Raw genomic sequence first — 71,618 nt, forward strand, 5'->3', positions numbered from 1 at the left:
GATATCCTGGTATTTGCATGCTGTAGTAGATCACTTATTTGTTCATCCATTTGTGTGAATAATACATGAGTGAAAGACACTTGAGGCTCCTTGTGCCATAATGAAAATACATCCATTATAGCATGCTGATTGATTCTTGAATATCAGCCTGGCAACCCAAATAAACTAGGTAAACATTACAAAAACAAAACTAGAGCTTATCAGCTGGTACCTCTCCACTGCCCACCTCCCCAAAACAGTGCTAACATTTAGGATCATCGCTGCAAGTCTCTCTCAAAGCACTCATCCAGAGTTACTATGTAGACTTTTCAATGCTTTCAGCAATGCCTTATTATTCACAGAATTCGTTACTAAATAGCATCCTCAAATGCCATTGTATGAACTTTGCATCTAAAAACATACATTTATTCAATTCAACAGCCCACTGGAGTACATAACATCGCCTCTCTTCCCATGTTTGCAACAAAAGAGACACAGGAGAGTTGCTTTGAACTGTCAGCCTTGGATTTCCACGGCTGCTGTAGAGTCCTAATGTGAAAGCAGGGAATTGTATAATTCATGACCACGAGCTGCCTCCATTTGGAATTTTCTCTGGAGGACGCTACTCAGACAACAGTGCAAAAGTCAAAGCAATTGCTGTTGCAAGAGCCTCATCTCCAGGCTGGATGCAGAAGGTCTCCCTCACCCCACAATGAAGCCATGCTGAATAAAGAGCGTGGAGAAGCTGAGAGTGCTTGCTCCTTGGATGAGCCACCTGTACCTCTTGGCCCTTTGTCCAAGGAAAAAGACCCACATTCTAGCCATGCGGTGTGGCTTTTCTGACCACTCCACCCCCTGACTGATACCCAGCTAGTTCCTGAGTGGCAACGCTGCCCCCTGGCCAACTCCCTCCAGCTTATGTACTGAGCATGATGTCATATGGTGTGGAATACCCCTTTGGCCAGTTTGGGTCAGCTGTCCTGGCTGTGTCCCCTCCCAGCTTCCTGGGCACCCTCCGCCTTCTCATTGACAGGGCAGTATGAGAAGCTGAAAAGTCCTTGACTGCTTGGCAATAACTTTGCATTCTTTGGCAGGGTTGGTATTTGAGGCTGCACATTGTAAATCAAGCCATGCTATATGGTCAGTAATGAAAAAAAAATCCCTCTGAGTAACAGGTCAGTGAGCCCACACAGCCTGCTGTAAACTAAACCAGGTTTTATACTCCTTTTGAGTTGTCTTTGTGTAATATGTCTCTGTTTTGAAGGCATGGTCATGCAAATGCTTTCAAGCACAAGATGCTGAGAAGTCCTGGGCACTACACCAGTGTGTCATTAGTTACGTTCATCTTACCTTTCAGTGGCAGATTTTCTGTCTGTGTAAGTAGTGCTCAAAGCAGGCCAGTGTATGGCTGCGTGCCATCCAGAGGGATCTTGACAGGCTTGAGATGTGGGTCTACGCCAACTACGTGAAGTTCAACAAGGCCAAGTACAAGGTCCTGCACATGGGTCAGGGCAATCCCAAGCACAACTACAGGCTGGGCAGAGAATGGACTGAGAGCAGCCCTGAGGAGGACTTGGGGGTGTTGGTGGATGAAAAGCTCAACAGGAGCTGGTGATGTGCACTTCCAGCCCAGAAAGCCAACTATATTCGGGGCTGCATCAAAAGCAGCGTGACCAGCAGGTCAAGGGAGGTGATCCTGCCCCTCTACTCTGCTCTCATGAGACCCCACCTGGAGTACTGTGCCCAGCTCTGGGGTCACCAGCACAAGAAAGAGATGGAGCTGTTGGAGTGAGTCCAGAGGAGGGCCACAAAGATGATCAGAGGACTGGAGCACCTCTCCTGTGAAGACAGGCTGAGAGAGTTGGGGTTCTTCAGCCTGGAGAAGAGAAGGCTCCAGGAAGACCTTATAGCAACCTCCCAGTACCTGAAGGGGCCTACAGGAAAGATGGAGAGGGAGTGTTGACAAGGGCATGGAGTGATAGGACAAGGGGTAATGGCTTTAAACTGAGAGAAGGTAGATTTAGATTAGATATTAGGAAGAAATTCTTTACTGTGAGGGTGGTGAGGGACTGGAACGGGTTGCCCAGAGAGGTTGTGGATGCCTCATCCCTGGAAGTGTTCAAGGCCAGGTTGGATGAGGCTTTGGGCAACCTGCTCTAGTGGAGGGTGTACCTGCCCACGGCAGGGGAGTTGGAACTGGATGATCTTTGAGGTCCCTTCCAATCCAGACTGTTCCATGATTCTATGCTCTACCACCACTTCTTTGTATTACCCATGGCCAGGTTGCTGCTTTTAGGCAAATATTCTCGCCATGGCATGTGGCTGGTGCTCTCTGCTCAGAGGGAGCTCAGTACTTGGGGAAGACAGGAGTTGCCCTGTAGATGGGTGCCTTGCAAACCTGAGCAACCAGTGAAGGACACAGGAGCTGCAAATGCGGGAGAAACTTCCAGCTCCTGCTCCTTCCTGACCCCAGCAGGTACCTGTGTCAGTGTCAACGCCTCCAAGCAGCTGTCAGCAGTATGCTCCCTCTGTGCAGGGGTCCAGCTTGCAGTCATTACATACAAGGCAACCGCTCCTGCTCAAACCCCAGCAGCTCCTGAGTAAAACCCTCCTTCCAGCACTGTACCCTGTACCATGTTCTGTGGCTTAGTCATCCTGTCCTATCCCCTCAGGACCAAGAGCCCTCAGGTTTTGGGTTAAACATCCTGATGGAGGTAGACATTGACGAAGGTCTAAACTTGGCTGAGAACACAAGACAGGGGAGATTTCTTGAAGGCACCTCCTAGCTTGCTGGGTCTGGCTCCTGTTATCATGGTTTCCATCTCCTGAAATATCTTTGTAGTTGCAACATTACCATAACGCAGCCTTTGGAGTCAGCTTTTTCCATGGGGTAAATGGCTAGCCTTGAATGGATGGCAGGGTTTTTTGTTAGCTATTTTTGTCTGCAAGTTTTAGCAAAAATGAGAAAGGGACAACATAAATTCAAGCCTTTTCAGGTTAAAGAGGACATAGAAATCAGGTTTCTTATTTCCTAAGCAAGAAACTTAATAAGTTATTAAAAAGAATTCAATCGTTTCTCACACTCTCTCTTCTAAAGAGAATAGGAAAAGGCCCCAACTGATGCATGTCAAGGAGTAGGTATAAATACCAGGGTAGCAGGTAGACAGTTATTTCAGAAATACCCTTTGTTTCTCATTTCCCCACTCAGACTGATGACGGATGGATGCTAATCCCACATTAAGACACCCAGCTCTCCCTCCTTCACTGGTTAGGGTGTCACTCAGCCTTGTGAATTCCCCTCCTGGAGACAGCAGCTCTGTTCTGGGCACTGCAGCACTTGAATATCACACTACGAAAGTCCGCTTTTCACACTTTTCTTCAAACAGCCACAGGAACAGAGTTTTATTTTTGATGCTAAAGATGCTCCCCAGGCTTCTGGCTCGAAACATATTGGCAAGGTCTACCAACCTTCATGCTACAGGGATGCCAGTATAGAAGATAAAAATTCATGAGGTGGCTGAGAACTAGAAAAGACTCTGCTTTAAAAGGAAATAAACAAGCTGGTCTAGAAGATTACCTCTAGCAATCCTAGGTGGGTGGGTTCTTGCTGCATTTTTTTTTTTAAATGAAGATTTTAAACATTATTTCCAAGTGTCAGGACAATAATATTGCAAATGCAAAGATTTTGCTGAACATGACTGGGGGCAGATGGCAGGAGGAGGTAGAGGAGGGAAGAAAGGGAGAAGAAGATGGAGAGTAGAGGTGATCATGATCTCTTCTTGTCCTGGATCGAGCAGGGTCCAAACATAAGCACTCACATGGACATGTATTGCAGGAAAAAGCCCTTCTTCAGCTCTGGCAAACCCAACATCTGGTGCAGTCTCACCCCTAGAACCATCCAGCCCTGCTGGACTGTCTGCAGCACCTTCACACTTCACAGACAAAATGGCCCATAATCTGGGAGCTCTAGCCCCCATGGAGAGAGTAGATTGAAGGCAGAAGAACAGTATTGCAAGAGCCCCTCTTCACTATGCATCTTGAACAGGGTTGTAGGGAAGGGTCTCTACTGTGCCTGAGGCTCTCTGGGTGCCATCACAGTTCCTTGGCTGCACTGATACCAGCTGCAGGTTCCCAAATGCACAGGCAGCCAGGTGAGGGGAAGCCAACTACAGCAACTGCAGCATTGCTCCTCCTTTTCCAGCCTCACCCACCAGCGATGCTGGGCATCTTTCCCCACAGCCACGTCTTCCCCAGCATGTTCAGCACTGACCCAGAGACTTGGCATGCTGGGTGTCCATGCTGTCTTTCATAATACTTCTCCTTTTACAGTAAGGCATCGGAACATTTCTAGCACTGTTAAATGAGTGATATTTTTTTTCTTCTGCTGTCAAACCTAGAAAAACTCAGACAAGTGGATGAAGGTTCGCATACAAGAAATTCTCAAAGCTCATAGGCAGATATAGCAATCCTGAGGAGTTTGGGTGAGTGCTTTTCCACAGAGGCTGAGCTACCTGGTCATTTCTTCCTCTGAGCAGAGGGATTTAGAAAGCCGAAGGCTTTGCTAGTTTGATTGCACCTCTGCACATTGCACCAGGCAAGACACTAAGTTTGAACCTCAACGTTGTCATCCAGCAGCAGCTTTTTGTTGAAGGTCTACTCATTCCTGTATCAACAATAACCTTTAATAAAAGTAGCAATTAAGCAAGGAAGCATCTAATATGCTCATTCGATCTCTCTTTCTCTCTTGTGCTCTGTTCCAGCAATAGCTGCACATTTCCTAATGATTCCTTCCTTATGCCTTCCTTCTTAATAATGCTGTCTCTGTTTCATGGTTTCAGTTTTCATTAATTTCCTTCCTTTCTCCGAGGGAAGTTACAGTCCCACTGCCTCTTTCCAGAGCATGCATGGGGTTATTGTGGCCATAATTTTAATTTGCGCTAGTTCTTTCAGACCATAATCCACAGTCCCCTTGGGATGGAAGAGACATAGTTCTTTGAACAATGTTATTTAGCTACTGCTTGGCTGCACTTAAAGAAAAAAATCAACCTGAAGGAGCACACAGCCTCACTGTCCTAACCTTATACCATGAGGTATTTCATTGTATTATTCACAAACAACAGCCTCCTGCAGTGTGGTCAGGAGCAGAGCTGTACGGATAACGCTGCGATGGGACATAGTGGTACAGGGAGGTTTCAGCACCGAGACCCTTAGAAAAAACTTTAAGAGCTGAACTGGCACTTTGTCAATGGACAAAACTGGTGATGGGAAGGGTAATAGGAGTTCTAGGAAATGAGATAACAAGAAAGGTGATTAATTAAAATTAATTCATTTAATCATATAGGAATTTGATCCCCCATATTTGACTATTTTTTTCTTTCCCAGAAAGTAGAGATTTCTCATTTCTTCTATTAATTGTGAATATTTACCACTTGAGTGAAAATTACATTGACTTTATATACAGGACCCCAGAAACCCTGTGTGCCATGAAACTCTAGCAGAGCAGGGTAGAAATCCTCCAGTAACTCTAAGTGCATTAAAAATTGAGCTTTTACTGAATAAAACATGAAAATGAATAATGTAGTCTGCACAGTATTCCTTGTGTTATTAATTTGATGGTAAGTTTAATTAACTTAATGCTGCCTTAAATTTTAATTTCCTTCTGCTGTAGAATCTCAGTCTTTAAATGCCAAAGGACATTACAGAAGTTTTAGAGATATCACCGAGTATCGGTGTGGGTGAAGAGGAGACAGCTGGAGTTGTTGGGGATGTAAGTCACGGGTGGCTGTGCAGGAGAGTGGAGCACAAACTTTGGTACCTGGGTCCTCCAAAATCACCAGTAATTAAACAACATGCAAGGCTAACGCTGGGGGGGAAAAGACACCCACTGAATTTATTTCTTCCACCAGCTGGGGTAAACTGAGATAGATTGGGGGGGATATGGAGTGCCCCATGAGTCTGTGCTTAAGGATGGTTGCCAACTGAGATGTATGTCATTAGAGTCATATAACGATTATTGTTCTAATAAAAATTTACATTTCTGAGCCCAGTTCGGTGGCTGACTCATCACAAAGTCCATAAAGCTGGCAGGTGTCAGCAGGCAGTGTGAAGGGGATTTTTTTTTATGAAGAGAATCTCCAAAAGAAAACATGCCCTAGTAGCAAGGACCACCTCTAATAAAATGGTCTCTTCTCAGCTGCTTGGATGTGAGTGTCCCACTGATGTGGCTCTGAGCTCTCAGCAATGCCGTGATCTGACAGGTTTTATCTCCCGGAGGATTTGCCCACAGGGCTGCAGTCGCAATCCTGCAGCTGGCACTGTGTACTTACATCCAGCCACTAAAGACCTGCTGTAGGGAAGATTTTTCACTCACTCTCAAGGCAGTGAGATGCATCCCAAGAGGAAACATTCAGGAAATTGCCTTTTATCTATATATTTCTTTGGCAGGGCTCAGGCGTAGCAGGCTAGAACCAGTCTACCCTTACACAAAGGGCAAGAGCCTGACTGCCTTAAAGCCGAGGAGGTCCAAGGTGGTCCAAAGGCTGTCAGTCATGGGCAAAGGCACTCAGGATAGGTGGAACCAAGGTAAATGCAGAGTTACTCAGTCTACTCTAGTTACTTTAGCAGCTAGATCTTGTATGGTTCAGTAAATCTGGGTACACAAAATATATTTCTGTGATCCTTCAATTTTTTCTTGGATTTTCTGTTGCATGGAGAAACACAGTCCACTGTACTGCAGACCTGCTTTCTAGCAAACTTTCCCCATTTCCTCAAAGTTTTCATTCGTAAATTAAGTAGCTGTGCTGCTGGCCGGCTGCCAAGTGGCCCTTTTCATTTGCAGCTACAAAACAGGATCCTCCTAAATAGGAGCTGTCACTGACAGCCGAGAAATTACTTTTGTCTAGAAAACAGCACATTTGGCTCTTTGAGGAACCAACCTTTTTGCCCTGGTTTTCCAGGCCAGTGGAGCATGATTCCAGCATCCTCATGCACATTTGCCTCGGTGGGTTTTGATTCCCAGCCTTCATCCTTCCAACATCATAACAAAGATGCTTGGTTCCTTGGTCCCCCCTGTCTCCCAGGTCCTCCCAAGACTGGGGCTGCATTGCAAAGGAGAAAAGCCACCACAATCCTCTCTGTTCCCCTCTGGCATGGTATATATCCCTCTGAGACAGAGATGGCCTGACAAGAAGTCACTTACCCCCAACTGGTTACTACTTCCATGAGGCAAGAGGATGCCAACGTGCTTGGTCTCAGCCAGAAACTAGTAACAAACCACTCACATCATTAATTTCTTGTATCAGGTATGACTGACAGCTTGTACAGTAATAGGAAATATAAGGTTGAGAGCTTAGACATGTTTCACTTTGCTATTTCCACCTTGCCTTCTCAGGGAAAGAAGAACCTTTCAGGTCTTGGTCAATTAATGATTTGTTCATGATCTCATCAAGAACCTAAGAGAACACCTGTCGTGGTTTAACCCGACTGGCAGCTAAAACAACCACACAGCCATTCACTCACTCCCCTCCCGCAGTGGAACGGGAATGAATCAAAAAAAAAAAAAAGATAAGGAAGATGATGATGATGATTATAATAATACTACTACTAATAATAATAATGTACAAAACAAGGGATGCACAGCACAGTTGTTCACCACCTGGAATCGATGCTCAGCTAGTTCCTGAGCCACGCTGCCTCCCAGCGAACTCTCCCAGTTACATACTGACCACGATATCTAGCCAGTTTGGGTCAGCTGTCCTGGCTGTGTCCCCTCCCAGCTTCTTGGCCCCCCTGCCTTCTCATTGGCAGGGCAGTGTGAGAAGCTGAAAAGTCCTTGACTGCTTGGCAACTAAAACATCAGTGTGTTATCAACATTATTCTCATCCTAAATGCAAAATAGAGCACTAGAAGCTGCTAGAAGAAAATTAACTGTATCCCAGCTGAAGTCAGGACATCTGATCTGCCACAGCAATATGAGTGCTTCCCGTGTGGAGGAGGCATGACCTTTACCATGGTTTACAATCCACCAGAAGTGGGGCTGAAAGAGGGACCTGGGGAAAATTTAAATCCAAAGGGTCCATGAAGACCTCAAAGAAGGGTTTAAATACAAGCATATTTAATCAGTCTCAGAACGCAAAGTGTGAACTGAGCAAGAAAGCATGGGAAGTACAGAGCAAGGAGATGATCTTAAAATAAATCAGCAAAATGTAGTTTTCTTTTTTTTCCTTACCTGTATGACAGACTTCTCTAGTTTAGGTCCATTAACTAGCTGTTTTCATTTGCTTTAAGCAGAACCTGGCTTGACTTTGGGGGGATTTCATTCATTTTTCACTAGCGGAAGGACTGGCATTTTGAGGGTGTTCATGCAAAGCCCTTGAGGTCTCTCCCAGGCATCCAAGGGCACCCATTACATCACCGCCTGGCTAGACAATCTGCAGGGCTTACCTCTGGTCCTGGTATTTGGTGTTCCCCACCCCCAGTAAGTACCAGGCATTTCTTCAGTAACTGAGTGGGCTCACAGCGAAACCATGAAAGAGCAAAGGGCCTGGCTGTTAAAGATACTTAGCTACCCAAATAAGCTGCCAGGCACTCCTAGCTTCTGGAATTAAAGAGAGGCATTCGCTAAGCCTAATGCTGATGGCCGCTCATATCATCAGTAGAGACAGGCTCTTCTTAAGCACAGACTTAGGACAAGGGCCTGACTTGGGAGATATAAGGTACCTTTGGAAAACCTGGAGTGAGGCTGCTGCTCCCTTTGATCAAGCTCAGTTTTCCCCTCTGATTATCAAAAGAACAGATACTGGCCTCCTGCCACTGAAATTAGCTTTTTATCCCTTCCTCCTCCCAGTACGGCATCTACTTGCAGGTATAGAGAGCTATATGCACTACAGCTCTGTGCAAAAAGCCCTCACATCTTGAAAGCAGACTTTCAAAATCTACAGTCAATATATTTTAACTCAACAACATTTACGTTTACTCCACCATAAGCAAGAGAAAATCTACCTATACCATAATTTTGTTTTATGTATTTCAGACTATCGTATTTGCAGAGTTATAATAGCATAGGTTTCCCTTAAAACAAATTATTGTCAGTTTTTTAAAAAATTTCTTCTTTCCATTCAGTTGCTTTTTCTAGAGGCTGGTAGATTTTCCTTCTCCTCACTGCTTCCATGGGAAGGTGAATAGCTCCCTCAAGTGCCCCATTCAGTCCCTCATCTGATGGAAAAGTAGACCTGACACCTCCCTTGGGAATCCTTCTGTCTGTTCTGCAATTCGGACTGCTCCTTATGACCCAGCAGCAGGAATATGTATTAAAAACATAGCCCAGGAAAGCAATTACCATCCAAGGTGCAGATTTTCCCTCCCTCCTCTTTAAGTGCAATAAAAATGCGGAAAATGCTCATCCAAAAATCTGGAAGTTTGGAGAAGAAGAGTAGGTGTCTAAGTAGGAAAAGAAAAAAAACAACCAAACCTCTAGGAATTTTTCTGTGTTTCATTTTGGAAGCTTTCATCCTGTGAAAAGTGACATTACAGACATGAGTGGTGTGAGAATTCCATGCATCAAGCTAAGCCTTCTTGGTCTGGTAGAAAATATTAATAAAATATATATGACAAATAATAAATACTGCTGACAAATGCTATTTGTCTCATTAGAAAGGTATTGTTCATTTCAAGCTGAATTTACCAGCATGCCAATAACTCTTTTTCACAAAGACTCCTTTCACCCAACAACCCTAAAGATTGCTCAGGGATGTGTCCTGGTAAGTTTGTAATACCTCCAAGGCTGGAGATTCTACAGCTTCTCTGGACAACCTGTGCCAGTGTTTGACCACCCTCACAATAAAAAAGTCTTATATTCAAACGGAATTTGCTGTTTCAGTTTGTGCTCATTGCCTCTTACCCTGCCCCTAAGTACCAATGAGAAGAGCCTGGCTCCATCTTCTTTACTCCTCCCATCAGGCATTCATCCACATCGATAAGATTCCCTGAGGCTTCTCCAGGATGAACAGTCCCAGCTCTCTCAGCCTCTCCTTAAATGAGAGATGCTCCTGTCCCTCCATCATCTTCATGGCCCTGCACTGGACTCACTATAGTAAGCACACATGTCTCTTGTACTGGGGAGCCCAGCACTGGACCCAGCACTCCAGATGTGCCTCACCAGTGCTGATCAGAGGGGAAGGATCAGCTCCCTCGACCTGCTGGTGACCCTCTGTGTGATGCAGCCCAGGAGGCTGTTGGCATTCTTTGCTGCAAGGGCACATTGCTGGCTCATGGCCAGTTTGTTGCCCAACAGGAGCCCCAGGTCCTCTTCTGCAGAGCTGCTTTCCAGTCAGTTGTCCTCCAGCATGTGCTGGTGAGTGGAGCTGTTCCTCCCCAGATGCAGAACTTCACATTTCCCAGCGCTGAACTTCATGAGGTTCCTGTCAACCCATTTCTCCAGCCTATTGAGGTCCCTCTGGATGACAGTACAATCATCTGCTCTATCAGCTGCTCCTCCCAGCTTTGTGTCATCAACAAACTTGCTAAGGGTGCACTCTGTCATCCTGGTCATTAACAAAGATGTTAAAGAGTATTGGCCCCGTTGTGGACCCCTGGGGTACACTGCTAGTGACTGGCCTCCAGCTGGTCTTTGTGCTGCTGATCACAACCCCTTGTGCCCAGTTGTCAGTCAGTTTTGGATGCGTCTCACTGTTCATTTACCTAGCCTGCACTTCGTCCCTTTCTCTTTGAGGATGTTATGAGAGACAGCGTTGACAGCCTTGCTAAAGTTGAGATAAACAATACCCACTGCTCTCCCCTCTGAGCTAGTAATTTCGTCATTTCATTGCAGAAGGCAATGTTTGGTCAGGCATGATTTCTTCACCATTTTGGCAGGTAAGAGGGTCAAACAGCATGGACAGAGGCCATCCCACATCAGTCAGCCCCAAAGCTGGAGAGAGGTCCCATGCACATTTCATTGGCTGGCATGTACGTGGCCACAGAGGTTTGCTGTAGGGAGGTGCTGTAGGGGAGTTTTTCCTGGAGCAGACATAGCTGTGTGTTGCACTTGAGTCCTGTTCAGATACCGCAAACAAGGGGACAAGACATGTCTGTGCTTGCTCACTTGCTGCCTAGCAGCTGTGTGAAGTTGGGGCATTTGGTTTATTTTCATTATCACTCCCAAAGATAGTCCATTTGCTCAGCATATGCATGTCTCTATGCATGCTACAAAAGTATAATGCCAAGAAAAGGCAGTTGCTGACAAAAATCTGACTTTGGAAGGTGACCAGAAGCTCAGTTTTGAATTCAGTCAGGGCTTCAGATATTTGAACAAGACAAAAAGATGCAGAGAAGAAGGTAAATGTCAAAACTTTACTGCTTATGGCCTTAATCAGTTTGAACACTTATATTTGCTAACAGATTAAAAATTCATCTGGGCAGCGCTGTGTTTTGAGTCACTTGGCATCATCTCATCTCAACTCTATCCTTGAGGACAGAGACTCTCCCTTCACAGCCTACTCCATTCCTTCAGGATGAACTTCCCAGTTCCTGAAGATGCCCAGGAGATCGGCACACAGCCACGATGCTGCTCGGCCACTTCACCTTGGTGTGCAGGGCATGTAGGACCTTCGTGTGCAGGAGGTGTGGGACACTGGCAGGCAGAACCTGCAGGATGGTCACCTTCCCAGCAGGCTGATGCTGCAAACAGATGTGGGTTGATGGCACAGACCTCCTACAAGGAACAATTTTTGACTGGGGCTGTCAAAACTGTTCTCTGAAGCCTGACAAATACTTTGTTAACTTTCCAGGCTGCATCCGGATGAAAAGCAAGGCAGTTCCACTTATTCCAAGGAACCATTGTCATACATTTGGTGTTAGCTCATACTTGGGGCAGGAGGTATCACCTGAAGCTACTAGAAAGCTCCAGAGTTGGCTGACTCCCTACTAAACAGCCACCACCAAGTCCTGCATCCCCTGCTCCTCTTGAAATTGGTAAAATTTCTCAGAATGGTCAAATATGGACTTGTCCAAATTAAAAGAAGACATGAAAAGGTGGTGAAGGTGGAGGAAAATGAACTCTGAAAATAGGTAAGATCCTCAATTAAAGTTCTGTCTGTGTATTAATCTCATGAGTGAGATAATTATAAGGTATTTATGAGCATTAAACACAAAGTCACACCGCTCCAGCAGGTTTGGGCTGATTTAACTCCCTCAGTGTGCATATAAACTGGTGAGAATCCTTAAATGCAGAAAACTTCAGATCTGGTACGAGAAGCTGTGCTAACACTAAGAATACTGATGAAGCCATGTAATTACAGACAGGGACTAGTAAAACCAGGATACTTCCAACCAACTTGCACTTTTCAGAGCAATGTAAATGGGTATACCTGTAGGAAGCCACGTGAGCCTGTGTGAAGTATGCAAATCAATGAGACAGCAAATGGATGATACAGGACAGCACAATATAGACTGTTGGACTGACAGTAAATGTCACGTTCTCCCTGCCCCTGCTCTTGCTTGCATGCAACATGCCCACGCTCTGCTGCCAGGCACACCACTTGAACAAGGGAAACCTGAGCTCAGCAGCGGCGCTGTGCTGGGCTGTCCGGAGGGGTACGTGGCCAGAGAGAGCTGACGGGAGAGGCAGAGCACTAGGGCAGAGCCAGCAGCCCTCTGACAAGGTCACAGCTGCCCACAGTGAAGGACAAGAGAGCAACACGAGCTGGGAAAGCAGGAAAGACTTCAGTAAAACACTTGGAAAATGCAACTCAACACTACACCCAAGGGTCATCGAGCTGTAGTTCCAGCCTGCTCTCCTCCATTTTTTCTGCATTATTTTCTTTTTACATCATAAAGGTTCTCTCTCCCTTTAAATCCTCTGTAAGTAGGGAGTGCAGGCTGGGGTTTTGAGAGCAGCAGTCTCAGGGCACTTGAAGGAATTTAATTTCTGCTGTCAAAGAGGCTGAAAATTTGAGGGAGGTGGTGGGCTTACTTGCCAGCTAGGAACAAGGAGGCATTTTTGAACAAGGAGGAACGTGCTTCAGGGGAGAAGTGAGATCTAATGCACATCTGCTCTGTTAAACCAAATAAGGCTGAGGACCCCTCATTGCCCACCCTGATTACTTTTTAGATCACTGCCTTTCTGTTTTGGACTGCTCCAACCAGCTTTCTCCATGACATATTTGCCTTTGGTAGCCCAAAGAAGGGTCAATGGGAATCTATTCCTGACTTTTAATTATGAGCACAGACATAACTATGGAGACCAATGTTTCTTCAGCAACGCCAGTCCAGTACGCAATAAATGCCATTTCATCAGGAGGCTTCTCAGCAACCTCTCAGCCCCAGGAGCATGAAGATGCACCTGTGCCAAAGGCTTGAGGATGGGGACAAATCCACCCCAAGAGCTAAGAACATTCCTCATGTCCCATAAAGAAGGGAGCTAAGGAACAGTAGGGATCGCCTCACCACCAGCAGCAAGGAAACAGTTTGTCGTTGTGGTTAAACACAGAAAAACAGGGCTGAAGGGAATTTGGTGAGGTCTAACCCTCCTCCCCTCTACCCTGTTCCTAAAGGCCTCTGCAGGGAAGACCCAGCAGTGTCCCAGCCAAGCTGTTCCAGTGCTTTGCAGTCCTTATTCTTAAAACCTCTTCCTAGTATCTAACCACAACCAAAGAGGCCACTCTTTAAGCCTGCTGCTCCTCATCCTATCTCCCACAAACATGGAGAATGGATTATTCATTAACCCTCTTTCTAACAGCCTTTTGTAAACTTTGTCTGCCCTCAGCCATCTCTTCTCTAACCTAAACAGTGCCGGTATTTTTGTCTCTCTCCTCCAAGGTCAGGTTTTCCAGACCTTGGATCGTTCATGCTGGCCTTCTCTGCACTCTCTCCAACTGAGCTACATCTTTCCAGATATGCTGAAAATCGTCTTTGTTGTTCCATTGAAGATACCGAGTAGTGCAATCCTTCTCTTTATTCATCCCTTTAAGACATCCTTTTCTGCAATAGTAGGCCCTAGCTATCTTCCTGTCCTTCTTAGATCCATTTCTGCAACTGCTGGTGTTTGTTACCATGGTCCAGGTGACATACCGCATGTTTTGTCTCTCAAATTTCACTATGTAAATTAATTTTTAATTTTGTTCTTGTCTTCAAGTGCACATGCAGCCCCTCCTAGCTTTATGCCATCTATAAATTTAATGAGCTTATTCTCCCATCACAAATGCTATTAAGGAAAACAACAGCTAGAGTCAGACCCAGGACAGACCACAGCAGGATCTCACTCCCCAAGTCCTTCCACACTGCAGTGACTGCTGCTCTCCAACTGTGGGCCTGCCCAGCTGCTAATGGTTTCATCAAATAAGTTCTTCAGCTTGCGTAGGAAAATGCTGCATTGGACAGTGCCAGAAGCCTCACAAAACCTCAAGCAATGTGGCATGTACGGCTTCCCTTTTATCTACAAGACCTATTACTCTGCTATGGAAGGAAATTGGATGGTTTGATGCAAGTCATCCAAGGCTATCGAAAGCCATCAGTGGTTATTTTCCAGTGTGTTTCACTGTGTTATATTCACAGCCCATCGCTCTGTGGGATACATATCTTTTCCTCCTCCTTTATTGGGCAGGAACTGTGTATTCTCACCCATGTGTTACGGTTTAAGTAATACAGAGCCCTGATTGCAATGACGACACCTAAACATCTTCATCACAAAGATATCAAAGAAATTAGTATGTGATGGTGACGTCAAGCATATGAAAAAGGAGAGAGGAAACACTCCACTGATACCATACTATCTAGGTTTGCAAAACTCAGGCACATGCTGAGATAGGCAGGTCACGTTCAAGAGTGGGGCAGTTGCTATAAAAATAAGCAATTCAGATCTCAATGGCCCTGTGTGTGCCAAGCGCGAGGTGAGCGGAGTTAGGTGATCATTTCCCCATTTTTTTCTGGGGAAAAAAAGAAAGGAGGAGAAAAGAAAAAAGAAACTAGGTAGGAAATAGGCATCTTTCTCCTGACCTCAGGATCAATCCAGCACTCACTGCAATAGCCTAACACTTATTTTTTTTCCACTGGGAACCTTTGCTATAAGACATAGCCATGCAGATGAAGGAGAAAGCATCTTTTAATTTAGACTTAACTGGCTCTTCACAAGACACCTACTCCAAGTGATGTTTGAAAAACCAGTCATTCTGATGGGTGGAGCGACACAGTGCAAGAAGGCCCTTACCACAACTGCAAGCACCCCAAACACCTACGCAGCCACTCGCTCGCTACACATATCCCCAGCAGGATGAGGGAGAGAATAAGAAAAGAAAAAAAGTAAGAAAACTTGTGGGTCAAGATAGAGACAGTTTAATAAGTGGGGGAAAGAGGGAAAAGAAAACAAGTGATGCAAATGCAGTCACTCATCACCTCCCACAAACAGACCGATGCCCAGCCAGCCTCAGAGCAACAGCCAGTTTGGAAGACAAAATCCCTGGTTTTATTGCCAAGCATGACATTATACGGTACAGAATATCCCTTTGGTCAGCTGGGGTCAGCTGTGCAGACTGTTTCCCCTCCCAACCTCTTGTCATTGGAGCGAGAAACAGAGAAAGTCTCCACACTGTGCAAAAACTGCTCAGCAATATTGGTTTTAATCACAAACCCAAAGCACAGCACCACACGGGCTACTCTGAAGAAAGTTAACTCCATCCCAGCCAGATCCAGTATATCGTGATAGCAGGAATTTTAGATTAAAAAACAAAAGACAGTAATAAATTAGGTACTACCCAAGAATATGTATGCAAGGATTCCCTAAATGGCATGGATTAGGAAAGTGGGGTTATGGCATGAATTGTACTAGACTCTTTGCATGAAAGCATTGCTTGGCAGACAGTTGCAGGGCGAAAACGATCACCCAGCAAAGTGACCCAGCAGATGTGTACAGGCAAGCTCCCAAGAAGCAGCGGAAGAGAAGTAAAAGGAAAAGTAAAGGAGAAGAGTTGGCTTTAAACACACAGAACATGCAGCCAAGCTGCTCTACATGCAAGGAACTAACACCAGAAAATAGTAGTATGTAGTTAAAAAGTCTGTTTTTTTAATGGAGCTGGGAGGGGGGGAACAGGGAGGCTTTTGGTTTTGTTTTTTTAAAGAAGAGTCGTATCAAGATGTCAGGGAGAGTGTCCAACAGAGAACTGCTATACTGACATTAGTTTCCTTCCAAAAGCACCAAGCATAGCAGCTGCTTTACACCCATTTTCTTTGAAATGTGTTTGCTCCAAGTGGTTTGGTGTTTCAAGGCCCCTGTCTGATAGAGGCCATGGTCACAACTGCTCTCAGAGGAAAGGGAACGGCAGGTCTCAGAGGTAATCATGCCTGATCACTGCAGACACCAGTCATGGGGCTGCTCCAAACTGCAGTAGAGCTGCCGTGGCAATGACAGGTTGAGGACATGCTGGGGAGACCAGGAGGGTGACCATCATTCCCTCTGTTTCTGTAGACATCTGTAGATTTTCTTGTGTTTTAACACATAAAATTTGGAGTCAGATAAAAACCCCACATTACTTTGTCAAGAAATCAATTCTCAGTAAGGTCTGTCTTTTGGATTTTATTTTTGTGAGCAAAAATATTTACTCGCCTCGTATTGTCCACCACACCTGAGTGACTTTACCCCTCTGTTCCCTGTTCTTCATGGGAAAAACCACCCGACTGCCTCATCATTTCCTGCTTATGGGAGTAGGTTGCCACTGGTTGTAAGTGGGAGAGGAAAAAAGACCACAAACAGAGCAGTTGAACACCTGTGTGTATAAGCCCTTTAACACACACTTGAAGAAAATCTTTCATTACTTTTTAAGGATTGCTTAATTATGACATACCATCTTACAAAACTAATTATTTCAATTGACTTAAAAAAAAAAAAAAAGTAGTTTAGTTTGCAGGGTGTTCCAGCTATTCACCTCCAATGAAAATGCACTTGATGTGCTAAAGCTCCCCTGGCAGTATAGGAAGCGCAGGGCACAGCCGCTGCCAGTTTTGAATAGTTTTGCCTCAGTTGCGTCCACCTCTGACTCACAATGCTCTGAACCCCAAATTGCTGCTGACTGGGAGAGTATATTTGCAAGGCATCATTATTACTTACCCAGAGCTAACACCTTTCCCAGGCATCTCCTACGAGACCCATCTCCATATCTGACCCTTGCAGTCAGTCCCTGTCATGCAGAACAGCAGTAACTGAATTTCAGCGATATTTATATCACTGAAAATATCTATATTTATATATAGATATATATTTTTATAGATACAATATCAGATGTATTAAAAGTTTTGCAGCAAGTACACACCAAGGCTGCTGATGTCTGTCCAGACTGGCTGGAACAGCAAGACTTCAAATTAAATCCAGTAATAAAGTCTTCTCTTTCTTCCTCAGGTACTTGGTACTTCAACTGGCTGCCAGGTAACTTGCTGGGAAGAACAGATAGTTGGTGTCTTCTCCTTTTGCTCAGCCACAGTCTCTGTCCACTAGGGAGGTCGAGCTGCACTTTTTCCTCTTCCCTACCTCCTCTCACAAGATAAAACCCTTATGACACATCTTTCACCAAACACTGGTCAGTACAGAAGTTTTCTTGCACTGCAGCTTCCCATAATTGGGATATAGCAGACATTAAAAATACCACCTGCGGTGATAGTCCCTGCCAGGCAAAGAGGTTAACCAGGCAGATTGACATCATGAATTTAGGAGCAAGCCTTGGTACGCCGATGCCTGGGTTCCCCACTACAAAATAGTGGTAATTCACTACCTCCTGCCTGCAGTCCTTGCACAGCTCGAAGGTGAGCTATTGCTTCATGCGCATCCTACAGGAACCTTCTCTTTTGTTCGTGTCACCTTGATATTTGAATTTAAGTATTTGTTTTACAACAGTACTACTAGCTTGCAATTAAGCCTCCATTAAACCCAGGGCTACTGTTTCATCTGCACAAGGGAAGAAGCTAGCTAGCTACTTGAAGTCTAGAGGTTTCACTCTTGTGAAACTGGAGTTGGTCTCCTTGTTGCAGGGAGTTCTTCAAGGGGTTACTATAGAGGCCTTCTCCACATTAAAGGCACTAGACCTATCCGTCATTTGAAATGGGATTTTATTCCCAGTTCCTTCAGAGCTTCGTTTTTTTACTTTTCTTTCAAACTGTTCAACATTGGAATTCTAGCGTAAGAATTGTTGTAACCAGATCTGAGCATGTCTTCCAATGGTATCTATATTAATACTACTTAGAATCCTACTGTCTGATTTTCCATGAAGGTCAATTATTTCACTGAAGTACTGCAGTAGAAAGTGGTTTAATACATTAAATAGAAATTGGTTCAGTAGATAACACATTAAAAAACAATAAAAACTATGAGACTTAATCTTTTTGAATACTTACAGAATAAGATTCACCCTTAATGTCCACCAGGGCTGTCTTGAAGCACATTGGCCACAACGCGCCACAAGTCTAACGCTTGAGGTGGCTGTGGAACACGAGAACAGCTAATTTCTGAATTTCAAGGCTGGTAGTGGTTACGCTATTCATACCATAAAAGCAAATGTGTTTTTGTATCTCAAAACAGTTAGTTACAAAACTCTGCATTGATAACAACTGCATCAAAAGGCAGCGAGTTATCTAATACAAGCTCCTTCTTCTGCCATTAAAGTTCCTGCTCCTTTGAAGCTCTTTTCTGTACGAAGTTGTTTACACATTTTCCATGTTTTGTTTATTTTAGAAATTTTGCTTTTGGCTGTATAGACTAATTTTAGTAAGTTTCCATTCTTACACATCTTTGATTATTAATATTGCAATACAGTATAGGTAAGAAGGTAGTTTATAAGGCTTTAAGTAGATTCAGACAGGTCCTACATCAGTTTTGGGGCTTTAAATTATGAACTACACACCAGTTAACATTCCTTGCTTGTAATATACTTGGATTTAGGCGAAACAGTCTGAAAAACGATTAAAACATACATGTAATTAAAAGGTCCCATAGCACTCTAGTACCTTATTAATTAAAGCAATCTCCATATGCCTACCCACTTTCAAGATACTTAGCACAAATCGGTCAATCGCTAATTCTGTTTCTTCATCAAGTGAAGTAACAATAAATAACGTTTCCAGACCCCTATCTTTGGAAATGGGCATGCCTGCCACCTATATCCACCACCCAGATCCACCATCCCGGTCACAGTTCTCCACATTACCTGGGACACCACCTTCAACCCCTTACGCACTGCCGTTTCCAAGGGGCAATTCGATTTTTTCCAATTAGGAAATATTTGGATTACAAAGCCATAAGCGTCGCAGAAGTAACTTAAAGCAACTATCTTCAACTCTACGGATTGTTGTTTTAGAGTGATTTGGTACATTCTGAACGCTCTGCTTAGCAAATTGTAGGCAGCCACCTTCCTATCCTACACCTATTCTTCATCCTTTGTAAAAGGAATACGACGGGCTTTAGAATTACCCTAACGGTGAAACACGGCTTTCTGTCAAGTCTGTTACTTGTGAACATGTTACTGAGAGTATTGGTATTTTACATTCCTCTCAAAGACAGAAATGACTTTGCCTTGGCTCCCTCTCCCCTGTTCAACTACATTTAACAGTTCAAATAGGGTATAAGGAAATTCTGAACTAACAGCAGGATCTAGTTTTGCCTCCACTCTAGTCCGGTATTTGTACTAAAAGACCATTTCCATTCATTTTTGGCAACATCAAGTCACTTTTTTCTTATTGTTCCTCCCTCCAATTTAGAAAAAAATAGGCTGGTATGTTTAGGTATATTCAAAAAAGAAAAAATTACCTCCTCATGAACCTGGAACATTATCATTCCACACAGATTTTCAAAGTAAAAAAGGCTAGAAGCAAACCCACATGCTAGAACTGAATTAGATTCTCTCAATTATTCAATGCTCAACAAATCTATTCAACCTCATTATCTCTGCAAAGCCATTCAAGGCCATTGAATAAAAGCCACCCCAAGCATACCCACCAGCCTCACGCAGCACACTGGATCAACAGCAGAGAGTAGTCAGTGGCGAGAGATGAACTAGGATTGAAAATAAGCCCATTTAAATTCGGAGCAAGTTTAATTTCTGCTGGTTTTCCTTAGTACTGCCAAAAAACCTACTGAAATACACCATGCTAGTTTAAAGTTTCTTCATTTATCACTCTACCTACCTCAAAACCATGTATGATTGACTGTAAGTTTCCCTACATTTCATATAATCCATTTAAGTCCTTAGTTCATGACTATGGGATTTCCCATTTTGAAATCCCACTGTAGACAAGTCTTCAGTATTTCCTGATAAAACTACAGTATCATTAGCTAATAAAAAATAGGATTTTAAACAAAAAAACCTACAAAATACAAACAAAAAAAAAGAGTAATAGTAATTGAACATCTTTCGGAAACTAAGTGGTAAATGTATCGTCAATTTGCAAGTTCTACGTAATGCCAAAATCAACAGCATTGTAAGGTGACAAAAAGGAGTGGTTAATACTAAATTTGTTAGTAGAAGCAACATTTCTCCAAAAAGCAATATCTTCCTTCATGTTTGTGCAGAGATCAGTTAAGGCCACTTTAGTAACATGGTGCATGTATGATATCCAACCTTTTCAACACAGCATGAGTTCACATTTTTAATCATGCAATGCAATTCAAGGAGAGAAAAAAAGAACAGGTGTGTCCTGGTTTCAGGTGGGAAAGAGTTAATTTTCTTTCTAGTAGCCAGTATAGTGCTGTGGTTTGGATTTAGGATGAGAATAATGTTGATAACACACTGATGTTTTAGTTGTTGCTGGGTAGTGGTAGTGTCTACACCCAGTCCAAGGACTTTCCAGCTCCCCAGGCCCTGCCAGGTGCACAAGGCGCTGGGAGAGCACAGCCAGGACAGCTGACCCAGCCTGGCCAAAGGGACATTCCCCACCATAGAGCATCATGCTCCGGACAGAACAGCCAGGAGCGCTGCTCGGAAACAGACTGGGCATCAGGTTGTTTGGTTAGCTTTTTTTCTTCCTTCTGCATGTGGCGAGCAATTGCATTTGTGCAACACTTGTTTTATTATTATTGTTATTATTATTCTCTTCCTTTGTTATCCTATTAAACTGTCTTTATCTCATCCCACAAGTTTTTTTTTCCATCCTCCTTCCCATCCCATTGGGGGAGGCAGGAGTGGCCGATGCTGCCAGGTGGTGCCCAGTTACCAACTGAGGTTAAACCACGACAATGTGCTATTGTAAATTTATTCCTAAAAAGGTTTTAGCTTGCTAGCTTAAATTATGGTTTAATCTATGAGTTAATGCAATTCATCAAAATAGCAACATATAAAGAAAAAGACAGTAGAAGTTTTGGGAGACATTTTATTAATGTCCAATTTTATTAGCGATGTAATTCTTTATGTATTCCATCTCCTTGAAGTTTGGTAAATGCTTGTTCATATATAAAACTACACAATGCTTTTTTTTCCTGTAAGGACTGGAAATCGTGAAAATCTAAGTGCTACAGTATATTTTGTAGTGATTAAACACGTCGTCCAGAAGAGTTACCAGCCACTTCAGTGAAGCACTTCTAAAAATGTTTCTGATCAAGTTGAAATGCATCTGTTCATAAATAATGATTGGTTTGCTCATGTCCATTATACTGCTAAGTACAACTGTCTCCAATATAAAATACCGTTTCAATACATTTCTCCACATGGACAACTAGATAATCTAGTCATATTTACTTTTAACCAAGGCTAATACAAATTTACAAGTAAAGTAACTTTAGAATTTATTCAGAATAATTATTTTCCAACCAGAAGCTTTACTTTGGACAACGCAGAAGTATATTGCAAGTGACATTCTGCAGCAGAAGCTGGAGGCTTGAGAACAACAACTAAGAAGGACTAAATATCAGCAATACATGCTTTTACAAGAACTCTGACCATTCTGAATGTTAACATTAAAGACCAGGTACTTCAGTTTGTGCGCCTGTCAGAATCAAAACCTCCACACAAAAAAAATGAAAAGTATCTCACAGAACACAGTATTTCAGAGAACGTGTTAGACACAGGCATGAGATTTCTCAGTTCAAATTGGCAACTGAAATTTGACATCCACCTGAGCTTGTTTTGCTAAGCTTACTATTTCAGAGAGTTTCACCACCTGAAAAACAGAAAATAGAGACTTAATTTCAAAACAATTCTAACTTGAGTGAACCAGACCAATCTTTTTAATCAAAGTAATACCAGAGAATCATCAGCAAGATCTTAAAGAGGGGGGGGTGTTATTACTTAGTCCAGTGCTTCTTGATCACCTTCAAATGAAAGATGAATCAAGTCTTTCAGAAAATATCTCACAGAACTACACAATGTCTGGTTCTCATTTACAACCAAGAATCTTGATCAAGTGCTACAAGTTTTCAACTTTGTGTGCCACCTTGTTTTCTTGGGAGGTGTTGGGCTACCCATTCACAAGAGATTCTATATATCTAGAAGCTATTTCTCCTCTGAGTTTTTGTTGCAGGTATTTCTGCATCTTATTTGGTACCTTATGGAGCTTCAAATTCTCTTGCATAATAACTCAAGACCTGTATGAATTACTTCCTGCTTAGAATCAAATATTATAAGTGGTTTTTTTAGGGGAAAAAAAAAAGATTCAGAAGTATAAGTTTCTACATGATACAAAATCCACCCAATGCCTTCTAATTTTTTGCAGATCAGAAATTTTCATCTTCACTATTGCTACACACTTGTAACATGTTTTTCCTGCCCACATTACCTAACTTCAAAAGCACATAAAATAATAGTTAGCTAAATAATTTACAGACATCTCTTGAATATTTAGGTATAAAAAATACTTTTAACATCACTGGTTATAATCACTGCTTCAAATGCTCAGCTTATTACTCTCATCTATCCTCATCCATTTATTTATCCCACTCACAGCATCATCTTACACAAACCTGTTTAAGGAATTACCTATGGGCAATATACAAAACCAACTATAACCCTTTCAAAAAGTGCTTCTACAGATAGAAGCATATTTGTATTCTTAAGATAATTTAAAAATACAAAACTAATCTTAACTCCATTTGCATGGCTCCGTGATTCAGCTGAGAACTTTAGATTCAGCAGCAGCTTTAGAAGATGCATTACGTAGATGCAGTATAGCTTAAAGACCCATACATATTGCTAGGGAAGGTTTCCATTGACCTAACCAAAGCTTGATCAGCCTAGCAGGACTTGGTACTATTCCTTAAAACAGAAGGCCATACTGTCAGGCTAAGCAAGTTCTTCCTCAAGCAATCCACAGCTACTTCTAGAGCTTCAACCCCAGGAAACAAAGCAAAACAAAACACACACACAAAAATATCACAAACAAGCTGTCTGAATATCCAATTGCCTTATGAGGCAACAAGAAAAGCAACTGTGTTTGGTTTTGATCATGCATACTGAAATATGGTGCTCTATCAAAGGAAGCGTTACATTGCATTTTTCAGCTATCTCAATTTAAGTATTGTCTTCCAATTAATAAAGCTAAGCTCTTAGCCATTCCCCTACTAAGGAGAGGGACTGATGAGGCTTTGGGCAACATGGTCTAGTGGAGGGTGTCCCTGCCCGCAGCAGGGGGGTTGGAACTAGATGATCTTTAAGGTCCCTTCCAACCCAAACCATTCTATGATTCTATGACTGATGTGGTCATTTACCTGGTTCTTTTTTTTTTTAAACCTATTCTTTAACCTGCTTGGGGAAGGGGGAATAAAAGTCCCAAACACAGAAATTTCTGGGGTATAACAGCTTCTGACTGCATAGTTGTTCTCCTTACAAAATACATACTTACTAATTTGTAAAACATTTGCTTCAGGCCTTGATAACTGGCACTGTGATTTAAACTAAGCTACCTTTAGTTGATTGAACGGAGTTCAACTTTTCAATATTCTGCAACAGATGCTACATTCTGAAGAGAATAAACAGCTATCTTACCATTTTGGCAGCTTCATCCAAGTCATCACATGCAAGGATTTTGAGGCCACTAGCTGTTATTAAAGCTTTGGCATCATCAACTCGTGTACCTTAAGAAATAGATAAAATGCCACTCTTACTGAACAGGGGACTACTACTTCCACAGTATTCTCAGATTTTCTAGGAAGCTTGTTCCTAAAGTAGGTTAGTGAATAAATCTAGAAAACAACTTTAGTAGTTAATAAAGCAGGAAATCTCTTTTTATTAACTTGCCAATCCTCACCATCTAAATTCGAGGTTTGCCTTTTTTTCCCCCCCATAGTCTTCAGCTTCCAGGCAACTTGCTACGCAATATATAAGCTCAAGAACATTTGCCCATATAGGCAGAAATATATTTAACACGTACTGAAGCACACTCACCTTGCAACCGTACCACAATAGGTATTTTTAGGTCCAAATCCTTTACTGCCATAACAATGCCTTGTGCTATCACATCACATCGCATAATGCCACCAAAAATATTTACCAGAATGGCAAGTACCTACAGAATCAATGACAACATTCACGTTAAAAATGGCCAGAGACACATCAGATAAAAGCACCACTCAGCCTTTCAGCCTAAGGAAAATTCAAGCTCTGTAAGTGTAAGAAGGGACTCTCTGAAAGATAAGGAACATCAGCAATAAAAGTACAGTTCTATAGTCACATACACCAGAATGGTAACTTCAGGAAAACCTTGTCCCAGGAAACATTCACGTTGTCCTTCAATCCAGCACGAGTTGCATGCAATAGCCATTTCTCCTACAGTGTGTACTTGAAAAGCCACACACCCATTTTCTGTACAAAGCCAACACTGTACTTTGCTTCAGAATATTCTGCGCATGATTAATAGAGCTGTTTGAAGTTTCATTGTGTTTACTGATTTTCTTCAGGCAAATCAAAATCATTTAACAACTTCATTTGTCAAACTGTTTATCTTTCCATTTCTAACATTGCTCCAACAGAGGTACCTCCCACACTAGTACCTCCACATACTGAAGCCATGCTAAAGAACACAGAAAATTTACAAAACTCATACACGGGACATCATTTAGTGTTTACACAGCCTTGGAGGACAGAATAAACTTGACAAAACATTAATGTACAACTGGTTAATAATCAGTAGATTGGTTCTCATTATGTTGCAATTAGACTAGCTCATCTCTGAGTGGCATTGTTCCTGCTCCTAATGGGTAGGAGCAACTAGAATCAGACTGGCACCCCCAAAGGCTGTTCCAAACAACCCCTGAACTGACCCCAGAGTGCCAGCCAGAGTGGACTCCACAACACCAGTAGGCTGTACTGCCGTTTGACTTTCAGCACCAGGAATCCCAGCTACAGTTATTGTTTTCTGATAAAATAGGCAGAAAGGGAAAGATACATTAAGAAGTTTGTTTGGACACCCTCTGTCCATGCAGAGAACTGGTATTGCAAGAACTTGTCCCAAATCAACAATCCCCAAATTGCTCCTTGTTTCTTCTCCTCTTCTCTCTGTAATTCAGGTGCTCTGTGCTTGTGTCCCTCACTTTTCCCCCAGTTTGCTCAAACAATGTGAAGAAAGAACAAGTGTTATGAGGAGCAGCTGAGGGAACTGGGGTTGTTTAGCCTGGAGAAAAGGAAGCTGAGGGGAGACTTTATCGCTCCCTACAACTACCTGAAAGGAGGTTGTAGCCAGGTGGGGGGTTGGTCTCTTCTCCCAAGTAACAAGCAACAGGCCAAGAGGAAAAGGCCTCAAGTTGTGCCAGGGGAGGTTTAGATTGGATATTAGGAAAAATTTCTTCACTGAAAGGGTTGTCAATCATTGGAACAGGCTGCCCAGGGAAGCAGTTGAGTCACCGTCCCTGGAGGTATTTAAAACATGCGTAGATGTGGTGCTTGGGATATGGTTTAGTGGTGGAGTTGGCAGTGCCAGGTTTACAGACGGACTCAATCTCAAAGGTCTTTTCCAACCTAAATGATTCTATAACATTCTTGGAGAGCATGTCAGACCCTGTATTTGCTAACAAAAAATCTTTACAATGGCGAAGAGACTAAGCTCCTCTGTAACATCACTCACTATTTGTTTCTGGCTGTTTCCAAAGATGAGCAAGTAATGCATAAAATTCTGGTGCAAAAGTAGCACACCATTACCAGGTCCTGCAAGTCACTCCCACCTTTTTTGGTTACCTCTTTTTCATATTTTTCTTTCTTTTTAAAAAGTCCCAAACTGCCACCAAGTTCCCATTGGGATAATCACCTCTATGTAGACCATTAATCCAGTCCTCACATTGTCCTTCTGGGATGGTAAAGCGCTCTCTCTAGTTTCAGCCAATTTATTATGTTAATAATATTCAAACATTTCTAATAAACTTTCGATAGGATAAAACATTAATGCTCTTCCAAGCCCATGAAAAAGTTGTTTTATCTTCTATTATATATAATCAGTACCTTAGAAACCTATCTGTGCATAACACAGTCAATATTCATCTCTACAACTCTATGCACAAAACAGACCCAGCTGCAAAACAGGCCCAAAAGGAGAAAGAAAAAAAAAAAAAAAAGAAAGGAAAAGAAACCCATCTGAATACTGGTGTCTGTTTAAACAGCAGACAGAGGAGTTTCCAACTCCAAGATTTCTGGAAAGATTCAAGTACAGCTGTAACTTCAATCAGAGGACATAAAACTGCCTACTCAGTATATAACCAAAGAACCTACTTTTAAAAAAGGAAAAAAATTCAACAGGTTTTCAGGCCTCCTTCATTTGCACCAAGATTAAGCTAACATCTCCATTTTCTTGCCTTTTTAATTCTATGCATATAGCACCACATTTTCTGGAGAATGTGCACTAAGCATTGTCTTTCAAATCATTGCCTGTTTTACTACTGTGTAGGACCTTGATATGCCAACTCATCCCTCACCTTTTTATCAGAAGTAATAAGCTTAAAGGCTTCTGTCACTTGTTGCACTGTAGCACCACCACCAACATCGAGGAAGTTTGCTGGAGTTCCACCGTGAAGTTTAATTATATCCATTGTGGCCATAGCTAAACCAGCACCATTGACTATATGAAAATAAAGATAAGATTTAGGAAATCAGTTTATAAATCCATTAGGTCATTTAAAAGTCATTAAATAGAACATACCTAAGCAGCCTATGTTTCCATCCAACCCTATATAGTTGAGATCTGCTTTTGCAGCATCCCTATCTCTTTGATCTTCCTGTGTCCAATCCTGCATATCAAAGATCTTCTTCTGACGATAGGCTGAATTACTGTCAAAGTTTATCTTTGCATCCATACACATCACTGAAAGGAAAAAAAACCCCACATTTAATACTAGAATAATAGAATAATAGCTCAACTGCTACATGAATATGATAAAGTATGTTAAGTCAAACTAGGCAGCTAGCTCATGCAGTCCAAACAAAGTTTTGCTGAAAAGACGCACTTAATGCTGTATGCAAATACAAGATTCTCTCCAGTTTACCCACACAATCAGTTAAGTCCCTTTAACTGCACAAAAAGGGAAGTATTTCTTGAGACACTCTAAGAACAAATCAGCTTACAAGCTGTTTGATAAATCTGGGCAAATTACATAATTAGCATAAAATTAATCCCTACAGAAGGTGTCTGGTTTGGGGTTTTTTTTAATCCCTCTTAGTTTTTTTTTTCTTTTAGATTAAATATAGTGTATGTATGTGCATGTAAGCACACAAAAACACAATGAAAAAACACCTGAGTTGGAAGAAAAGGTCTCAGAAGAATACACAGAAACGTAAGTTTCATTTAGATGTAGCAAGTGACATGGAAAACCTAGAGTATTCTTTACATCAGAACTAAGTTTCTGTCTGTACAAACGTAAGACTTCATTTCTACCCCTCACTATAGATGATATAAAAATGACAAGACACGAGAAACAAATGGGAGAGACTGCTCCGTATTGTTCATTTAAGCAGTGTTCTTTAAAAAAAAAAAACAAACAATAACAGTAGAGTGATTATAAGCTTTGATGAAGGAGTTACATTCATGTTTAAATTTAAAACTGTTGTAACTAAGTTCAGGTACAAATATGCTCCACAGATTTATTTTTTGGTGACAGCGGAATTGGCTGTGATTGCATATTAACTAACTATTCTGCTACTGGATATACTAAAAACCTGATAAACGTCAATATATCACTTAAACAACTATAGTCTTTCAATACATCAAACTCAATCAGTCATTCTGATGCCCGAGTAGTAAAGGCAGGAGATTTCTAGAAGGTGCTACTATCCTGGTTACCCTTTCAGTACCAACTCTGAATACACAAGATGTCTCAAGTTTCAATTCATGAATTTTGAAAAGACCCAGTTTCCAGAAATGCCTTACACTGGGTAGCCAAACACTCAAGAGTAGAATATGTGTTATTTTTAAATAAATAAAAATTAAAAGGACGCTATTTAAACTTAAGATCCTACTTAGCAATTAAGAGCACGTACCTATAATGCTTAGATTCTCAAATTTATATGCTTTATTAAATTAATTTTTCAACATACCATGTTAACGCTAAGTCCTCTTGCTGTATCCAGCTGAAGTTTTAGCAGTGCAAAGCAACTAACTTCGATTTACGAAAATGTCAAACTGTTACATGAAGAATATGAAGAAAAAACATTACCAACTCCTGATGCATCTTCCACCATAGGATTTATTTCTATCATGGTAGCATCATATTTCAGAAAGAGATTATATAATTTGATCATGTTTTCAGCTGCTTCATCCACCAGATTAGGAGGAAATCCCATTTTTTGGGCAAGCTGAAAGTAAAAGATTGGTTATTAGTTAACTGATGTTTGAGGTTTGATTTAGTTACAAAGTAGGAATGTCCCAGTTTAGCTATTATTTCACTGTCAATTGAATTTGTAGATGTAGAACCTCTCCTGTCTTCCTGGAAAAAAAGTAACTTTTGGGTTTGAAAAGATTGTTTTCAATACAAAACACTGCACTTATCCAAAAAAGAACTAGTAAAGTCATCATCGTATGCCTTTACAAAGCTATATAAAAGCTAGATAAAGCACTACCATGCAGAGTTGGATTTACATTGATGATCACCTAAAAATACTTAAATACCTAGTTCAAATCTGTTCCAAAATGTCAAAAGGGTTTAAGACAACTCAGCAGGTTGAATGCATGCACACTTTACAAAATTTAGAAGCAACCCTCCCATCCTCGCTAATGTGTACTTTTCCACATTAACAATTACCCTAACAGCTTGCTCCTTTTTTATGCCTTCCACTATATCAATGGGTTCCTTAATTATCGCATCAGGATTCTCTGCAGCAACATCTTCAATATTAACACCACCCTGAGAACTGCCTATCAGCACAGGACCCTAGAACAAAAAGGGGAAAAAAAAAAGCGTAAGTGATTTTATACCACACAATTGAAACTTAGTTCTTCCCATAAGATACCTCACAGCAACAAAACCTTGTTGTTAGTTGCAAATTTTTTCATTTGGGCATTTTACTTGTATGCTTTTACTGAGGAAAACGTTACTATCTATTGAATACATCTATATAAAACCTTTTAATAATACTTTCCAAATTTTAAGGTGTATATTGGGGCCAATTTCTTTTAACAAGGAAAACTTTTTGTATACACTGTAGCAACAGAGTAATTAACACAGACATACTAGCTTTAAATTTTGATGGAACGACTCAACTTAGTAATCATATGCATTTTACATTGCAGGTTGTCACCAGAAAAAGCACAGCTTTCTCATCACCCCCTTCTCCACTCACCCCTACACAAACACACATCGAATGCCAGGAACTCCTTTATTCATTGCACCATGCTCCAACTCCAAGGACAAATCTAGGTTTGCAGAACCCAGTGACAAATTATGGCAACCTATTCCTGTTCAGTAGGATCACAAAGCTCAGTAACTATAGCCATCACTGAAAGTAAGTCACAGAGTTCTGACAAAACAGCTCTCAAGTGTTCAATAATAAAAGAAAATAAGAAACCAGAATTGATAGCTTTTTTAAAAAAATCTCTGCTGCAAATGTTATCTAAATCCCAACAAAAACATCAAGGACATGCTACCACGGAACCTAAAAATTTCTCCCCATGGGAACAGTTCTCCAGTTTACAGTAAAGACAACCTCACTTGCATCATCTCAACCTACCTTCCCTTAGCACCACCCATGCATGGATTATGACAGCTGGTGTACTAAGGCAGCATTTCCATATCAGCACAGGTCTTAAAACGTTAAACAGCCTTATAACTGTTGACAATTAACTACAGACAGTGTGACACTGGTTCAGAGAACAATAACCACACTACTCCCCTCTCATCACCATCCTTCCAAATGGAAACATATAGACAGTGAATTATCCTACATCTAATAGCAAGGTTCAACACAATGAACATTTCTGGATATTCATATCCTGGACAGAGGCAGGAAGCTACAAACACATTACAAAAATAACTCATTGTTCCACGGAATTGATCAAAGTGAACAGTTTTGCTTAAAGCATAAGAAGTCTTGCCCCTATTGGGAAATAACACCCAAGACATCAAGTTCCACTTTCAACTGACTATTTTACAGACTTTTTCCCCCCTTAAAGGAAGAGGTTTGTAGTAACATCAGGAATACACACTGTGTGCTATTCAACCTTCACACTTCCTTCTTTTGAAAAGCATTTCCTCATCATAAGCATCCTAGAAAAGTTACAGCAATTACAAGCACATCTAAAAACATGACTTATAAAGTCAGCAGTAAAAACAAAGCATATCCCTATCAAGGCAATATCCACACAGTTATGCTCAATATACACTAATAAGCTTAATTTATTTTTATACAAGAGCAAAAACAAGTTAGAAAAATGTTTCCTTTCTTTATCTAATTTGCTTAAATCAGTTACAGTAAATTTTATTTCCATAACGATGCTTACTCGAATAGTAGACAATTTTAAGATTATAAAATCCAGCCATTTACGATATTTTAATGCCACCTTGTGGTAAATCTGGGGCATGTACTGTAACATTTGGATCTTCCCAGCTTTATTATAGAGTACAACAGAATGTAGGTGCCCAAGTCACGTAACTGTACTAAAATCCAACACAACTGATACTTTCCTATCAGGAAGAACACTACAGAGGAAGAGGAAGGAACAAATACAATATTTAACTCCTAATTTTGCAATAAAAAATTAAGACTAGTTTCCTCGTTCCTCCACAGAAAATTATTTCATACTCATCCCAGAGATACTCCTCTAATTACCAAGAACAGTGCCTCTGCAAACTCCTAAGCACCTAGATAGACTAAACTCAGTTTTTGTTGAGCTTCAGAAAATAAAGTTCTAAGATCTCCTTTACCCTGGCTTTGCTGAAGTTATGTAGCAATTCATGCTCTATGCTCCATAATGGAACACTTAGCCTGTCAGAAAATACACTGACACATTTCAGTAACTGGGTTTGAAATGTAGTCTAAAAAACTACATACACATACACACACACATACAGAACATACAAGCAGGAGAGACTATGGCTTTCGTCTTCCTAAAAGCTCTGAAGACAGACCTCTAGGTCCAAATCTTCTTACTCTTCCTGAAGAGTATTGGCATAAGAAAGCTACCAGCGCTTTCAAAATTGAGGGACACACCTGCACTCCTTCACATATTGGAGAAAATAGATGTTTGATTTATCCAGAACCATTGGCTCTTCCAAAATACTTTTACTTATTTGTTCCTGATATTCTTAAATAGTGTGTACATGTACATGCACACACATAGCTGTATTTTTAAACTAAACTCTACTATGAGTATCTGACAGATAAGTGCAAACTAAAACCAAAATGAAAATAACCCCCTAATTCCACTCATCTCCCCTTCAGCCATATGACTCTGAATTTCATTTGGGGCTACCAATACTCATTCCTTAAATTTAAATTGTGGCATCACATTTTTAAAGCATTTTACACACTAAGGCAAACATACAGGCAGAGCTACTAGGAATGAAAATTTGACTCATGTATATTCCTGATTTTCTAAAGCAAGTGACTAGTACAGTAAACAGTTTTGTTGGGGTTTTGGTTTGTTTGTTTGTTTTTTTTATTCAGCTATAACAAGTTAATTAGTTTACTTCTATTTCTAATATTACTCACTTGAAACGACCTTTCCATTGTTATTGCAAAATAGTATTCTCTCCTGGGATATCTGCGCTCACAGATAAATACTTGATTGCATATCCTGCCCTTTTCTCCTGTCTGCTTGGTAAACAACTTCTTTCCAATCATTTTGGAGGAGATATCTTTTGCTTCTTCTGGACTAGAATAAAAGAAGCTCAAAATGTGACAAAGAAACTGCTGAAAAAACAGAAGTAGCATTAAAAAAAATCTTATCTGATTTTTGTTATTTTAAGGTTAATAATTAAAATACTGATTTTAAACTAAGCAACAGGTTCAGTTCATATGTGAAACTTTGAAGTTTTTCCACTTGGTTGGATAATTTAGAAACAACTTACGAAAAAACTATTTTCACTCCTCCTTTGAGGCCACCTTCAAATGTTCCTTTTCCTCTACCACCAGCTAAAACCTGTGCTTTTACCACAAGATCCTTTGAACCTAGAATGAAAGAAAACCCAAAATTTGTCATCTGTGACTACTAAAATGAATTGCCCCAGGTAGAATAATAAAGACTGTTTTCATTTTATGCCCCCTTTTCCACCCAATCCCCCGCCCCAATTCAAGACACAAATATGCAAATCAAAAACTGTATTGCAGCTCACATAGGTTATTCCAACAGTCTCAAACCATCCACAAATTGCAGTTTTAGGCTGTTCCATGAACAAGCCTTGGTGAGTTAGTATCCGAAAGTGTTGATACTTTGAGTGTTCTGATATATCTTTAAGATGTGTTTGAATCATAAATGATTAAGCACCCAGTAAGAAATGGTTAGTATCTCACAGACTATTAACAAGATGAAACAGAATATCTGACACCATAATCTAAGATTTTCCCCAATCAAGTACAAATATCCTATACCTGTAACTACTACCTTCTCAGTAATGATATATAACTATGGCACTTACCCAAGTCAACTTGCAGGTCCACTATGGCTTCCATTCAGCAGAGCACTGATGCATAAGCTTGAGTGCTCTGCAGAAGTCAGAGACCTGTGCAAATTCACTATTTTTCCCAGAGCAGGCAGAGTAAGCCCTTTAGTGGCCTTTAACTGTTTTAAGATTCCTTTCCAAAATTTCTTCTAGGTAGGGGAGACTGTGCATTTGGGTTTAAAAAGTAAAATATGAGAATATAATCAAAATCAACTGAGATATTCTGAGGCATCAGTAAAAGACAAAAAGCAAAGAAAAAAGTTCATCATGTCATTTAAGGTGATAAAGGCAGAAAAACGAAGCCCTGAGTTGGTATTCAATTACACTGAATACACTGCAGACTAGACTGCAAGGTGTAAGAGCTTCTCCATTCACATTTGTGTGGCACATCCCATTTCTTTCATGTCACCATTAGCTGAGCCACTCTGGTCTTTCTGAGCAAAGAACAAACTCGCTGTTCTCTTGGATGTGAAAAGGCAGCCATGGAACAGCGAAAGAAAAATTACAGTACTCAAGCAAAGCTAGCCACTATGCATACTGAAAAAAGATTGCAGCAGAAAAAAAAATTTCGTTGATTCCTATTTTGACCTGCATGCTGCCTGGCCAGATAAAATTAAACATGCTAATATCACAAGCTGGGGTGGCTATAAGCAAAGGGAATGCTCAAGCTCTATCTACTTGTAGATTTTATTTCTTGACTGTCTACTTAACAACAGATCTTGGAATTCACAACTGATATGAAGTTCTTTGGCACAAGAAGCACGAAGGTTATAAACACACAAGTATATGCTGACTTACTACAGTCTATTATCTAATATTAAATTCAGTTCCTGAAGATAACTACTTTTTATAGCTACTAAGTACTGGCAATCAAGTAAGTTAACACCCTTTATAGAAGCCACGCAAAACAAGACTTTGGACTTTTTTATTCCTGAGACCAACTTCTACGCAATTACTTTAAGTACAAAGCTTGCTTTAGGAAACACTAAGCCTCATGTATGAATAAGACTATAAATAGTAGCTTCATGGATAAATGAAGCCGCATACTCCAACACATGAGCTTAAAAATAAAGTTCCATCCAATTGAACACAATTTATCTTGAATCTACAGACAAACACAATATTTGGAGGAGCATGACTTCTTAGTGTTAGCATAAGAGAGAGAGGAAAATACTTTCTTCTCTGTGAAGAGATTAAAAAACAAAAAAAACCACCACACTTGCTCCCTTGCTTACAGAGGATCCATCTGGGCTCTTTTACACAGATCTGAAGCAACACAAATATTTAAGATTTAAAATTGTCACAGCATTATTTAATTTACTATTTTGAGCTTTCTGCAGAAGTTTTGTATCTGACAAAGATTCAGAACTGATATACTTATTAATCAAGACTAAGAGATTTAACTTACAGTCCACTAAGAAGTTGAGAAGACAGCATCCTATTTCTCCACCCTATTTTACATCTTCTACACTAAGTCTAGAAGGCAAAAGTTGATTCTACAGAGAAGTTTTCAGGAAAACTGTGACGTTCACCCACAGGCACCTCCTTTGTAGCAATTACTCCTCCTGGCAATAAAGACCAGAACTGAACAAGTCAGAAGCAGATGCCAACTAAAGCTCTGGTAAAATCTCAGCTGGAACATAATGTTTAGCTCTGGGCATGATCATAAAAGTAATTTTTAATGGGAAAGACTAGTTACTAGGATGATCACTGAAATGAAGAGCTTCCCTTACAAGAAGGGACTAAAAGAGCTTGGCACTTAAAATCTATCAAAGGAGAACAAATCAGGAACATGATTATGGTCTTTAGCCATACCTGCTGAGGGACAGAGCAAGAACACAGGAGCACATCATACATTCAGTTTCATGCTCTACACCAGCTGAAAACAAAAGCCACATACCAAGGGAAGTCAGTTTTTGAAAGGTGAAAAAAAAAAAAAAAACCACACCGCTTCTTTATGTCGAAGATAGTGAAGTCTGCCAGGAGACAATAAGGTAGAATACGAGATTCAAAAGAAAATGGGCAGAGATCTTCCCTCTGATATTCCTAAGATAATGATTGTGAATGCTGGGGGAAAATGAGGGACACAGACTGCAGAAAATAGCCAGGCTAACAATTGCCGTAAATAGCATGTACATTTGCCATCATGAGAGGCAGAATATTGGGCTAAATGCACCACTGGCGTGATCTCATACGATATTTCTTAAAAATTTAAGTATTATGCATGATTACACTTTGGTAACATATAAAGACAGCCCAAAAAAATACGTGAGAAACAAGTTTAAATTTTTTCACGATCAGTTTTGGCCATAACAAAGTTGTCATTGGACTATCCCTTACGCAACAGAATGCAACAATTATGGCATTAAACGAGCAAGATATTAACGATTTGTAATTTGTTTTCCTACAGCACTGCAAACTAGCTGCTTGAATGCATAAACACGTAAAACTTCAAGGGTTATTTTACCAGCTATGCGTACAAGCAATTAAGCTGCATAGATGTATCTGAAACAAAATTAAAGATAACATGTCCTAAGAAAACCTTAACTTGACCCATGCAGAGTTTACTGTTTAATAAACATTTTTTCCTGTAGTTCCTATTTAGAGCGTCCAAAACTAAAGGACAGAAAAGTTTTGTCACACACCTCATCTGCAGTGTTACAGCCACAGCACGATCACACAATCTGACACAGCAGAGAACTGCTGATACACAGTAACCCAAGAAAAAAATTTGGAAACCAGCAGCTAACATAGTTTTCTACTCAGTATTAACAGTTGCACCCTCCTGTTTTGCTTACACTGCTTTGAAATACTGCTAACCTTTTGTTTAAAGGAAAAATAGCAGTTTCTGCCCTAGCACAGGTATCCACATACAAAGTTAGGACAGTCTCTGACAACCAACACTACACAACAGCAGCAGTCCTGCCCTGCCTCCCGTCCTCAGCTTTTCACACCAGTCTCCTTTCTTGTACCAGCATAAGCATTTGCGTGATCATGCCTTGAAGCATATCAGAAAAGCGAATCTGCTGAAAGCAAAAGTTAATCCAGCAGACGGTACTTCTGCAAGCCTGCACGCCATATGACAAGCACAGGGACACTGAAGTGAGTGGGACAGAAAGCAGGCTGCTTTCAGCAGCAATAACAAACTCTAAAGGGCACTAGAACAAAAGAACAAACCTTTAGTACAGCTAATGTCTCAGGCAAGTAACCTACAGACCAATGCACAAAACTCAGAACAAACATTTATTCTAAGAGCTGCATTTCCATATTAATGGCAGTTAGCACAAAAAGCACATGTAAGTAAAAGAACCTGAAATGAAACAAGAAATGCATAGAAAATTAAGAGTAGATACCAACGAGAACAGGTGCCTAAGATCAGCAGAACATCGAGTTAGCGTCTGTTCAGGAAAACAAAATCTACGCAGTACTAACACTACAGGTTTCATGTTCAGCAATGGTTTATTAACTAGACAGTGAGAGAGTCAGGAAACACCATAATCTTTATTTCTAGCAATACTGATATTTATTGATTGGAAGGAATAATTTCTGATTCCACAACCTAAGCTTTCAAAATGGGAGAAAGGTCCCTTTCGCCTCACAGGCATGCACGGAGGTACAATACAGTTTTAAGATAAGTTTATTAAGAGGCAAGAAGGTTTGTTGTTCCATTGTATCTCTGAAGTTTTCCGTGCAAGTAGAAAGTCTGACAACTAGGGCAGGCAACCTTTATTGAAGTGTTCTGCTTTACAAGTTTCCATTCTGACTTTTGTCAAATCACTTTACCACTTCTCTGCCCAGTATTGACTGTAGCAGCAGTACTGCTTTCCACATATTATAAACACCTTTGTGATAACTATACAAGTCTAATGCGTTCTGACAAAACAGGTGGAGATAGGTTAATAACACAAGTACCAATCAAGTTCTCAACTACCATTCAACTGCAAACTTAGCCTGGGAGAGAGACAGAGACCCATAACTTTTGCCTCAGTCTGTATTTAAAAGTTTTTAGTTCTGGGAAGAATATCTCTCCATTTATAATACAAACCATTTTTTTTTCTTGTTGCACAGATACTAAGTTTAAACAATGTTGTTGTATTTACTGGAATTAGGGATGGAAAAGATGGGCCTGTAACTAACACTGTATTATCAACAGAAGTCTCAACATAAAGAGTATGCCAACCCTAACTCTGCCAACACAGGCAGAGAATGTCTTTGGAGTATGCTGTGTTTTGTCAATAAATATAGTTATTTAGAAATTAACTTCAAAATTGCATTTTTTCAGCATTTGAAACCTTTGAGTGTTAGAAGAACCATTTCACACAAATCTAAAGTACAATTACTGAAATAATTATGTGCCAGCGATCTTCATACTGTCACTGAAAGAACCATACCAGTCAGGAGAGCAAACAAGATGTTTCATGTCTATTACAAAATATTATTTTCTACACAAATACTTCCTGACATTAATCAACTGTATCAAGTTTTTCATTAACTCACAAAACAGGTTTGGTTTTGGCAATAGCTTAAGTTAAGCAATTAAAAGACAGCAGTCAAAATTTGAATATGCTGGTTCGACAAGCTATTTGAATTAACGAATTATTATCAACAATATGCTTTGATATTAGAACTTCAAAGGAGTGAAGCGCCATAGAAGAAAGCAAAGGCTGAAGCAAAATGTAAGCTCCGGATGCCCAAAAAAAAAGCAGTGTTTGCCAGAATTTAAGTAAATGTTTGGTTTCTAGATTACTAATGATGGTTATCTAGAAATTTTGACCAGGTAAGCAGGAACATTACTGGGAAAAAAAACTACTTAGCACTGACCACTACAGCAGGTTTTTTTAACACCTGGGGGATTTCTGCACATTTGCCACCTTAGATCATCATGCATGTCCTACAGCATCTGACAAGTACTCTGGAGCTTCAGACTCTACAGACAACCTAAAAGACATCAGTTAACATAGTCAAGCAGGTAATTCACAAACAAGAAAAGTGATAATGGCAAAACAAACAAAAAGTATTAGGGAACAAAAACTAGATGTGAGCTTTCAGTGTGACACAGAACAACAAAAAAACACTTAACCACAGACTACCAAGGAAGGTGTGGCATGCACTAAGAAGAAAACCACCCTAGCTTTTGCGCCACTGTGCCTGGAATACCTACTCTTTTGAAGAGCTAATAAAGAAAAAGCTAGTACTTTACCTAAGAAAATCATTGCACACATTGTACTATACTTTAGTTTCCCACTCAATCAAGCCTGAGATCAACAAATCTATTTATAAATCTTCCCAGGTTTACATATTACATTTTTTTTAAAACAGATACAACTTGCATGTTTAAGCAATAGACAAAAAAATAAAATAGTAACATTGAAAAGAACTTAAAAGGTCTGAAAAGAAACCTCTGTTAATCACATAACTGTCTGCAGGAATACAGCCGAGTCAATCACTTGAGTCATTCTGTAGAAAGCATACCAAAAAAGAGCATTCCTTACAAACCACACTGATAAGAAGATGGACTAGATCTCTTAAACTGCAATAGCAGAAATAGCAGCAGAGAAGAGCCCATTGCTTTCAGTCTCCTTTCAAGAATTCTGGTGTAAAAGGTGAAATGTTACGCACTCAACACCTCCTATTCTGTACAGCTTTTTATTTTACTAAAATGTGACAGTCTGTCATGAGCATAAAGGCATGGGATTCACTATATCAAAATCTTACAAAACTAGCGGAACACAGAAGCTGCTTCAAGATATTAATGACTTTAGAAGTCTTACCTCTCAAACCATCATGGATAGAAATATACACTTTACATAAAAGAAAAGCAGACTTTTCTACAGGCATACAATATGTCACTCCCTTCCAAACAACTGTTAACAGAGGAAGGTGTCAGGAAACATCAAAACTTCAGTCACAGCAATGCATAAGACTTCCATAGGTGCTGTCTTAGCAAACAGCAATACTATGCATTTCAAAGAGTATGTTCTGCTGAGCTATCTGCTATCACATTTATGAAGCATCTGTTCTTTAAGAAATAGTCTTTAGGTTCATTAGTCATGTTCTTGATAACAAATGCGTATCAGCTTCTATATCAGCACAGGTCACAGCGCTAGCTGGAATGCATGTACAGGCTAAGTAAACTATAAACTCAGAGGCAGTCATCGAGACATACTGCAGCCGCTTATCAACACTCTGGAACAGAATTTACTCAGCTCACTTTTTCAAAATTTCAGTGAGATGCTTATGTAACATATGAAGAGCCACATATTTCAAAGCCCACAAATAAATAAAAATACTACATTGTTGGGTTTTTTAAAATCAATAAAGTCTTTAAAGACTTCATCAGATACATGTCTTCTCAGCTCTGAGTAGAATGCATTCCTTCAGTGGCACAAATAAGATATGGAGGTCTTGAACGGAGACACTGAACTATTGGAGGAAAAGTGAGTGAGCAGTGACATTTACAGGAGATCCAAACCTACTCCCAGGGACTGAATTACTCAGTAGCAGTTATTTTAAAAGAATAATAGTTTCACAAACCATATGTGATAACAATTTACTTGAGATGGAGGTCTCCTTATAAGGAAAAGCTGCTTGTGATAAGTAACAAATTCCAATGATGACTCTCAACAATGAGACAAACATGGAAAGAAAAAGCTATATGCAAACCAACATTGTAGTAATTACAATGGCCAACCTTCCCATGCACAACAGAAGAGATCTTAAAAACAGAAGTAAAACAATAATAATTTGCAGAATCCAGCTAGAACAGAAATCTTAGTTGAAAATAGCACTTTAAAAAAATCTAATAGCTGCAGCAGAAATCACATTTTTAAAAAATAGCAAAAAAAAAAAATCAAGTTTTTTTTCCTTAAGTCTCAAACCATAAGTGATCTGTCATCATTGCTCAAAAGTTGCCCACAGCATATAGTTTCGTTTCAGTTTCCTTTGAAAATATTAGGAAAATGTTATAGGGAAGAAAGCAATGCGAGCTCAAATACTGTATTCTACTTCACATATGTTTCAAAATTACTTCACATATAGGTAAACCAGTTGCCCTCTTTAGGACACTTTGGTCTTTAGCAGAAGGGGGAGGAAGGCTGGAGAGGAAACAACCTTTCTGGCTTCCACACTATTTCATCTAACTTCAGACCTCAAGATAAGCATAACTTGAAATTAAATTCTAACAAATTTCATTATTTTTGTTATTTAAAGAATACTTAGGGCACTCTTCTACCTAGGCTCTAAGACAAACTGCAACTTTCGTATGCCTCAGCTCGACTCTACCACGCACTAGTTACTTTGCAGTAATAATAATCCTTGGTATGGTTAAGCTTTAGCTTTGTTCATACAACAGCGTTTCACTGATTTAGCTACAGTCACAGCTAAAGTATGATAATCTCTGTTAATGAGAAGAGATTATTCTATATATTATACACTGGGATAAAAAGTTACCCATTTCTAAATGGAGTGAGGTATCTGCAAAAGGAAAGAAATCCAATGCCAAACTCAAGTTTACAGAGAGCAGGTTTCTGACTAAAGGTTATCGGGAGCATGTGGATCGGCACTAGGGAGACAGAGCAACCGAGCAACCGGTGTTACCAGCTATCTTTGTAACAGTTTAGACAAACATTTGAAAAAAAAGTTTAACACATAAAAAAGCAAGATTACCTCCTATCTACCAGCAACAACTCTTACACAACAAAAATAAACAATGAGCAGGTGGACAAAGAAAAAGTGAGATTTTTTTTTCATTCTGCTAGAGATTCCGTTTGATTTTGGGTTGTTTGGGCTTTTTTAAGTACATACTAAATGAGAACTAGTGGGGAAATGGGTACAATAACAAAGCAATCCAAAACACTGGAGCAAAGGATAATCTGTCACTCAGGATGAGTTCTGGACAATGTTTGAGCAATGCCTCAAAAACTCAAGCTCCTTCAGTGTGTTCTCCTTTTGGGAAGTCTTCCCTTTCTCATCTCTAGTATCAAGCAAAGCCATAGTATCAAATACACACCAACTTAAAGTATATGGCTGACAATCAGAAGCCCTGAATTACTTAATTCTTGCTTACTAAAGGATGCTAACACACTTCACAACTTCCTTTTTCTGACCCCCAAGAAACTGCACAGGGTCGCATACTCCAGACAAAAGGCAGACCTATGAAGCCACATGGATGGGACAGAGCTATAAACCAGCAGACATGCCTACCTTGCTACAGGTCTCCTCTCTGAACAAGGAACAAAACAAAGAAATCCTGACCTGCGAGTTCCTCTACTGTCTACCAAAGAACCACACGCAAAGGTTGTCTCGTTTGCCACTAGCAGGTCTGTGCAGATATTAATGTAAGCAAAAGGGTATCCCCAATTTATGAAGTTTAGATCATGCTACAAGCTCACCCCTAACTTGAAGGGGAGGGGCTGCATTTTAAACCATTCTCAGAAGTATTTTAACACCTTTCTTTCATACTAACGAAGCTATAATTTTGTACCAAAAGACAAAGGCGGCAGGCAGAAAATATCTGAATTTCCAGGACACCAGATGTAGAGGAAAAGCACCTTTTAATTCCTTTCTACATTACGAAGCAGCATAACCTGCTCTAGAAAAAAAATTATGTTCTTTTTCAGATCTCATTTCTTACATTCAATCTACACGTGAAACTGAAATGAATCTAACAAAATCTATAACCTCAGGAATCACTACAAATGTATCCATTTGGAGGTGAAGAGAGATATAGGGATTTGCATATGAGAGTGGAATATGTAAGTATTTAAGCCCCAAGCGAAGAAGATTGGATGCTTTTTCCATCAGCAAGCCAGGAATTTAGTGTGTAACTATAAGCCATCAAAGTCCTCCCCTCCTGCATGAAGTAGCCGCATTCAGCCAAAACAGCATGTTCACAAAGGAAGAGGATTTTACCCTTCTTCTACAGCCTAAAGGTACGTATCCTTCTTTTCATCTTCTGCTCTACAGGAGATCTCAGACTACAGAAGCCTTACCTGCCACCACCACTGAAACTCTTCACACAAGATTTCCTCTAACCTCGCCTGTGAGTGAAAAGAAATCCAAGATGTGCACACAGTAGAGTCTATTACTCATCTCAAAGAAGTTGAGGTAGTTGTATTAGTCTAGGCAAATACAGTTTATACCTGCTCCATTCCTTTTAAACAAGATTCACTGGTTACAGGAAAAGTATCTGCAGCATTTGGGATATGGGAAAGATGATGCCTGAAATAGACATTCATAGCCTTCACTAGAAGTAGGGTCAAGTCCTTCCCCCTTAGAATTTCAGGGACACGGTTTAGCTTCATAGTCCAGTTTCAATACACAACCAAGTGTCTTTACAACTAGGTCACTTAATTGATATCACTGTGCGCTTCTGCACTGAACAATCTTAAACATTAGAAAACTTCATGTTAGAAAAATATCAGCTCCAAAGCAAATACTCAAATCTGCAAGAAAGTTGCTTCACAGGAAAGGCTCTCTTAAAGAGATCGTATATTCAGAACTCCAAGAAATGTCTTACCAGGAAAGACAGAAAAAGTAGTTACACCTTGTATCAATCCCATGCCTATATTGTATATGTTCTCTTTAATATTATACCTATTTCTTTTGCTATTTTGTAAGCTTCGTCTGGTGTCTTGGCAACTAGTCCGTGTGGAACAGAAATGCCAGCCTCCTGCAACAGTCCCATGCTCAGGTATTCATGTAGGGACAGCCTCCTCTGTTGCTGTTGTTGCACCTGAAACCCATGATTGTTGAGTATTCCGGGACTTCCACCAAGTACCTGAAGGAAAAGAGGAAAAAAAAAAAAAGAAAGAGAACACAAACAAAAGAGAACATGACTGTGTTTTGACTTTGTTTAGGTTAAAAAAAGTCTACATATTAAACAAACACAGTTTAGTGTACCAATGCAAACAGCTGAACACTCAATCCTATACTTGTACATTACCCCGCCATATTAGTAATTCATGTCAGGTCTGGTTTGGGGAGGTTTTACTGGGGCAGTGGGAAAGAGCTGGGGAAGTTGCTAGCAGTGACAAGGGCTGGCAGGGTTAAAACACTCTTGAGTATTTAATTAGCATTAAGTACTTTAAGAAATACAGCTGTAGGGAAAAGAACCTTGAGGAAGTTTGGAAGCATAAGAGAACAGAGAAAAGCATGCAAAATAGGTTCATTCAAAAGTTTTGGTAAATTGCCTCCTTCTGCCAAACTAAGAACTAAGCCTTGCAAAGGAAGGTCAGCAGCCACTAATTTACATCACCTTCAGTGGTTGTACACAGCAAATTTAATTTGCTACAGAACAACTATTCAGCCTTCATATGACTATCGTGAAACAGAAAAGAACTAGCTATGACCCATGTCAAACATCTACTCTGAATCAGAGGGTTCCCAAAAGCGTGAGGTAACTTCAAAATTTCAAATGCTAAGTAAAATAAAACATGCCTAATGTTAAGTCCTGGAAATTCCAGTATGGAATGAGTCTTAGTTTCATCTGCAAAAGTACTGTACAGAACCCCAACCATTTCTGACAGATATTTTGTATAAAGAAAAAAGGGAGAAAACTATTTTGATTATAAAACATCAGAAGTAGTACTGCATGAGCAGTGCTTTTTAAAAAAGAACAGCTACCTTACAGACTTTTAAGACAACACAGGTTTATGAAGTGTACCTTGTAAAGTAACTGTATTTCATAATAAGAAAATTATCAACCACAAAAGTCAAAAACGTTTGCAGCATTTTTCATATTTCATTATATAGGAACAAGACCTCAACTTTATGCATGTACAAAAAGGCAAACCTACTGAATTCAGCTAATCCATGTACATAGATTAGCACTGAAAGATTCAAGCTAAAAAGACTACAGAACAAACTTGGATACTAGCAAAATTTTGATGTATTTTTTTTAGTACATACCACTGGCACAAGCACCACAAAAATCAGTCTGCATTAGGAAGTTTCTAGCAGACTGGGTTTTTAAGATTAATTTCATTTTAACTAAAGTAAGCACACAAACAAGAGCGTCAGTAGGGCATTTCAAGCCAGCGAATCCACAGAGCCTATTTAACCTCCAAAGGATTCCTTCAGCAAACTGCAGGCCCTTTCCTTGGCACAAAACCCAAGCGAGAGGCGCTGACCGCTATCGCTGCTGTTTCTGGCGCTGACTGACCGGCCAGGCCCTGGGAGGTTCGGGGTAACACGAGAGGGGAACTCAAAGCGACCTTCCTCCATACGTAGAAGAAGTATGTCGCACGGAGAGTTACACACTCCAGATAGCTACTCCCTAGCTCTTCTGTTTGCATTGCTTTCCAGGGGTTCCACGGACAAAAACAAGATCCTAGCCCGAAAAGGCATTCACAGGTAACAAGAGCAGAGACTGAGGAGCTGCGAGCTGGAAGAAGAGTTTAGTGCCACAGCGCGACCCCTCGTATGAGTAAGGTGACGGCGAAGATGGAAACATTGGGATTTCCAAGCAAGTTAGGGAAGGGAGGCTTGGAAAGGAAGGAAAAGGGAACCACGCCGGGAAGACTTGCCGCAAACAAGAACAGCAGCTGCGGGGGGACGTACGGCAGAGGAAGACACACGGCAGCCAGCCCCACCGCTGCGACAGGGCAGGGCAGAGAAGGGCCGGGCAGGACGGCGGCGGGAGCGGGATGAGACGGCCGCTCCTCCCGCCGTCGCTTTGCAGGGAGCGACCCCGACCCCAGTCGGCCCGGGCCTAGCCCGGCCCTGTCCGCCCCGTCCCGCCCCCGCTCCCGAGCGGCCGCTACCTTCGCCGTGGCGGTGCCCAGCGTGGCGCGGAGACCGTTGCCCCTCAGCCCGGCCGACACCCGGCTGCAGATCATGGAGGCCGCCATGGCTGAGCCCCCTGCGCCCTCAGGTGCCCCTCTCAGCGCGCATGCGCTACCACGGAGACGGGGCGGGGGAGCAGAGGGAACGGGGTGGAGCAGGAAACGCTCGCGCCACTCCTCTCCCTCAATGACAACCGCCTGCGGCGTGGGGGGAGGGGCGACTCTATGGTTTCGAGGGCCCCGCCCTGTGCTCGGATGGACCGTGCTGCCCCCTGCCGGGGCGGGCTCAGCCGGGCGGGCAGCTAACCGCTTTCGTAGGCTCTCGTTTTTTAACGATTTTGGTTTTTAAAAAAGGTTATTTTCCAACAGAGATCATAAAAGGGGCTGTAATCCCCCCTCAACCGTCCTGCCCCCGTCGGCCCCGGCTGGCGCCGTGCATGTCAGGTGGGAGGAGAGGGCCCTAGCTCCCTTCTACCATCCCTGCCCTGGTTCTGCTTCAAAATGGAAAATTTGTCATTAATTTTACATTGAAGATTCTTAATTTTTTTTCTCTATTTCAGAGTGTCTTCGAGCAATAACTCAAAACACAATATTGTGCTGTCAGTGGGTACTGAACTGAAGACCCAGTACATCTAGGTACTTATTTCACAGCCCATCCTCACTGCCCCCGTACCAGCGTCCTCCATCACCACACAAAACCATTTCTGCCTCATGCCGCGCGAAGCTGTACCTCTGCCTTTGCAGTTCAGTATGTGTACGTTTACTGTGGCTGCCTTGAGTCACATCACTAAGGAACCAACGTGGGGGACAGACGTTTCTGCAGAAACCCGTGAGCAGACCTTGTGAGTCTCAAGGAGATGAAGCTTTTTCCTTTGAAAGAAAACAGTAATTAGGAAAAGTGTGGTGTCCTGGGGAACTGGAATGAGAAATGTCCTCTACCAATAATAAGGAAAACTGAAGTTATTTCCATGCATAGTGTCAAACTTAGATCTGCTTTGAAGGAAAGCCATGCCAGAGCTGTGATTCTCCTGAGCTTTGTAACTGGAATTATCCAATAACCACACAAGTTGCATTTTTGTGTTCTGAAACTGAAAGTGCACTATCACGCACCACTCCTTGGGTGAGTATTGCAAAAGATGGAGTAACTATGGTTCAGTTATTTTGCTTCTGGTCCTCTGCTGTCCTAGTGTTATTGTCACCTGTCAGCACTGCAGCGAGCTCAGCGGAGTGCTCAGCTCTGCACCTCTTATGTTCAGACATACAAGGTAGGAGTACATGTCACTGAACCTCTAAGCAGCTGCAAAATTTTGATAGATCATCCAAAATTTTCCACCACAGCTGATAAAAGACTTCCTTCTGCCAAGGAGGGGGGGGGGGGGGGAAGCAGTAAAACTTTGTGCTCTTTTTCCACCAAAATACCTCTCCTCTGTACACACAGTGGCTGTTCACTAGTGTGTTGGTTTTGCGTGGCAAGGTTTTGGTAGCGGGGGGGGCTACAGGGGTGGCTTCTGTGAGAAGCTGCTAGAAGCTTCCCCTGTGTCTGATAGAGCCAATGCCAGCCGGCTCCAAGACGGACCCGCCACTGGCCAAGGCCAAGCCAATCAGTGCCTCTGTGATAACATATTTAAGAAGGGAAAAAACAGTTAGGGAGAGCTTTTGCAGCCAGAGAGAGGAGTGAGAAGATGTAAGAAACTCTGCAGACACCAAGGTCAGTGCAGAAGGAGGGGGAGGAGGTGCTCCAGGCACCGGAGCAAGATCCCCCTGCAGCCTGTGGTGAAGACCATGGTGAAGCAGGCTGTCCCCCTGCAGCCCATGGAGGGAGGATGAGGGGGTGTAGAGATTCCACCTGCAGCCCGTGGAGGACCCCACTCCAGAGCAGGTGGAGGCACTTGAAGGAGGCTGTGGCCCATGGGAAGCCCATGCTGGAGCAAGCTCCTGGCAGGACCTGTGGATCCGTGGAGAGAGGAGCCCACACCAGAGCAGGTTTGCTGGCAGGACTTGTGACCCCATGGAGGGCCCCACGCTGGAGCAGTTTTCTCCTGAAGGTCTGCACCCCATGGGAGAGACTCATGTTGGAGAAGTTCGTGAAGGACTGACTCCCCTGAGAGGGACCCCATGCTGGAGCAGGGGAACGATGAGAGGAGTCCTCCCCCTGAGGATGAAGAAGCGGCAGAAACACCGTGTGATGAACTGACCGTAACCCCCACTCCCCGTCCCCCTGTGCCGCTGGGGGGGGCGGAGGTTGAAGCCGGGAGTGAAGTTGAGCCCGGGAAGATGGGAGGGGTGGGGGGAGGTGTTTTAAGATTTGATTTTATTTCTTATTCCTCTACTCTGTTTTGCTTAGTAATAAATTAGATGAATTTCCTCTCTAAGTTCAGTTTGTTTTGCTTGTGACAATAATTAGTGAGTGATCTCTCCCTGTCCTTATCTCAACCCACAAGCTTTTTGTTGTACTTTTTCTCCCCTGTCTAGTGAATGAGGGGAGTGATAGAGCACCTCTGGTGGGCACCTGGCCCCAGCCAGGGCCAACCCATGACAACTAGTCACCAGACCTGCCTGTGGCTCCATCACAGGACAGTACTTGTATATGTCATTTCGACATACAAACTTCAAGAAATCTCATAACTCCGGGAGACTCTCTGAAATTAGGTCCCTCTGGAAAGGGGAAGAAGGGTATGCAACAAAGTTTACAAAGACGATGTGATGAAGCTTGGCAAAACTTAAAATTTTAAGCTTAGAAGCCCAAAGCTACTGCTCAGAGACAAGTACTGGCTGCCGGTCAGGAAACCAGACTTACATCCTGACTCAGTTGTTTGCTACTGCAAGAAAGTTGGACAAATCTCTCTGGGCTTATAATTCATTCTTAGCAAAGAGCTGTAAGACATTCAGAGTGCAACTACTATTGTATCTTCTTTTCACTGTGAGTGATTTCTTCTAGTTTTAAGATGAAGAAGGTTTTTACTTTATACATCAAAAGAAAAATTGTTAAATGGTCTCATAATATTGAAGGACTTCTAGAAAGATTGTGGCAGCTGCTGCCATTGTTTATAGCCTGATACCCAGCAGTATGCAGAGCTTTAATTATTTGGATGTTGCATTGTCTGCTTTCTTTCTCAGCTGTGAGAATTAGTCTAACTGGGATTCATTGTAAAAACGCATGAATTTCCATCTGCTTTCTGTCTGATCACCAGTGCCACCGTCCGGCACAGACTGTCAGTACAAGGTGGTCAGGAGTTAATGCAACTCAAACCTTAAAAACTTCAGTTCTTGGAAATGATGCATTCCCCTTTTCTTTGCTTTCTTAGACAAACAGGGAAAAGATAACAATCTTGACTACAACCAGGCAAATTCCTAGTGAGTCCAGTTAAACTAACTCAGGTTTGCATAGGCTCAGCCTAGTTTAATACCTGACCTACACTCATAGAGATTGTGCAAGGAAAGGGAAATGCACTGTATGATTCTGATAGATATCCAGGTGTTTTGCTAAATCTCCAGAGAAATCTAGATATAGGTTGCTTCCTATTCAAAGTTTAAAATGGTGAGATTTCTTGCTAAAGTCAGAATAAGCTTTTTAACACAGGCCTGAAGCCCTCTCTGAAGCTGTATTTAAAGCTATAAAAGAGGAAAAAGGTACATTGCAAATGAGGTAGAAGGAGCAAAGATATTTTAACAGCCAACTGCTTGAGCTCAAATAAAGCATCCCAGAAGGCTCAGGCATTATGAAATAGATACTAATTTGTTTTGTTATGGATTTACCACATCTACCTAGTGACAATGGTACAATCTGATTTGTTTCCCAGACCTTGTAAGCTCCAGTGGTTGCTATTTAAGTTGAAAAACATTAGGACAGAGGGTCTTGCAAAGAAGGACATCTGAGTGAGAAAGCCAAAACTTCTGCCAAGGCCATGAGTTTAGAGGGTAAAAAATTTCCAAGCATGAAAGAAGGCATTTAAAAGTGTCCCAGTACCTGTGGAGAAAACCTCACTGAGCTTTCCAGAACACTTTCAGTTGAAGGCAGGAGGGAGGAGCCCACTTTTTTGGTATGGTAGGTGAACAAACTGGTTTAGTTGCCAGACCAGCCAAGGTCAGAGCAAAAAACCGCACTTGAATCAAAGTGAGAATAATCTTTCAGTGGTATGTACATTGCTTTACATAGCACATCTTGCAGCCAGTGAATTCTCTCTGCATTGGTTGTCTGCAGGAGTACTGTCATGGTTGACTCTGGACACACTGCGGGTTGCTAAGGGAACCCTCAGGAGCATCCAATACCATGAAACTATTCACTGCATCCATTTGCAATATGAGCAGGTTATTCCATCTGTCCTTCCAATGACTGTCATACAGAAAAGGCAATCCAGGGTCCTTCCATGAAGGTGCTTCAGTGTCTCTCCTGCAAGGATTCTGACATCTTCACCTGTCCTTGCAAAAGGCATTTAATGTACGCAGTCTCAGGTCTGGTTGGGTGCAGTTTTCTACTGGGGACAGTATGAACATTAAGCACCAGCTCACCATCTCTCCCAGTACAAGAACTGGGAAACACCAGGGAAGGCTGGTAGGTGAAAGGTTCACTGTAAGCAAAAGGATTTTTTTTTTTTTTGCAAAAGTGTTTATTCACATAGCTAAGCTGTGGAACACCTTGCCATGGATGCTGCAAATGATGGAAGTTTACACGGGCTCAAAGGGGTCTTGGTAGGTTTGAAGAAGATAAACAAGAAGAGGGTTAGTAAATACATAGAAAAGGGTTAGTAAATACATAGAAGCCACCTCTGCCTTGAGAAGTCACTGAGCCACAGGTGGCTGCAGAAGAGTAGCCAATGCCCTGTCATGATTTCTTGCCTATTATATTCCAGACATGCACTCTAGACCACCAGGTACTGTCCTAGATGGATTTTTGTCCTGAACTAATGGCCACTTTTATATTCTCCTGTGTCAGGCTGCTCTGGGATTGAATACGCCCAGAAGTTTCATAGGGGCTGGAGCACAGTCTATCTTTGCCAGCCTATGAATTGCCCAAGGTCACTTAAAATGTTAATGGCAGCGCTACAAATAAAAGAGAATTGTCTCACCACCTACACTCATTTTGATGACTCAGTCTTGTTTGTACACAGCAGAGCAAAGGAATAATTAATAAACAATGAAGATGGTAAAACTGTCTCATCACAGCACTAATTTGTCCTATTGCTCTTGCATATGCACACCATGATTCTCTACGAATCGTTATGAAGACTGTGACCACTTCTGGGCTGACAGCATAGCTTGATGACAAAGAATACTCTTAATGGAACCAGGTGTGAATGATAATTCCATCACTGATATAAAAAAGAATATTCTGGTATTAAAAAAGTACAGGAGTTCATGACACTCAGTGAAGGATATAGGAATCAACCTTTTTTTTTTTTTTTTTTTGCTCAGCTAGGCCCTTTCCAAAGTATGGTATTAAAAGCAAGGATTTTCTGTTCTGTGATAAGGAACTACATAATGTAGAAAATCTTATAGATCTCATAAATTCTGATATTAAAAGATAATGAAAAAACATTCTTTGGAGTTTAATGTGAAGCCAGGATTGTGGAGAATGACGCAGATTATAAATTTATCATAAAGGTAAGGTCAGGGCATAGGCAAAGGTAAAATAGGCTAACTTCTTCAAAACTTCCTTTCTGCTATATGGAAACTCTTTCTTAAGTAAAAGGATTGTTTGTGGAAATTCCAGTATTTCAGCTGGAGGTGAGCAGTCTTAATTTCTTCTCTTTACTCAGTCTTCTCCACAGCTTCATCGTTGGGCACTCCATCAAATCCCTAATTACCCTGACAGACAGGCCAGCAGCACACTGGGGATGCTGTGAACCCTTGCCTAATTTTTATCCACAGATTTCCTAACAAAGAATTTTTCTAGCAATATACTACTTGACAGCCACGGAAGAGGAAGAGACCAAGTTTAGAGACTGGAAAGAAAGGGAGGCCACATGGGACCTAACCAGTGACCCCACCACGTCAATGCGTCTTTCTTTTCCTCCACTTCACAGTAAGTTCAGGCAGGCAGATAAAGTTCATTTCTTCTCCTGCAGTGAAATTTGGATAAACATCGCAGCACTGAACCATGAAGCTGGTCTTTATCATCATAATGCACTGACTACATCTTTAGACCTGAATCCTATCTAAGCTTTGGAAATCAGATCGGGGTACATAGCTCAGGGTCAACATTCAACTGCTTATTGTTCATGCTAAAGTAAACTGACTGTCTGCAGGTAAGAATCAGTGCAAGACATTATCACAGAGGACCTGCACAAGTACTAAAAAATAAAGGTATTACTACTTAGTGTTGGGGGTTTTGTAAAGAGTTGGAACAAAAGCTGTTTTCTCACCGATCTTCTTTCCTTTTTCTTTATTACTATTAAAATGCATTTTGTGGACTTCAGGAAATTCTAGATGGAGACATACAAAATATCAAATCTGTTATAAACTAAGGGGAAAAAATAATTTCAGAAGCAATTAATATTAATTATCAGTATTAGAGCATATTTGCAATTGCAGAGAACTAATATTAAGGAAATTAAACAATCTCAAATTACAAGAAAGCAAACTAAAGCAGATCTAAAGATCACAAGAATTGTTGTTTGCCACTTATACATAAGGGGAAAAGAGAGTGGATTTAGGGATTAAAAGACAAGACATTTGTCTTGGTAGGTGCACTTGCATGGTAGTACATCTCAACTTAACAAATTGCATGACAAGCTATTGAATAGAAAATAACTCCTGTCACTGTTCTGTGATGTTTTATGCAAGTCTTGATAGGAATATATAAAATATTCAGACATATCTTGCAAGAATCCGAGTTCTCTTAAGTTATGTGAGAGCAAAGAGCAAAGTCTGTTTTACTGTTGTAGAACCAGACTCTACTGGAGAATTCTGTTTTATCTAAACCCTCCAGAGCACTTATTGCACAATATCCTGGTAGAAGATACAGCTACCAACTCCATGCAAGACCTTTTTATAAGCACAGCAACATTTATTCCTGCCTCTTGAATCAGGACAATTTAGTGATTGAATCTAAATGGAAAAGGCAACCCCAAAAAATTGTATTTGGTTTCTCATCCTTGTTTTGTCTAAAGCAGCTACTCTTTGCATTTGGACTGCCATATAAAAAAACACCAACAAATTAAATGGGTAGGTAAAATTTGCATTGGCACTTTCAAGTGTAAAGCTTTGTGCCCTTATTAGTATATTGTGCATCTTTATTTCACACATTTTTAAGATAGCAAGCTTGGGGAGAAAAAAAGGAAAAATTATCAGTCATGGAATTATATTATCCTCATAGAAGAAGAAAGCTGTAGATTATCCACCTCTCCTAATTAACCACCTTTCCTAATGTTAAAAGTGGCATAACTGGAGTGGTGCTCTAGCTACAATTACCTGGTCAACGCAGAACCACGGCTGCGTAAAGCAGGCTGGCCATCCTCATTGAAAAGACTCTGGCACACAACTGAAGTTGAGTATCAATAAAACAGCCCAGCAGAGAAAGGGGACAAGAGCTCCCATCTTAGAGAAGAGCGTGCAGCATCCTACTGTGGCAAAAAGACCGGGATTTTCACCCAGAAACATGGAGACCAAATACTCTTTCGCCATCACCACATCTCAGAGGCAGTGGAGGACAGCTCATTAGATCATGCCTCAGCTTTATTCGCTATGTGAGCAGTTTCTGACAGAACACCCGCTTCTGGTGACTTAACTCGCTGATACTGAATGTGACAAGGGCAGATAGCCCTGATTTCTCAGCCGTGAGGCAAAACTACCTCCCAGTTCTAACTGACAGCATCTCAAGGAAAATTAAGTGCATAAATTTAAGCTGAAGGGACTGGAATATGCCATGTGAGGCAAAACACTCAGGTAGTAACAGCGAGCCTTTAAAAAGCTCTGTGAACAAACGGCACAAGGATTTACTGACACTAACTTGAATAGCTTTTCATCCTTTCAGGCCTGAGTGTCTTTTTCCTTCTGAAAGGCTTTATTTTTTCCAAACCCAAATTATACTTCCCCAATGTACCTCTTAGAAATAACTGAACTGGCTTTGCTGAAATTTCCCCAAAAAACTGATGCACTAAGAAGAGATGCCAGAAATGTATTAATATTTACAGTTTAGTATACTTACAAAAAATAAGCCCAAGGAATTAAAAACTTCTAAGCAAGTTTAACTATGCCTGGTATCTTCATAAGAAATAAAAATCATCCACAGATGGTCATATTTCTGTAGCACTGTACATCCCAGGAAATCCCAAAGGACTTAACAGATCCAGGCCTCCCTCTGTGATCTTACAAGCTTTGGTTTTAAGTAGATGAATGGTCAACTGGTGTCAGAGTTAGGAGCTGCTCATTTCCATTAAATTAAAAAGTAAACCCATTCTTTAAATCAAAAGGTGCAGATCTTTTAATGGATTTCTGTATTTTTGCAAGTACTGAGTACATGAGTTTGTCAGAAGAAATGTTATCTGCTGCCGGAACAGAGCTCTAGTGCTCTGCGACTCTCATCCCAACACTGCGCTAGCGGTGACAAGTCAGTCCCCAGGAGACTCACTTCAGCTCCCAAATCAAAGAAGCTCTGGCACCGCTTTTTTTAGGTGAGGCTCAGCTCTTTGCATAGTAATATATCATGGTAGAAATGCACTTTCCATCCAACTAAAATTGCGGCAGAATATTACTGATTTACGTTTAAAAAAAAAAAAAAAAAAAGGCCTTGCAGGATTTTATTATTTACATGTGATCAGAGCTTATTTACATTTCAACACAAAACCAACATATCATACATTGCTTAATTTCTGGTACTGATTTCTATTAAGCTGTAGCATTACAGCAAGGGATGATTTATGGTAAGAGACCTGGCGATTTAACAGAAGCATGAGGTGTCGTGGAAATATTTCTGCTGAAATACAAGTGAGGAAACAGTCAACAATGCTAAATTGTAAATTTTCAGTATTAGGGCTCAGGATAATAACCAGCTGCTTGATTGCAAGTGAGGGAAAATCCATACATCTTTAAAGCTCACGTTTCAGCCAGCCTGCTGGCAGGACTTTGATGCCATGCACTGCTGTCATATTCCACCCAGCTTCTGAATGTCAGCTTTGCAATGTAAAATATTTAAACATAATCCTTAAATCTTCCAGTTCATACTTCTGCCAAGAGAATGCGACTATGCAGTAAATTCCACAGCAAGGGAACGGAACTGCATGCATGAGATTCTCAGAAAGATGGGTGCTTTCTGGTTGTGTAGCTGTTTTTCAAGCAGCTTTTGTACACTGTGTGCTTTTCTGACCTGGTTTCTCTATGTGTGGTGTTCTTAAAGAATGGCTGCATAGTCATTTTAATCTGACATAAACCTGGCCTGTCACTAACATGGTTAGTCCCATCATTCTTCTTCCCAGCTGCTCATACTCGCTGTCTCCCTTGTACCAATTCAATCACTCATGTACCTGAGCTGTAAACCACATCAGGGAACCCATCCTGCTGAAAAAATAATCTTTTTCTCAGTTTGCTGAGTTAGGCTTGGCTTCATGCTATGTTTAATCTGATCTAACTCTGCTCCATCCCCTCCCTGTGCTGCCCACAGCATGCTAGAAAACAAATGCATTTAATAAGTGGGGTTTTTCTGAGCCAGATCAGTTCACTCATCCAGTTCACTGCACAGCCACTTCAATAACAGTGCGAGCACGAGCAGCAAGTGCTTGGGCCTGAAAAGTAGGTGCCTCTCGTTCAATAGTAGCCTGGATGCATACTTGTTTAAATACACAGTATTAGCTGTTTATCTCACAGAGGTACTTTCTCAGATGAAATATTAATAAAGTTTACAAGAGCACATAAATCATAACCTTGCAAGCTTTTGAACATACTACTACAGTAGAAGATGCATTTTTACTTTCTCATTCTTTCCTTTTTCTCTTTTCTTCAGTGGATGTCCGCTCACCACCACGCTCAGAAATACCAGCCTTTATTTCTTTCATAATCTGCAAAACCTCTGAGCACATGCCCGCAACCGAAATAAATCCTGAAGAGAAACTTATTAGAACAGATTCAGTCAACAAAATGTAGTTTATTTTCACACAGTATTCTTTATGTTAATGACCACAAACATAAGATGAAGAAACAGAAACAATTAAATACAAGCACCTGTTTTAAAGCAGATTTCAAAACATCACCAAAAAAACTATTTTAAAGTCCTGTAAAGGAGTAATACTTTGTGACCTTGTTGTCATCAATAGGCTGGAAGAGAGAAATGGAAAATCTTAGCCTACTAACAATTATTAGTTGTTTGTAAGAAAGTTTTTATATTCTACATAATTATCTTTATATAATAAAATATTTGTAAGAAATGGTATCCTCCTCTAATTCTCACAAGCATAATGAGTATATGAGTATTTTTTCCATTTAAAAAGGTATGAGTAGAATCACAGATGGCCACCCTCAGGTTTCTTTGTAAATGCTGTTTGGTAGAAAGGTACAGGAAAATGGCATACACACAGAAAATAGAATGTTTTCATCATTCGGGTAAACAGCCTTGTGGTGTTTTGAGGTATTGGAAAAGAATCAGCTGAGTGTGCAAGGAAAAGTCTATGGTGAGATTTTTATAAGATGATTGTCATCCTAATTTGTAAATACAGAAATGCTGTAACTGACTGATGTTTAATCTGGAGATACTTCAGCTGTACTGGAGGACAGATATAAATGAACGAGCTTGGTTTGCAAAAAATCAGTTAGCTTGGCAATTTGCCCAAGATTATTTTCTTTTTATTTACTAATGCCAGTAATTGAGGGTGTGGGCTGACATCACAACTAAACAAAACTGCTGTCAAAGGGCAACTTTGCTTCTAGTGCACCCAGCCATGGACTCCGGACGTTTCCTTCATGCCAACACTAGGACTCATCTGATGCTGTACCAAGCCAGTGCAATTAAATGTCAGAAAACAAATCCCACAAAACCTGATTAATTTTTCAGCCAATTTGACCCTATGACCTTCATAAGTAAATGAAAACATCTGTATACAAGTATTTTAAAACCTTATCAAATAGGTATTTGAAAGTCCTGCAAAGGAATACTACTTCATATCCCTGTTGTGATGAATAGGCTGATAATTAGTAGGGGGAAATCTGACAACTATTAGTTGTTTATAAGGAACATTAAAGTTTTTATCTTATGTTCTACATAATTATCTTTCTATAATAAAAAAAAATGTGAAAATAAAGGTAAATACTTGTTAGCAGAAATTTTAATTTCTTCTTTACCAGTCAGGAACTGTTATTCTGCCTCTGGATCTCTGCTTAGCTAACGCTGCAGTTTATTTTTTAATGATTTCTTAACGATGCTTCAGAGTCACACTCTTCACCCAGCAGGACCTGTGGGCTAATTAAGAGGGGCCACTTTCCAAGTTCTGAACAAATCTGCAGTCAGAGACCAGCTGGCACCCTGACCTACAGAAAGCAAAAGAAAGTTTGTAACTAGTTTGTTTGGGTTTAGGTGCCCCTCACTTGCACATATTTATTTCCAAGCCTCGGTAACCTCATTAGTCCCTTTGTATTCAGGCACCAAAAAAAAAAAACCAACCCCCCCAAACCCAAACGGAACTACAGAACACAAAGCCATTTGGCCATGCAGGTTCTCTCTCCCTCCTCCCAGCCTGCCTGGGAAGCTCACTGCTTTCCTCACAAGCGACAGTTGTTGCCCTCGTACTGCCGGTAGCGACGCGAGCACAGTGGTCAAATACCGGGTCCTGCGTCTCTGAGCTGTGATGAACTAGTTACTCGGTGGCGGCGAGGCGCGCCGGTTCCCCGCAGCGGCTCCGCGGGGAGTCCGAACCACCGCCGCCACTCGCCCCTAAGTGACGTCACCGCCGCCAGGGCGCTCATGTGCTGCGCCTGATTGGAAGGAGCCGTCCCCGCCCACTGCCGCGCTCCGGGCCTGAGGGGGGGCGGAGACTCCCCGAACGACCACGGCCGTCATGGGTGACACGGCGCAGCCCCCGCGGCCGGGCATCGGCGTGGGGGTGGTGATCACCAGCCCCGCGCACCCGAACTGCGTCCTCCTGGGCAAAAGGAAAGGCCCGGTGGGGGCCGGCACCTACCAGCTCCCCGGAGGCCACCTGGAGTTCGGGTAGGAACCCCGAGCCCCGTCCCCCCGGGGGCCGCGCACGCCGGCGGTGCGGGAGAGCTGGCTGCCCGCCGCGGGCCGGTCCTCCCCTCTCCTGAGGCGGCCGTGCCTTCCCCCGCCCGCAGGGAGAGCCTGGCGGAGTGCGCTGCGCGGGAGACGCTGGAGGAGGCGGCGTTACGGCTGCACAACGTGCGCTTCGCCTCAGCCGTCAACTCGGTGTGCACCAGAGCGCGCTACCATTACGTCACAGTCCTCATGAAGGGCGAGGCGGAGCCGGGGGCGGAGCCGCGCAACCGCGAGCCCGAGAAGAACGAGGGTGAGGCGCGTGCGCGGCGGTGGGGGTGTCACCGTGGGCTGCCGCTCGGGTTCCCCGTCACGGGGAACCGCCGGTGCGGCCGTTCTGTTACTCGGCTGTATCGAAATACACGTTTGAGCTTCATTAAGTTTCTGTTTTCCCTTTATTGCCACACGCTAACAGAGTGAGGTCAGGGAGTAGCTACAGGTACGTTTATCCCATAGATCTGAGAAAACACTCATTTCCGGTAGGGTCGAGGCTTAAAGAGAGGAAAACAATACATTTAAAATGACAGTGTGCACAACAGAGAACTTGAATATGTCTTTGGCAGTTTCTGTACAAGAACAATCCACCCAGACTTGCAGAGGCAGAATTGTTACATGATTAATTTTACACTATGGCTTCTTTTTTTTTCTTTTCCTACAGGTTGGGAATGGGTTAAATGGGATGAATTTCCTCCAGCAGATCAACTGTTCTGGGCCTTACGCTGTTTGAGAGAGCAAGGTTACAATCCCTTTACAGAAGAGCTTGATCATCTGAAGGGATACACGGGAAGTCACCAACTAGCATAAGAACTAACTGTACAGTATGTAACAAACTAAAGGCCAGACCTGCTTTTTTGGTGTGAAAGAGAAGAGGATATATCATGCTCGCTCTGCCCACGTGAAAATAGTACCCTTCCCAAAGCCAGAAAGATGCCAAATGTTTCAGTGCTTTCACCATATTTCACACAACAGTTTGTCTCCCATTCCAGAGCTAGATGGGGCTTTATGCGACAACAAACATTTTCTAGTTGTTAACCATTAATGTTTTCTTTTATAGAAAAGCCATAGTATTTGGTTAATCTTTATCTAGATGAATAGCCCTTTGGAAGTCAGAACTAGTCAGAGAAGCTTGCTTACTTGGAAACAGTAGCAGCATCAGGCCCAATAGAAACAGATTTGTTTAATCCACTGTCCTGTTCTCTATGTAAAACTACTTTATGTATCATGCTGCTTTCCTGTAATTATAAATCTTGGACCAATCTTTAAACTTAGCCTTGTCTCATAGCTTTGGTTAAGATACTGTTGTGAACAAAAGTCGCATTTTCCAGACAACGCCTCATTCTCCTGCAGACATACTTGAAAATCAGGGTAATACGAACATGGAAGGGTTGCAGTGGCTTTTTGTGGGGAATGAAAACTCCCTGACCCTTCTTGCCAACCCAAGCCTCAGTTACATTAGAACTTAACTGCAGAAGCGTTTCAGATCTCTGCAGTCGATCTTAATTCCTGATCACGTTACTAAACTCTTTCATGAAGAGCTGCCTACAGTGTTCTACTAGGCTGACAAAAATAACACTGTACAAACTAGTCTCATTTAGAGGTGTAGCTCTACAGCAGACAGTCATACTTTTGGGTAAAGAGGGTTGTCAGTATTAAACAGCACAGATGGGTGCAATTCTGTATGGCTACTGGGATTTGATAGAACTTAATTTTCAGTTTGATGTGACTAAATTAATTGGTAGGGAAGGAAGTCACAGTACACAGAAATATGTACAAAACCAACAAGTTTCTAATTTTTCTAGAATCTGTAACCAAATTTGATTCTTTTTCAGCTGTAGTCATTAGGACATCAATTAATTTTAGGATATAACATTTAAAAAATCACTAATGGGCTCATTTTTTTTTCTCTTCAGGGTTTTTTTAGAAGGTTCTTTTGTCTGTTTCCTTTAGATATACCCATTGTACAAAATGTTCTGAGACACCTTTATTTCTTTTAAATAAAACGTAAGCCCAATATTGAAAGATTCAAATTGTCTGAAATTACAAATTGACTTGTCAGTTCTTAAAAGAAATGAGCTTGAAGGGTTTAAAGCTCTTCCTTACTTTGCACATACATTTTCTTAAATGGAGATGGCTTTCATGCTGAGACGCAGAGTGATGCGAGGTATAAGGATGCTACTGATGATCTCAAGCCTCCTACTTAGAATTTGAAGTATTAACTATGTGCACCTTCCCTTAGGACAGATATTCTTTCTCTGAAGTGAAGAAAGAAGATAATGCTATAAAGCAGTTCTGAAATGGGAAATATTACTGAAAATTCCCTTACTACTGTATCTTTGTAGAAAACTTTTTTCTATTAAAAAGTGGAATTTTGTTCCTGAAAGCAGTATGTACACTGAAAATTATTCCATTCAGCTGTCAACAAAGAGACTGTAGGAAGAGTTGACAGATGTCCTGCCCATCTGTTCCAAAGAATAATGAAAAACAATTAAAATTATTTAGTACAATTTTAAGTTTTAGAAGGCATCTAGCCCTTGATGGAAAAACAGGGGTCACTGTAAAATGGTTTGTCATGCAATAAGTATTTTGTTACCATTAATGGTTATATTCATTCTATCTGTTGTAAATATACAAGTAGTTACTGAAATGAGGACACAAACAGTATCTCCATATGTCAGGGTTCCTGTATCCTTTCTAAGTGGCCTGATTAAATGACTACAGTGCATTACTGCAATCAGCTGTCGGCAATCCCCAACTTATATAACTTGCTTTGTATGTATCGTGCATTTGATATGTACACCCCCACCCCCAAAAATTTGATTCTCAGTAGTTTTTACCTGCTAAGACTCAGTCCTTTCAACTAAATGTTATGTTTACTTTGATTTTTGGTACTTTTGCTAAATAGGACAATCTATCATGTACACATCTAAGCCACTGAATAACAGAACACACAGTTAAAACTTTGTGGTTTGCTAAATTGCTTGCAATAGATAGCATTCACCTAAAATGGCATTATAGTTATCCAGAACTGAGAAAAATACTCCTGAACAGCATACAGTTTGGAGCAGTGATGTAAAAAAACTGATTAGGATGCATCTTATACCCAGTGTCTGATTTTATACCAAGTGAACAGTGGGCAGAGCTGTCTTACCTATTTCTTGCATGTAACACATTGGTCCCACTTAATCCTTTAATTGACTAGCAAACAACCCAGAAAAAGAAGTGGTCATTGCTTCTGATCATGCTTATTTATGTCTGGAAACAATCACCCACCTCCACAATATTTCAGTTAGTAAATCACATGATCCAGCCATACAAGAGTTTTGGGTAGACTGTACATTACACTTTCCATGACTATTAATTATCTCTATTTGTATTTCATTCCAAGAAAATAACATCCCTATAAATGAGAAGACAAACAGAGACCCACGAGCTGTGGCTGTGTCATAAGATGTGTTGAGAGGATCGCTTAGGGAAGAAAATACCAACGCCATGGTACAAAGCATTAAGAAACTGCATCTTGCAATATTATGTATTAAAAGCATGTTTAAGAAAAAGCAATGTGAACTGCAGTGGGGGTAGCCAAGGTCAACTAGGACGATTGAGAAAGGGCAGGTATCTTGGGATTAACATGAATTAAAGAGGAAATACCATTCTCTGTAAAGACACTGGGCGTAAACACCAAAGAGCAAAAGACAATACTGACTAAAGGTTAAAATATATATATATATGAATAACTTTAGATAGCAAAATAGAGGTGAAGTTTTAGTAACTCTGAAAATACTTCCAAAAGGAACAGCTGAGACAAAACCAAATTCCCTGCGTCTCTCAAGACAAAAAATGCTGCCCTGCGTTATATGATTGAACCTGACCGAAGAGGTCCTTTTGATTTCTACATCCTTATGGGACTTGTTGGTCATATGTGGCAGCATTACTGAGAGCAATATTTGAAAGACTGAGCAAATGAGGGAGTACCTGATTTATCGGATACTTCCTGCAAGGAATCTAGAAAATGGGGAAGTGGAGAGGATTGTGGTCAGTGCTTCAGGAAGCCTCACGGCAGGGCAGAAACACATGACATAAGTTTTCTGATTTGATCAGAGGGTTACTTAAGATAAAAGTAGCTGTCATAAAATGCCTCCTTAAGCAAAACAGAACAAGGAAAGGAAAGCCAAGGGAAGTGCCTTTGGAAAGATGAAATAACATTGAAGCTGAGGAAGGAAACGTGTGCTGGGTTGACCTTAGCTGGACACCAGGTGCCCACCAAGCTGCTCTATCACTCGTCTCCTGAGCTAGACAGGGAAAGAGAAAGTAAGATGGAAAAAAACTTGTGGGTCAAGATAAAGACAGTTTAATAAAGCAAAAGGAAAGATCATACGCAGAAGCAAAGGAAAACAAAAGATTATTGTCTACTTACCATCAGCAGGCGATGTTCGGCCACTTCCCGAGAAGCAGGGCTTCAGTACACATAGTTGCTCCAGAAGCAAAAACATTGTAAATAACGAATGCCTCCCCTTCCTCCTCCTTTCTCTTAGCTTTTATTGCTGAGGCATTGCATGGTATGGAATATCCCTTTGGTCAGCTGGGGTCCTGGCTGTGTCCCTTCCCAGGATCTTGCCCACCCCCAGCCTACTGGTGAGGGGGGACGTTTGGAGACAGCCTTGGTGCTGTGCCAGCCCTGCTCAGCAGTAGCCACACCACCGGGGTGTTACCAACACCTTGCTGGCCACCAACACACAGCACAGCGCTGTGAGGGCTGCTGTGGGGAAAATTAACTCCACTCCAGCCAGACCCAATGCAAAATGCAACTGCTGAAATAAACAAATTAGCAGGTTCAGAGAACTGAAAAAGTTATGGGGGACAAGAATAAAGAATCTGTGAGCACTTTGAAGTGAAAGGAGCTAAACCTGCAGCATGCCGCAAGCATCTCATCTCCAGGGTCCCAGGATGCTTAACCACGGTATTGGTGAAGCCTTTCAAATGGGTGCTCTACACCACTGCATCAGGGTCTACCCAGTGATGTGTGCACCTCACAAAGCTAAGCTGGAAAGGACAGACTTTCAGTTCCTGACTGCTCAGCTGCTTCTAATACTGACTTGGCATTTTGCCAAGGGGAAAATGGAGTACAAACTTCTGAAACTCAATCAGAATTCAGCCACATACTGGGATAAAATATGCTGAGCATTGAAGTTACACAATAACTCATCTAAGATTTAAGTTTGCAAAACGAAACGTAAGGTTACATCAAAACTGAGTTTATTTATGACAAATCATTCGTTATATATTACAATAATTACAAACTTTTGTTTTTTTACACACACCTTATTGCCATATTTTTGTTCTCGGCACACACGAGATGATCAAGAACAGATTTAGGCAGTAACAAAACAAGATATTAAAATTACAAATTTAATGCCTCATTTCTGTGCCATAGAAAAGGCTATCATCAAAAGAGTAAAGTTACTAACAAACATACAAGGAGATTCCCCTTACACCTTTTTTCCCAGGAACTTTTGTCATCTAATGTATAGTAAATATATATACACACACATATCTCTTGCAAACATACACATTCACATAATCACTGGAAATGTGGCATCTCTCCTCCAACAGAAAGCTCCCAGTCATTTTACTTGAACATCTAATGGAAAAAATTCTAAAGTCCATGGTTATAAATTAGTCATCCTATTTCTGAGTCAGCTGTTGTCTTCTCCCTACACAGGGCTGCCAGCGTAACAAAAGGGTATTGCTGTTTGTGATGAACAGCATCCAACCTACCTTCACCACAGGAAAGGTCTACTAGGGATACTGTCCCTTTGTACCTAGTCTGAGTCACTGCTGCTGCTTGAGGAGTCTGTTGACATAACTTCTACATCATCTTCGTTCTCTTTATTGTGTCCTGGAGGCTCCAACATGAAATCATTACTGTGATTAGGAGGTAGCATGTTCATTGACATATCACTTGACTGCCAAGGATACTGAGGAGCGAGCACATCTGGAAAAAAGGGGCATAATCAATCAAACTATCAGTTTTGTATATTGACAAAGTTAACAAGACAGCTCAACCAGAACTCCAATTTAAAATTAAAGCAAATCTTAAAATCCTGCCTGAATTTTGGACAGATGAAACCCTCCAGTAACAGCTGGAAAACATCTCATGATGGAGCCATTCTATCACTGTAAAAGCCTACTCTATTTATGTAGGTGGCTCTTGATCTCGTCACTTTACTTCAAAACAGTATATATTCACACAGAGCTTTTCATCTTCAAAGCACAGTTTGAACTGACTTAACATTCACAACCACTGACAGTAATGAAAATGGTCACCCTCTGTCAGTATGCAAAAATAGATGAAAACATTAGATCAAAAAAAACCACCCCAACCCTTAAGGTAGACCATAGAAATTCAGAGTGAAAGCTTTTATCCAAATTTGGCTCAAACACCTTGGTTATGATTTTTCCAACAGCAAATATGGTGCACCAAGTGCAATGGAGAAGAGTGTCCTACTACAAAACCAGGGCCACAGAGATACTTAGAGGTGGGAATGCCCCACTGCGCCTCAGCCAGGCCAGCCTCAGTTGCCTCTGACTTCTCTCAGCTCTCACTGTTTCTTCTCTTCTCCTCCTATTTCCAAAGCCATCTCACCCTACACTCCCTACCAACCTACCCACCCCCCACACTTCCCACTCCCTCCCTTCCTTACCCCAAATGGCTCTCGTTTCAAAGCTGCAGTACACATCTATATGCCACTTCTGCTCCCTTCCTTTTAATTTATGCTCCTACTGCTGTGCTCTTCTTCTCCACTCATTACCGGGCACTGTAGCTAAGTCTATCCCAGAGAAGAAACCAGCTATCTCCCGCTTATAGCGAGAATTAAAAATAATTAGGCAGAGTCAGAAGTGAACAAAAGCCCCCCAGTGTGGGACTCCGAGTACTGAAAGAGGGCACTGTCTAAGCAGGGAGTCAGCTATGGTAGACTTACTCTCACTCAGGTGCTGACTCAGAAGCACACAAACTCCACACACATAGCTTCTGATCTTTAAGTCTGCAGACACCCGAGATTCCACACAGAACTACAGCCACAGTCATACCTGATGCATTACCTAGCTGTACAGATGCAAGAACGTAATGCAGCCTTTATGCCGGTTCTCTGCCTGCTTTAGGAAGACCAACAATAGGACCAGGTGGTCTCATCCCAGCTGTGGTGAAGGTAACCAACTTTATTTGAACCAGCTGAGAACATAAGCCAGTGTTTTACATTTTGTGGCCATGCTTCGATGCTGGAACCAGTTCATTATTAAACCAGGCTGAATGTGTATGCTAAGCAGCCTCAAAGTTTTGAGGGTACCAAGCAGGCCAGGGGCTGGCTTGCAGACTCAGTAATTGGACATCTCTCTGCAGAAGTCTCTAAAAGGACTAGATCCCGTAATTAGCATTCTCAGGACATGCCTCCACACACTAACAGATTCAGGATCCGGACACAAAATGCTGGGGCAGCCTCTACTTTCTCTTAAATGAAGTTTTGATGTTTCCCTTTTACCCAACAGTTTAGTAATTAGAGGACTTCCCCTGACATAGGGGACTCAGATTCAGTTAACAACTTTACTTGAGGAGTTGAAATCCCACATTTTCCAGCTTCTCAAGGAAAAATCCTAAAAAGTGTGCTTTCAGTTCTTAGAGACAGCACTCAAAAGTAAAGGAGCAATTCTGCAGCCCCTAAGGCAGAGGAGGCAACCACAACGGGCTCTACCAAAACTTAGGCGAATACATGCTCAAACTCCAAGAGCAAAACACAACCAAAACATCTCCTCTGACCATACTTCAAAAGAAAAGATACATGGATTCATCCTCAGCATTCCCCTGGTTGGTCGCTATGGACAGATGTGAGGGTCCACTTCTATACAGCTCACTGACCCATTTTATCCAAGGCCAGAGGTTTAGAAAGCGAGATGATGCAGAACTTTAAGTCACTTCCTAAGAGGTGACAATAGGATTAGACAGATGATTGGAAACACAAAAATCAAAGTTTGCTATTTCTCACAATACAGGGGGTTTTAAATATATTCAGTATCATTTTTGAAGACAAGCTTTCCGTAACACCTGCAAGAGGCTTAAAAGACAGGTAAGAACTGTTACAGATCTCCTATGAATCCAAACTAAGATTTTTTCCACAATTTAGTCTAACCATCGTAGATTAATGATGCATGGGTACAGAACCACTAAAGTCTTGATTCAGTTACTGTATTTTACAGCTAAATTCCATTTTAGCATGAATCCCACTAACATTACTGGAAGTGCCCATTTCACTGAGCAATTAAGGGATTAAAGTAGGATTCCTACACTCAAGATACTACTTCACCAGCTGTCCTTTGCAATGTCTTTTCAATCCACAACTAAGCAGTCTTGCTATATAGAGTGTAGACTTAAAAAAAAGGTAGGGGATGACACTAAACCTCTTTTTTTCTGAATACAGCTTTCACAATTCCATACTTTGTCATCACTGCTAAGAAAAGTTTGCTTTGAAAAGGCTTCTTTTCAATATGGTTTGATATCACTTTATTTACAACAATTTAAAATAAGTGATTCTAAGGGTAACTGAGTTTTGTTTATATTGACTTAGTCGCAGTGCTTGCAGTATGATTTAGCATGAAATGAAATTATGCAAATTCTAATTGTTAACTTTATTTACTAGATCTTCACTGCTAGGGAACAACGTCAGCCATCGTTTTCATTATTTTAACTGATTTGCCTTTGCAAATGTATAATTGCTATGACTGTACAAGGAACAAAGAAAAGCAAAACAGTTTATCTCACCTGGCAGTCTGCCCGCTGCAAGTGCATCCCCTGGTAAGTGTCCATTAACTCCATTGGTGGACGGATTGTTCATCTGACCCAAAAGACCGCTCCTCATTTCCAGATCTGTAGGATACGGCCTACGTGGGTCCCCTTTAAAAAAATAACAAATGTTTTTAAATATTTAACAATTGTCTTGCAGCCATTAACTTTTTCTTCAGTGCCCAGTTTCCTTGCAAAAAAAAGCCCACACTGTGATTGTTTGGATCAGCAATGAGCATCACAGCTGTTTTGTAAAAATCCAAGTCTGTGTCTTTCACTTAGACTTTCTTTGTTCATTCAAATTTGGCAGAAAAAGCACATTTAAAAAACAAAACAAAAAAACATGATCAGATGATATCTTTACTCTCCCTGCTACTTCACAGCAAAACAGCAAGGATAGGAATTGGAAAAAACACATTCACATTTTGGACAAGGAGGATAGTTCCCAAAATTGAAACCTGACATAATGAAAGCCCTGCTTCTGACTCCACTGATGACTAACATCCCCTGTGAAGAAAATTTTAAGGGGCAGGAGGGAACACAACCAAGCACATAGAAAAGCCTTTAACATACTCGGTTCTAACTTATAATTGGGGCCAACATTTGGAGTTTAAAAAAAAAAAAAAAAAAAAAAAAAAGAGAGAGCAAGCAGAGGAGGCCAGTCAGTTAAGGGAAGCATGCAGTTTCATAGCCTCTTGAAGACATATATAAAGTCTACAGGACTTTGGGTATCCATTTTTGTTGAAAATATTAGATGTAACAGCTGAAAACAATGTTACTCTACTAAACCCCAGTGTTACTATATAAAAGCATTACAAGACCAGATACTGACCATGCTTTATTATAAAAAAAAAAACTATTGTCATAAACATGATGAGTTACCTGGTACCCACGTCAGAGGGGCACAAACAGCATTGCTAGCACTGATCCTATGGGCATATTTAATTATTTCTTCAGAGGAAATAGCACCTAGAAGAAGGGACAAAGAGTTACTATACTTTCAAGAGACTGTATCATTCAATTATTTCAGAATATTGGACACTAACATTGAAAAGATTGGGAATGTCATTTTGTCAAACATTAAAAGCATGCTTCAAATGCAATGACTGCTTAGAGGATTCTTAGACTGTGCAAGGATGAGCTTTGCAGTGAACTGATTTTACAGCCACGAGTTCAATACACCTCCAACGTCAACAGTTCTTTAATCTTGTGAAAAACACAAGCTAATCTCTTAATCACTGTACTTGACAAGCACAATTTACAAGAAAACTTCAGTACTTGCTTTATTATGGAATTTTCCGTAGTGAAGATTTTTTTTTGTTTGTTTAGTAATTGTAGAGAACACGTATAGCAGCCCTTCTAAATATGTGCCTGTATTACAAGTAATAGAAGTTTTATGAAATTCCTTTTTTTTTTTAATATGGAAGAGGTATAATGAAATTATAAAAGACACTTTAAAAAAAAAAAAAACCCAAGAAAATACCTCCCAACACACAAAAATGTGAGCTTAGCTTCGTAAGTGCCACAGAGTAGGAGGAACGGCTTCAAATACAAACCCCTATCACCAGCTAGTCAGTCTTTCAAATACAATGTTGTTTTACAATGCCCATGAACACAAACATTCTCTCCCTTTCCTCAGTCGACCTACTGAGGCAATTTGCCTTTGGTGAGCCGCTTAGGTAATCAGATATAGTATTATCCGAGTAAGCAGAGTGTTGAAATACTTGAATTTAAGTTTTAATATTTGGATATGTTTGCCATAATTCATTCCTGCCTTTATTCTGAGGAAATACATGGTTGTAAGTTCATACAACTTACATGGTTGTAAGTTCATAATGAAATGGAAATTTGTTTACACATAAAGCATCCAAAATCCATGATGGTAGAATTAAAAAAAAAAAAGATAACCCTAACTTGAGCTCATTAGCAACTTCTTTACAACTGCATTTATGTACAATCATGGATACTCACCTTTTCTTGCCTTTTCAATTGATTTCAGCTTTTCCTTTGCTTGATAAACAGCTGTTGCCTAGTTGTAAAAAACAACAAACAAACTAAACCAAACCTTCAATAAATCTTTAATTTGTAAACTTCTACATAAAGTCAGCTCTGTGAATAAACCCTTGCCTTTAATTGCATTTTAAGAAAGAAACTATTCAGTGAACATTTCCAAAATATACAGAAGTAAAGTAGGTTTGGAAGAAAATTAGCATTATAAAACAAAACTGAATACCATAACTAAACAGTATTCAATGACTGGGAAAAAACAAAAACCAAATCACTAAGCTTTTATGAAGTTTTAAATATTTAAATCTTCTCAAACTAACACAACATCACTTTCTCCAGAACAACCTTTTCCACAAGTAGATGCTCAAAAGTATTATAAACTTACCAGTATGTGTTCTGCTTCTTTAAGCTGTTTCTGCAGCTGCTGAATATCATTATCCCGCTTTTCTACTACCTTTTCTAAAAGCTGCATTTCATGATGAATTTTCCCCTGATCAACTGCCAACTTCATTAGCTCTTGAAACTCTCCATCCCTCTGAATCAGCAGTTCCAGGATCTATTGAACAAGAGTTTTGTAGAACTTTTAATTTAGCAAGAGTAACAACACACCCTCAATCCTGCTGCAAAGAGCAGCAACTGACATCTATAGGAGTATTTCTGTTTGCATGAATAATGAAACAAAATTTCTTCCTCTGTTTGCACAAACAGCCTATGAAACATTCAACAAACCAACAAACAGCAACAGGAGGACCAAGAATGCCTTTGTAGTGGGGCCAAAACCTCATGATCACCACTAGCCTGAGTATAGGCAAGGACAAAGGGAAAAAGAAAGAAAAAAAGAGAGGGAAAAAAAAATGAAAAAAATTAGAAGCAAAGCATTGTGCTTACCCAGAGAAATATAGTTTAGAAAGTCAGCCTACCTGACTCTCCTCTCCAGGTTGTGGAAGCTTCTGGTTTCTTGAAATTGCCAAAATTTCAATTAGTTCCCTGAAAGAAAAACTCTTCGTTTGTGCAATTTTCTAGGGTGTTATTTGTAAATCGCATCAAGTCATCCCAAAATTGTCAGAGTACTGATATCATTACAAAAGTATTCATGGACTTGAGTGTTTTATAGTTTTATAGTACAGTGTTGGCAGGGATTTCTCAGCTAAGAGTAATTCTGTGAATAGTCTCGTGATTGGAGTGTGTTTTCTCTATATACTTTGAGCTCATAAAGTGCTCATGTGCATTTGTACTCATAAAATGTGCTAAGATCCTGCCAAACTACACAAGACATAAGCAGAAGCTGAGAGAAGAAACAGCACAATGAAACACATTCATATCCTATTTCTACTGCCTTGGTTTGTTGCAAGAGGGCATGAAAGTTGTCCTCTATTTTCTCTACTTCTCCATTTTTTCCTCAACAGAGGAAGTTTCACACTTGGATTTAGAGCAATTAAGCCTACACTTTCAAACACCTAAAAAGTTTGTAGTGAAACTACTTTTTACAACAAGTATTTCCACAATGGTATATTAGTTGTATATCAAACATGCACACAAATACAAAAAACCTAACAATATTCTGGTGCTAGGTTAGAAGTGCTTCTCAAACAAACCTCTTGATCATACTTCCAGGTACCCACCTACTTTGCCACCATTCTGAAAAGCCATCAAGAACCTCAGGGGGGACTCGCTAAACAAGACCACAATGCAAAAAGGCATTTTCTATAAATTCAGTAAACTTATTTGGCTTCTAAGGCTATGGATTCAATGTTATGCATGCGTAACTGTCTATTTGAAGATACTGCCCTTGGAACAGCACTGATTCTTTGCTTGGACCAGTGAAAGCAGCTCAAATGGGACGTACAACTAATACAGGAGCGAGGCCAGAACCTTAAAATGAAAACAGGTACTTTTCAAAATGTCTGAAAAAGCCCCTCACCAGTAAAGCTCTAAATAGCATCTTGGTCTATGTCTCTTGGTCACTCCTGAACACTACGATAATTTCAACCAAATAGAGAATAAAGATTCTTGTCATTATTACTAAAGCTTTATTATACCTGACCAACACTGAGCAGTAGCAAATAAAATCTGTTGTAAGTAGGTCAACTACCACCATCAAGGTTGATGTCATGGAGGGTTGTGTTAGCGAGACGATACACAGATGCAGATTCAAAACTATACAAGGGCTACAGATTAGATATGCTGCTTAATTCTTGCCCCTACTGCCAAACCAGCATCATGACTATGAAAGACCTAGCTCCACAGTGCTGCAACACTTGCTGATCAACAGGAAGGTTCACTAAACACTGTTGAGGGTTGCTCTGCATTAATTATGGTAGAATATTAGTGCCAGGATTTAAAAAAAAAAAAAGAGTTTAGATAAAGAGCAAGTTTTTTTGTGTTTTTTTTTCCCCAAAAAACACATGTTCTCCAGCAACCTATATGTCACAATAAAATCTATAACTGAAAATAAAACCTAACCATAAACAAGAGCAACTGACCAATATATTTTCCTTGTCCTATCAGTGATAATCATACAGTGAGCCAGCCACATAGATAGTATGGGTCTGAAAAAGTTTTCCTAAGCTTCTGTTCTCCTCGAGAGGAGGAAAATAATTAGGAACCAGTTTAACTGCACTGCCAGTTGTGCCTCCACAACATGGTGGACAACTTGGACAAGGGTTACCTGTCCAGCCTCAAAAATATGGACTGAGTATTTGCATCACTCCCAAAGATGAGCTCTGCAGCCTACTCTGAGTAAGTTTAGCACTAATAAAGGCAATGACCAGAACGGCTTAAGTCACACCACAGCATCTACAAATTGCTGACTTAAGCATGAGTTTTAGTGAATAACAAAAAGCTTACAATGGGGTGTGGGGGGGTGGGGTGCATCTCACAGGAAATGCAGGTGCAAACCCAGAAAGAAAAGCAAGTGGAAAGAATAAGGAAGCTCTGCTTCTGCTCTGAAAATAGGAAATAAAGCACCGCCGGTGCTTTCCTACCCGGGTACGAGCCGTGGGGCAGAGCGCAGGGCCGGACCGAGCCCCCCGGCGCAGCACCAACCCCCCTCCGGCACGGCAGGAGAGCCGGAAAACGCCTGTACCCGGGCCGGGCCCTGCTCCGGCCTCGCAGCCCAGTGAGGGGTCAGCGTGGCCCAACCCCGGGGACACCCGCTCCTCTCGCCGCCCCCACCAGAGGCTCCGCGCACGTACAGCGCCGAGCACTCCACCGCCGGCGCCCCGCCGCCGCCTGGGGCTGTCCCATTCGGTCACCGGGGAGGGGGGAGCAGAGCGCGGTACCTGGCCAAGAGCTCGAGATCCTCCAGCGCCGCCAGGAGCCGGTCCCGGGTGCTGCTCCGCTCCCCACCTCCCCCGATCGCCGCCGCCATCACGATTTCGGACGCGGACCCGAACGAGAACCACTTCCCGCCGGCGGCGTCAGGCTCACGCGCCCGGCCGGCAGCGCCTCCGGCGGCGGAAGCGCGACTTGCAGCCGCCCCGCTGCGAGCGCATGCGCAGGGCGGCCCGGGAAGCGGGAAGGCCGTTGCTGCCCCTCCTCCGTGCGGTGCGCGCGGGGGGGCGGGAAGGGGCTGAGGGGTAACGGCTCCCGTGAGGCGCGGCGGGAGGGGGCAGGCAGGGGCGGGGGAGGAAGGGCTGGTCGGCAGAGGGAAGTGAGCGGTGCTAGTCGTGGAGAGCCGTGGGTGTGAGGGGTAAAGGAGGTCACATCTGCCTTGGCGAGGCCAGAGGCATGTTTGTAAACGCCCTCTCCTGGAGCTGGGTCGTTACACAAGGATATGCGCTTGGGGCT

At 41.3% G+C, this 71,618-nt stretch overlaps 3 protein-coding genes across 3 annotated transcripts; 1 reads left to right on the forward strand and 2 right to left on the reverse strand.

Annotated features, from left to right (window-relative positions):
• Window positions 1–21,304: 21,304 nt before the first annotated feature.
• SUCLA2 (succinate-CoA ligase ADP-forming subunit beta) lies at window positions 21,305–44,943 on the reverse strand. Its single transcript, XM_075741841.1, has 11 exons — window positions 44,776–44,943; window positions 42,608–42,791; window positions 32,423–32,522; window positions 32,064–32,226; window positions 29,159–29,287; window positions 28,574–28,712; window positions 27,064–27,225; window positions 26,840–26,982; window positions 24,324–24,444; window positions 23,925–24,013; window positions 21,305–22,104 (listed from the first exon to the last, which is right to left on the reverse strand). The coding sequence occupies exons 1-11, from the start codon at window positions 44,860–44,862 to the stop codon at window positions 22,030–22,032; spliced, it is 1,392 nt and encodes a 463-aa protein (XP_075597956.1). The 5' UTR covers window positions 44,863–44,943; the 3' UTR covers window positions 21,305–22,029.
• An 11,747-nt stretch (window positions 44,944–56,690) lies between these two features.
• Window positions 56,691–59,582, forward strand: NUDT15 (nudix hydrolase 15). The gene is made up of 3 exons (XM_075741838.1): window positions 56,691–56,929; window positions 57,052–57,242; window positions 57,648–59,582. The coding sequence occupies exons 1-3, from the start codon at window positions 56,778–56,780 to the stop codon at window positions 57,791–57,793; spliced, it is 489 nt and encodes a 162-aa protein (XP_075597953.1). The 5' UTR covers window positions 56,691–56,777; the 3' UTR covers window positions 57,794–59,582.
• A 2,638-nt stretch (window positions 59,583–62,220) lies between these two features.
• MED4 (mediator complex subunit 4) lies at window positions 62,221–71,265 on the reverse strand. The gene is made up of 8 exons (XM_075741839.1): window positions 71,111–71,265; window positions 68,750–68,816; window positions 68,215–68,385; window positions 67,794–67,851; window positions 66,705–66,791; window positions 65,802–65,933; window positions 62,765–62,981; window positions 62,221–62,627 (listed from the first exon to the last, which is right to left on the reverse strand). The coding sequence occupies exons 1-7, from the start codon at window positions 71,197–71,199 to the stop codon at window positions 62,809–62,811; spliced, it is 777 nt and encodes a 258-aa protein (XP_075597954.1). The 5' UTR covers window positions 71,200–71,265; the 3' UTR covers window positions 62,221–62,627; window positions 62,765–62,808.
• Window positions 71,266–71,618: the final 353 nt, after the last annotated feature.

Source organism: Balearica regulorum, chromosome 1, assembly GCF_011004875.1.
Source record: "Balearica regulorum gibbericeps isolate bBalReg1 chromosome 1, bBalReg1.pri, whole genome shotgun sequence".
In the NCBI taxonomy this organism is placed as follows: Eukaryota; Metazoa; Chordata; class Aves; order Gruiformes; family Gruidae; genus Balearica; species Balearica regulorum.

What these genes read in the sequence shown, in the direction of transcription:
- SUCLA2 (XM_075741841.1), bottom strand. Translation starts at nt 44,862, where the DNA reads ATGGCGGCCTCCATGATCTGCAGCCGGGTGTCGGCCGGGCTGAGGGGC. An exon ending in TGGGCACCGCCACGGCGAAG is followed by an intron (nt 42,792 to 44,775) that starts GTAGCGGCCGCT and finishes CTTTTCCTTCAG; the next exon opens with GTACTTGGTGGAAGTCCCGG. An exon ending in GGAAGATGCATCAGGAGTTG is followed by an intron (nt 27,226 to 28,573) that starts GTAATGTTTTTT and finishes TTTTCCTTTCAG; the next exon opens with TGATGTGTATGGATGCAAAG.
- NUDT15 (XM_075741838.1), top strand. Translation starts at nt 56,778, where the DNA reads ATGGGTGACACGGCGCAGCCCCCGCGGCCGGGCATCGGCGTGGGGGTG. An exon ending in GGAGGCCACCTGGAGTTCGG is followed by an intron (nt 56,930 to 57,051) that starts GTAGGAACCCCG and finishes CCCCGCCCGCAG; the next exon opens with GGAGAGCCTGGCGGAGTGCG. An exon ending in CGAGCCCGAGAAGAACGAGG is followed by an intron (nt 57,243 to 57,647) that starts GTGAGGCGCGTG and finishes CTTTTCCTACAG; the next exon opens with GTTGGGAATGGGTTAAATGG.
- MED4 (XM_075741839.1), bottom strand. Translation starts at nt 71,199, where the DNA reads ATGGCGGCGGCGATCGGGGGAGGTGGGGAGCGGAGCAGCACCCGGGAC. An exon ending in AAGAAGCAGAACACATACTG is followed by an intron (nt 67,852 to 68,214) that starts GTAAGTTTATAA and finishes TTTTACAACTAG; the next exon opens with GCAACAGCTGTTTATCAAGC. An exon ending in AATTGAAAAGGCAAGAAAAG is followed by an intron (nt 66,792 to 67,793) that starts GTGAGTATCCAT and finishes CCCTTCTTCTAG; the next exon opens with GTGCTATTTCCTCTGAAGAA.